Below are 60,948 nucleotides of genomic sequence, written 5' to 3'. Positions count from 1 at the left end.
CGACTCTTATGATTGATGGTGACACATATAATAACTTGCATGAGTAAATTGCGGTTTGACTTCTTAAATGATTATCTTGTTGAAGTTGACTTTCTCAATTATTTTTTTGATAAATTAACCATCTCAATTATTTGAAATTAGCAAATTGACCCTTCACTGTTAGATTGACGAAATTTTATCTACTTTGCCGTCAAATACTAGCACGTGATTCACTCTTGAGGATAAAATTGTGCCAGTAAATGGCAAAGTTGATGAAATTTTATCAAATTTGATTGTGAGTTGTTAATTTGTTAATTTCAAATAATTTAGAGATTATTTTACCTAAAAAATAGTTTGGAATGTCAGCTTCAACTAAAGTAAGTTTGAAGGCTCAAACATCAGTTTACCCCACTTGCAAACGACAAGTATACATAAACACATGTTAAAAGAACACTATAATTGTACCTTGTGCTTAAATACAATTGATATCTTTTATTTTTAGTAAAAACATAAATCTTCTTGAGGCATATATATATACTCCCTGTGTTTGTAAGAGCTTGTAATAATATAGTATAACTCATTTTTAAACTAAACATGTTATGGATTGTATTGATAAATTATGTGTCACGAGAATTATGCTTTTATGTTTTTATCACACTCATCATCACATGATAAGATCTCATGTCCATGTTTACATTGGTCCACTATGAATAAAAATGCACTGGGCATTAAAAAATAATTATAACAATCTAAGAGCTGGCTTTTCAACCACTTGATCAAGGATTTGGATCTCATCCGAATCTAAATTGTGGAGATCCTTACATCTTAGTCATTCATTGTGCATTGTGCGGTTAGAAATTATTTAAATTTTTTATTTAAAATTAAATACAAATAGTATTTGACAAAAATTGACCGCAAGATATACGATGAACGACTAGGATATGGGAATCCCCAGGATCCTCACAAAGTGGATTCGGAGAGGATCCTCTTCCCTTGATCAATCATAAAGACTAATATATATGGGTATTTTAATTATAAACTTGACATTACCTACAAATTAAAAGTCAATAATTCCATGTAGGGTTATCCACACACCTACTTTTACTTCTCACACACATCTCTTAATTTTCTGTCATCATATCACATGAATAGACATCAATGGCCAAAGATTAATAAGGGTGTGTATGAGGTAAAAATAAGTGTATTCCAACATAAAGATGAAAGGTAAAAATAAGTGTATTCTTCCAACATAAAGATGAAAGGTAAAATAAGTGTATTCCAAAAGAAAGAGGACTCTGAAGGTTGTTGACATGCAAGTCAAGTTGCTAATAAAACAAAATAAAACAAAAAAACGTAAGGGGAAATTGTGGGATGACCAGCAAATTAGATCATGCTTTAGTTTGTCACTATGTATTTTTATTGGAAAATGTTATTGATATTTCAAAAATCTCATTCTACACTACCTCACAAGTGTATTTTTCTTTCCTATTATAAAAAGTTTGAAGTGTAGGAGACTTTTGAAATGCTAATAATAATTTCCTTTTTATTTCTATTTAATATTTTACGATTATGGTCAGCAAACTTATATTTTAAATCATTTAATTTACGAAGAATGAGATACGATCTCAAATCAAATAAGACGGTCAAACTACTGTACCTAACTAGCGTTGAAGTTACTTGATTTCATCTTTGTATTTTTGGTCAACTGCGTTGGATCATATAATAATGGGAGTTTTAAAGAAATGTATGCAGTACTGTTCACTTTAACAAAAAATCACATTTTACACTAAAAAATCAAACCTGATACTATTCACTTTACCCTTTATTTTGTCCTTATTGTTAAAACTCAAAGTTTCAAAGATCTCTTCATTAGTTTTCTTTATAATAATTCACACTAAACACATATCCTTTTATAGGGTCACCAACTTCACAAAAAAATTTAGGACAAAAATTCACTCCAAATAAAAAAGTTCAAAAGCAATCTAAAATAATGCACCAAATAATGTAGGGATATTTTCATCATATAAACAGTGTTTTTTAATAATGAATTCTTTTAGTGTTTTTTTTAATTAGTACCTCAAAATAGGTTAGTAATGATGTGATTCAATCAGTTGTTTATTAAATATTATTTTTTCTATTTTTAAACACGTTCACAAGATCTTAAGAGGCAATGTAGTGCCAGTTATAAAAAAAGGTCTTTTGCATACTGTTTGGACTCAAATTTACACCATCGACCTGTGCAATCAAGGTCATTGAGTGAGCATCACTCTCAACCGTCGGATGAAAAGTGAAGATAATTTTGTTATTATTGAAAGATAATATTATGATTTTTATCATAATAATTATCGTTTAACAAATTATCTTGATATTTTCTTATACGGGATAATAAGATGCAAAGTAAGTTTCCGAGCAAGCAGTACAATTCAAATGGACTTGGGACTCCTATTATTAGATTGCGTAGCAGCATGGTGATGGTGCATTAAGATGAGGTTTGAATAGTCAAGATGCATGGTTTTGGGATAATGTTGAAGTCAAGATACTGATGCAAATTGGAATGTCATTGGTACATGAAATTTGGATGACAGAGATCCACGACATTTAAATATTATAACCAATCTTTGGATTAGATTGGTGTTTTGCAAAGATGAAAGGAGCACACGACATTGACCCGAGGAATCTTGACTTTGAGGGATATTATCAAAAAGGTTTTTTATCACAATATCTGGACGCTGAGAGTTAGAATGAAACTGGAATACTTTATTTCAGTGGCTGAGCATTACAAAATCTATAAATAGAGGCAGTGGCAACGACAAAAAGGACCTTCAATTCAACACACAACTGCCCTGCGCAAACCTCTCAAACATCTTGAGATTTTTTATTTTCTTTTTTCACCAACACATCTTCAATTTGGATAAACAGCACTGTGAAGGCAACCAATGACATCTTCATTTTGGATAAACAGCACTGTTGCCGTAGAATTAGCCGTTCCCGGAGCACTTTCAGTTTGGATAAACAGCACTGCGTCGAGGTCGACTGGTTATCTATCCAAGTCTCGGTCGAGAAGGATTTTTGAATCCTTATTGGCAGAGGTCATCTCATTAGCCTTCTCGGCGAAGTGAGGTGTTACCAGGTTACTACATTCTGCACATTGAAAGCCGAATTTGATATTGAACTTCGCAGAACTAGCAACCTTATCTTCAGACTCAAGAACCCGAAGGTCGAGACGTGTTCCTTCCTCGGCCGTAGTCGCAAGATCAAGAAGTCAACGACGTGCTCAACGTAACATCAACAAATTTTACTCCTTGGCCGAGCTCGGCCAACGAGTTGGCATGCTCCACATCAATCGAATGACGTAGTTAGCTCATTAGTTACTCGGTCTGCGCACCACGAGGCTTTGTAATTTTTAGGGTCAACACATACACATAATAATATATTTAAAATGTATAAGTCGCACGTAGCACGTCGTGATTCAAAAAATGTCTCCCGCACACGCTCACCGGTTATAAAAAAAGGTTTTTCACATGCGCATAATAATACATTTAAAACGTGTAAATCCTGCATAGCATGTTGTAATTCAAAAAATATCTTCTATATACGTGTGAATGAAGGCTAGTGTGCATAATTGTAATTATAACTAATTTGGGTTTTGATTGCAATGTTTTAGTGGACATAGATGTCAAACAACCTGATAATGGTGGTTTACGTACCACATGGTGATCTTCGAACTTGTTTCTTCTTTCAAACTTGTACTTAAATATCTATGTAACTATCAATCAGCAAATAGACCAAAAAAATAATTAAGCTCAATAATTTTGAAAGTAACGTTGACCAATAGTTTTTGGGTCAATGAGATTTAAAATATCCATTTTAATTTTGGAATTAAATTGAAGTCAATAGAAACTAAAGCTAGAGAGAAAGAACAAAGAACATTAATTTTAAAATAAGGAAAACTAATGAAAATGGCTCAAAAACTTTGAGTTTAAAGACAAAATAAAGCGTAAAGTGAATGGTATCAGGATTGACTTTTTAGTGTAAAAATGTAATTTTTCGTTAAAGTGAACAGTACCGTAGGTTTTTTGTTAAAACTCACTTTAAAATATCCATTTTAATTTTGGAATTAAATCGAAGTCAATAGAAACTAAATCAAGAGAGAAAGAACAAAGAACATTAACTTCATGTATTTATGCCATATTTAAAAAACCATGCATTTATGAGGACGGATCTGTTTTACTCAATTTTTGACACACATTTTTTTAGAGCCACTATGTAATGTATTTTAACGATCTGAATTGTCCACCTTTTAGAATATCATTTTGTTTGGATCCAAATTTACACTATCGGCCCGTGCAATCAAGGTCGTTAAGTGAACATAGCTCTCAATCGTCGGATGGAAAAGTGGAGATAATTTTGTCATTATTAAAGGATAATATTATGATTTTTATCATAATAATTATCTTTTAATATGAATTATCCTAGCATCTTTTTCAACCAGGTAAATAGGGTGCGAATTATATCCCGAAGCAAGTGGTACAGTTTAAATTGAGTTGGGATGTGTGTGGACGTGTGGATATGCTGCAAAGTTGGTATTCAAGAAAGAAGGGTCATGATGCATGCATGGATGGATGAGTTTAAAGGTGATAAGATATAAAGCCTAGGTAGCCTAGGCTTGGTAACATTAATGGGATGTGATAAGGCTTTCAAGGGTTGGCATTGCAATTAAATTACAGGTGCTTACGACATGCATAATTCACATACACGTGGAGGATTTAGCCGCCAAGCAACATGGAGGGTTTGAAATTAATGAGAGTTCTATTACACGTGGTTGGCATTAGGCGTTTCCAATATGCTGCATGACTAGCACCAATTTAGGTTGTGATAATTATTAGCAAGGGGATTGGCTTATCAGGAGTTTAAGTTGCAATTGAATTCTACAAATACCATCAGGCTACGAGTAGATGCATAATCACTATAAATATAAGAGGTCACATACAACATGAAAGGGACTCCAATTCAACACACAATTGCCCTGTGCAAACCTCTCAAACAACTTGAGATTTTTTTTTATTTTCTTTTTCCGTTGACACACCTTCAGTTTGGATAAACAGTATTGTGAAGGCAACCGGCGAACATCTTTAGTTTGGATAAACAACATTGTTGCCGTAGAATCAGCTGACCGCAAAACACCATCAGTTTGGATAAACAACACTGCGTCAAGGCCGACTGGTTATCTATCTAAGTCTCGGTTGAGAAGGATTTTCGAATCTTTATTGGCAGAGGTCATCTCATTAGCTTTTTCGGCGAAGTGAGGTGTTACCAGGTTACTACATTCGGCATCCTGAGAGCCGAATTTGATATTGAACTTCGCAAAACTAGCAACCTTGTCTTCAGGCTTGAGAACCCAAAGACCGAGACGTGTTCCTTCTTGGGTCGCAATTGCAAGGTCAAGAAGTCAGCAGCGCACTCAACGCAGATCAACAAATTTTACTCCTCGGCCGACGAGTTGGCACGCCCCGCATTCAACCGAATGACGTAGTTAGGTTATTAGTTACTCGGCATGTACGCCACGTAGACTTTGTAATTTTTAGGGTCAACACATTTATAGATCATCCTTGCAAAAAATTAGACAAATCCAAAATCATTAAGACATTCATTTGTAGTGAAAAAAATGGACGAATACGATTCTACAAAGAAAGCCTAAATCCTTAATTCAACGGTTATATGATTTCAGATTTGAGTGAGTTTTGGTAAACATGATTTTTTAGGAAATACCTAAATGATAGACGGTTCGAATCGTTGAAATACATTATAAAGTTGACCCAACAAAAAACGTGTCAAAAGTTGTGTAAAAAAAGTGATGCCAAGAATCTGTCCCCATCATTTATTGGTTAAATGCAAAAAATAGTAGTTATTATTTACATGATATATATGGGTAATGTTAGGGAAACTATTTATTTAAATTATATATTGTAAATCATATGACGTGGTTGTTGATGATTGTATTATTATTAAGTGTTACTTAACATGCTTATTTTCTATTGGTGACATATCACATGGTTTGCAAATATGATCTAAATCAATTCATGGTTACAATACTTACATGAATTTAATACGCTTATTATCTGACAATCATATATAATTTATATAAATAAATGTATATAATACAATCATTATCTGATGGTCAAGACGTTGATTAGCCAAATTCACTTTATCGAAAACAAGATAGCGTCATGTTTCACTGCTGGTGGTGGACTTTTAGGAGGTGGATTGTTTGCCCTCCCATTTCCATATTTTTCTCATGCCCTCCTATTTGTGTGATCATGGTTAAGCCACATCAACATTTTATATTCCTATTATTTTTTATTTTATTATTTCTATAAAAAATTAATATAAAATGTTAACGTAACTTAACCATGATCACACATCACAAGATGACATAAAAAAAATATAAAAATGAAAGAGTAGACAATCCACCTCCGGATTTTTATGGTTAGAACACAGAAATTGTTGGTTTTGAAAAAGAATCATCTTAAATAAAGGAGAAGTTGACTAAAGCAATGTTATAAAAAAAAAGGTGAAAAGTGGAATGTTTGGTAGAGTTTTAAATTGTTGCAAATCACGTTTTAAATTGTTTACACCGTACGGCCACGGTAATAACTCTCGTTTACTAGAAGTTCGTAATTTAATTACAAGCACATTGTAGAAAAATGATGATTGATGGTTTTGACCTTTAAATTTAGGATAATTCTATTCTCACCCCTCAATCTTTTTAAATGAATCACTTTAAATTTTTAATACGAAAAAATTCTAGTAAAGCCAAAGAATTTTAATGCATCAAATTAAACTCTTTTTTAATCACACCTCTCCAAACAAGCTCATTAGATCATTTCACTTCAAGTTTTTAGATTCATACACCATGATGTTTGAGATTTTGTTTAGTACATCACAATAGAAAATAGATAATTTTCGATAAACATTTAATTCAAAAAAGTAAAGGATATTTGGTAAAGATTCACTAAATATAACATTAATATTCAAGGTTTCGTTATTAAGGAAAATTTCTCGGTAAAACAACGTTGAATGTGTTTATGGATTTGGTTAATATGTAAACTTTAATTATGCAAGTTTGTGTTTTAAGTAAGGAAATACCTTCAATAACTTTGGGGCGGACAATGTAGAATTCACAATCGGAGTTATTTATTATATCATCGGAAACATTTTTTTTGTTTAATTAAATAAAATTTTCATGTGACATCAAACTTCTCTAAAAAAAACATGATAATTGCAGGTTCACAAAACAATTTTTAGTACATGTACTCGATACCTCACCACTTGCAAATGGTTACACATATAGAACGTTATTGAATCGTTTAGTTGAAAATCTTCTTTGGTGCATATAACAACATGCATCCAAAGCTTACTTCATAACATTTTTGCTTCAAAACCTTATTTGGTCCGAAATAATCAATTGTTTTTAACACTCATTGCTCGCAAATGATTATGTGTGTATTTTAGAATTCGCTCAACAGTCCTCCTAATTTCATCGTTACGAAAACATACTCGTAGGACAAAACCCGACCAATTTAATTCAAAAACCTTCGTTTGCGTACAACAATCAAATTTACTTAGACATGTCATCGTTAGCTTGTAAATGACCACAGGCACTCACAGAACAGTGAATCTTTGGGGGATCTTTTTGGCGACAGAGGTTGTTTTGCAATTGAGTACAAGCAAAGTCACCATTTCACTTATTCTCCCCCTTTTTCCCCCTCTTTCCTTCTTCCTTCCCCTAAAAACGAAACTTCCCCGTCCCTTTCCCTCCCCTTCCAAATTCCCAACGTTTATCCCAAAAACCACCGCCCCCCCGGGCCCCAACCGCGTAAAAGCTCTCTTCCAAAGGGGTCAAGTCCAAGTCAAAAGCCTCCCCACTCCGCGTTCACACCTGCGTACACGCCTCGCGCAGGTATAAAATATGTCCCCAGTCCAAGTCCTCCAGCCAACATCTCCATCTCCACCAGTTCACCTCCGCACTCGCGATTCAAGTTCACACAGGCATTTCATCAAACACCTTTCAGACGCATCAAAGTCCACACCTTTCATGGAAATTACTGCGTTCCCATTTCTTAATCAAGAAGATTACACCCATTTCTACACCCTGTTCACTGATATGGACGAATTCGACATAAATGGAGGGAATCACAACCTGAAGAAGCGAAGAAAGGACGACGGAAACAACAATGGTATTGGTGGCGGCGCTGGAGCCGCTCCGGGAGCAATGAGCGACATACTGGCTTCGCTGATTCTGCTGGACGAGGAGGAGAAGCAGGAGCAGGAGAGCTACTTGGTCGATGCCCAGCAGGAAAGATTGTTGCTTGAAGCTAATCACAGGCAGAAGACTCGAGCTATGGAGGAGTATTACACTGATCTTCAGCAGCATCATTCTCAATCTGATGAATCGGAGCAGTCGAGGGCGAAACGGAGTCGGCAGTCCGCTTCCGCTGCAGCCGCTGCGGCCACTGCCGCAGCTGAGACATCCGCGGCTGGTCCGGAAGCGAGTTCGAGTGCTACGATTCCGGGTCCGCACAGGAGGCTTTGGGTGAAGGACAGGTCCAAGGTGTGGTGGGAGAATTTGGGCCACCCAGACGTTTCGGAGGAGGAGTTTCGAAAGGCGTTTCGGATGAGCAAGGGAACGTTCGACATGATATGCGCGGAGCTGGAGTCGGCGGTTTTCAAGAAGAACACAATGCTGCGCGAGGCGATTCCGGTGCGGCAGCGCGTGGCTGTGTGCATATATCGGCTTGCCACCGGGGAGCCGCTCCGGGAGGTTTCCAAACGTTTCGGGCTTGGAATCTCCACCTGCCACAAGCTGGTTCTGGAAGTTTGCCTTGCTATCAAGACTGTCTTGATGCCCAAGTTTCTCCAGTGGCCGGACGAAGGCAGGATGCAGGAAATCAAGGAGGAGTTCGAGACCATTTCCGGAATTCCAAACGTTGCCGGGTCTATGTACACCACCCACATTCCAATTATTGCTCCAAAGGTGAACGTGGCTGCGTATTTCAACAAGCGGCACACGGAACGCAACCAGAAGACTTCGTATTCGATCACGGTTCAAGGGGTTGTCGATCCGAGAGGTGTTTTCACCGACGTTTGCATCGGCTGGCCGGGTTCGATGCCGGACGAACAGGTGCTGGAGAAGTCTGCGTTGTACCAGAGAGCAACCAGAGGACTATTGAAGGATGTGTGGATTGCAGGAAATGCTGGGTTTCCTCTGATGGATTGGGTGCTGGTTCCTTACACCCACCAGAACTTGACGTGGACCCAGCACGCATTCAACGAGAAAATCGGAGAAGTCGAAAGGGTGGCTAAAGATGCATTTGCAAAGTTGAAAGGGAGGTGGTCATGCTTGCAGAAGAGGACTGAGGTCAAACTGCAGGACTTGCCTGTGGTGCTTGGAGCCTGCTGTGTTTTGCACAATATCTGTGCAATGAGGAATGAGGAGCTCGATCCCGAGTTCGGGTTCGAGCTCTTCGACGATGTGGTGGCACCGGTTAATAGTCTGAGGTCGGCGGGTTCGGTGCAGGCGAGGGATCACATTGCTCATAATTTGTTGCACCATGGCCTTGCTGCAGGCACTGGTTTTCTATAGGGGGTGCTTTTGAGTTTCAGCTTTTGTATTGTGCTTTTAGGCTTTTGGCGCTGTCTTTGTTGTAGTCATATTGTAGAGTAAAATATTATACAGAGAGAAATATAGTTGGGCTTTCGATTAGCTTTGTGAATAAGATCATATATTTTCTTAATCAATATAGTTCGTTCTTCATTTTTGCTATCTGAAATTCTAAATCTGGTTTCGAAGTTTGAGCAACCATAGTTGAGATTCTTGATTATGTTGGAAAAAAAAATCTTTCGTATCACCAATTGTATCTAACTGTGCATCTATTTCTCTAACTTTGAAGTTTGAGTTTGTAAAATTGGTCGAGATTTTGATTTATGATTTCATCGTCGACATTCTAGAGTTTGCATGCTTATGACTGGATGAGATTTTCAATTACGCTGTCAAGAGAAAAGTTGACATATTCAAGACAAAAGTTGATGCATCACCAATTATATACAACTTTGTGCCTATCTCTCTAACTTAAAAAGTTTGATTAATTATAATTAGCTGGGATTCTTGATTACATTGCAAAAAAAATTTATCGTATCACCAGTTGTATATAATTATGCATCCATCTCCTTTATTCTGAAGTTTGAAAGCTTATAGTCCTATGTGCGATTTTTAAATCAGATTGTCAAGAGATAATTTCTTATAACATCGCTTGTATATAACGTCTCTCGTTACGCGCTTACCTACTTGGTTCGAGAAGATAGATACAAACGAAAAAACATACATTGTCAACCCCTGTAACTTTTAGTTCTTGGCCATATCAGGCTACCAAGATATGCAGACCCGAAAGTACCATGTTTTGACAGAATTTGTGATGTCATAAACTCCCATTTTTCAACATGACAAATCCCTTTTGCGGTCCTGAATTTTAACAACTTTTGGTCCAACAAGCTGATTGCAACGCGGTTTCCCCTGGCTTTTGGCACAACAACAATTCTCATTTGCTTTCCTCTGAGTCTCTGACCTTTGAATTACTTGCAACAGTTTAGTAATTCTGGTCTCCTTTGTTCTTTGACTTCTACAACCCCTTCTTGGCAAGTTGGCAGTGATGAGGAAGACTTTTACCAACCATTTTCTTGGCAAATTGGTAGTGATGGGGAAGTTTGGGGCTACTGAGTTTTTTTTTTTTCAAAATTATTTCTATTGTACTGTAAGAATAAATAGCTATGAAAAAAGTAGACAAATGTTTGGTAAATTATAGTGCTAAAAGTGCATTTTGCGAAAAAAAGGATCGGGGTATGATTGTCAGTATGAAAGTTTAATTAATTGGTATTCTTCACCTGCCTGCAACGAAAAAAGTGTTTTTTTTAGAAGCATATGTAAAGTTGCTGTTGCTGCTTTCTACTGTTTTAGACCTATGATTTTGAAAAGAATTTTTTTTTTTTTTTAAGAAGTTGCTTTTAAAAAATTTAAGCAACTCTAAACCAGCCATACAAATCTATTTTATAAATTAATTAATCACTTTTACTAGATTGAACATTTTAAATTTACATTAGTTTTGTTTCAGGTTGAATCTATCTTGTAATATGTTGTTTGTTCACTTGTGTCGTGACGAGAAAGATGTAGACATACTACTGTGGATCATTTAAGAATTTATGCTCGTAGTTTAGGGAGTGATAGAAACCTTGTTGTGACATGATGTTTATAGCCAGTTGGGTTTGTTGGTCTGCATTTGGAAGTTGATTACATCATCTGCCTCTTTCAAAATGTTTGCAGTGATCAATCAGGGCCTCTCTGCTTTTGTTTGATTGGCATTTATTGAAGAGAAGCCTTTGATTAAGAACGTAAAATCTAATTTGGAAATAACTTTTGTGTCACATATATATATATTATTGTGTCGGTCTCTCTTTTTATGTATTATATTACATTGATGGGTACAAATATAGACAAATATACATACATTTCTCTTGTGGTAATACAAGTTGGCACAAATATGTATACATTCCTTCTGTAATAATACAGATAGAGACATAGGTGTATACATTCCTTTCGTGATAATACAGATAAAGACATAGGTGTATCCATTCTTTCCGTGATGACACATATAGACACAAAGTTGTGTGCATTCTTTCCGTGATGATACATATAGAGACATAAGTGTATAGATTCCTTCGGTGATGATACAGATAGAGATATAGGTGTATACATTCCTTTCGTGATGATTTTTTTACACAAAGCTATGTGCATTTTTTATGTGATGATACATATATAGACAACGGTGTATACATTCCCCTGTAATGATACAGATAGAAACCAATTTGTATACATTCCACATGTGATGATACAGATAGACACAAAGGTGTATGCATTCATTTCGTGAAGATACAGATAGAGACAAAGGTAAATACATTCCGCTCGTGATGATACAGATAGAAACAAATGCATAGTCATTCCACCTGTGATGATACAGATAGACACAAAGGTGTATGCATTCCTTCCGTGATGATACAGATAGAGACAAAGGTATATGCATTTCCTCCGTGACGATACAATATATACATTCATTTCGTGATATTACAGATAGACAAAAAGATATATACATTCCTCCCGTAAAGATAGATACAAATGAACAAACATACATATACACCTTAGACATTCAAGTTTTAACATTTTGAGGGCAATTTCATTATCTCACCAAATTCATGAACCATGATGAGTTTCCCTTTTTGCAATGAATGTCATTGAGAAAGTTCATTGCACCTGCAAAACTGCCTACTAACAACAGTGAACTATTTGGTTTTCATTTTTAGAAACTACCATTTTCTAAATATGATTATTTATAATTTTTCTTTTCCAAAATAGGATTTTTTTTTTTATCAATTAACGAATAAAAATTGGTTTATGCCCTTCTTGTTTTTTTTTTTTAAATAAAAAGAGAATATATTTTAGTTGTACTTAACATGCTCTGCCACCTGAGAAATGCCACCAAAGAGAGAGTTCAACTGTAGGAACCCAGGAACAACCAACCGGAGGCGGACACGTGCCAAACAGACAAAATAGACGTTGGTGGTGAGGAAAATATTAAAAATTAGTTGTTGAAGCTGTTTTTGGAGGGGTCTCGTATTCTCAATCGTTCCGGGGTTTTTGCTTCGTTGTCACTCGTCACAATCATCCAAATTTCTCAAGCCACTGAGAGAGAGAGAGAGAGAGAGAGAGAGAGAGAGAGAGAGAGAGGTGAGAGAGGATGGAGAACCATAAGCAGATGGAGAAGGACGAGGCGGGGCCCATGGCGGTGGAGGAGGAGGACGGGCAGGTGGGGTCCAGCCTGACCCTGGAGAGGGTGGCTGCGGCCAAGCAGTTCATAGAGAGCCACTACAAGGCTCAGATGAAGCACATCCAGGATCGTAAACAGAGGTTGGAAAAAAAAAAAAAGACATCAACTTTTGTTGTTTTTACTGTTTTTAAGGATCTTTCTGTCTTGCCTAGTTCTTGTTTTTGCAATTTCAGCTGGTTTTTTGTGATCAAATTTTTTCCGGGTATTTTATTTTCTTTTTGTTCGAATGGAAAGTATTGATTTTTCTGAGAAATGACGGTGTTTCTTTGACTGCCTTGGAATTGCATTCCTGGAACGAGTTGGAATTTGACTGGTTTTACTTTTTTTGGGAAATGTGGTTCTTTGGAAATTCCTAAATCATTGTGCTTTTGAAATGCATATGCTTGCATGAACTGAAAGATGTTGTTGTTTACTTATGCAAATTGCGGAGTCAGATTGTATTTAGATTTTGTAACAGCGCATACGATGTTGACATAGTACAAACCTTATGAGGAATACCAAATATGAAATATGATAAGAATTTGGTTGCTGAATGACATTGCAAATAAATAAAGAATTGCCTAGTGACGGTTATTAGTTTGAGGCAGCTGCGCAAAGATATTATCCACAAATCCTTAGTTGGAAAAGTATTTGGTTATTGGTTTGTTATGATTTTAGTCACCTTCGACGAATTATTTGGCGGTTGACTGTGTGATTGAGCCCCTTTGGTTTAGCAATGAGCGAGAGACATGTTTCATGACATAAAATGGGTGGTGGCTGTCATCGGTTCTTTATGGATTGTTTGGATTATTTCTCGGTTGTGTTTTTCTCATGCCTTTTCATCAGGTGTATAATTTGTGTTCGTATTTCAACTTGTGCATGCTAGAGTAGCAGGAAGAGAGTGCTGAAAAAGCTAAATGTTTGAGTTCTTAGGCAATAGAATGCGTCTGTTAGTATGGTTATTTCTGCAGTGTTTCACCTTTATCTTTAATGCCTGGTCTGTCTTTTTCAGGGGTCCGTTATGGCAGTTCTGCTTCATACACACTCTTGCATTCATGCCACATAAACATTATATCGCTAGTGTTGAATATGTTCTTGTTTTGTTATATGTTTTTAGAGTCCAATAGTTGTGATGTGCCTCCACCACTGGTAATTAAAGTGAAGTTGGCAATGGTTAGAGGATTAAGGTTCTGTCGTCAATCTTGATATCCGCCCTCAAATGTGTTCACTGTTTCCAGGCGCTCAGTGCTGGAAAAGAAGTTGGCATCTGAACATGTACCAGAGGAGGAACAGATCAATTTGCTGAAGGATTTGGAGCGCACAGAGACGCAATACATTCGCCTTAAAAGGCACAAAATTTGTGTGGATGATTTTGACCTTCTGGCCATAATTGGGAGAGGGGCCTTTGGAGAGGTTAGAGATATGCATCTCTCATAACTTGCATAGGTGCTAGGTGTAAATGATTTTAATTTCCTTTTCAACATATTAATATACAGAAAAAGTGAGTATAAGCTTGTTTCAGTCACCCTCGAGTTGTGTACTGTTACAATACGCTCATTACTTTCTAAAACAAACCATTTTCATTTTCTTTGTCGTAGTTTTTTTATATTCTTTGGTTTATGTTTGATAATTTCTTGATAAATAATCTTTATATTGATATTTCGCAGGTTAGACTGTGCCGGGAGAAGAAATCTGGCAACATTTATGCCATGAAAAAGTTGAAGAAGTCAGAAATGCTCAGTAGGGGGCAGGTAAGTATATGATATCAGGAGTTGATTTAATTTGACTTCTATTACCTTAAAGCAAAGAGAAACTTCAGTTAAAGGTTCTCAAATTTTCATCCATTACTTTCCGTGCAAATCCTGCGCTCACTGGTTGTCTATCCACAATGTAGGTTGAACATGTTAGAGCCGAAAGGAATTTGCTTGCAGAGGTTGCCAGTCATTGCATTGTGAAACTTTACTATTCCTTTCAAGATGCTGAATACTTGTATCTGGTCATGGAATATCTACCTGGTGGCGACATGATGACTTTGCTTATTAGGGAAGAGTCTTTGACTGAAACTGTCGCAAGATTTTACATTGCGCAAAGTGTTTTGGCCATAGAATCTATTCATAAACATAACTACATTCACAGGTTGGTTTATCCTGTTGGTTACAAGCTTGCCAACACTGGAAGTCTGATTCTCTTAAAGTGCATTATATTATTTATTAAGTGGTATATCAAGATAACATAATTTAACTCTTGCATTTGGTACGTCTATTTTTGCAGAGACATAAAACCAGACAATCTCCTGTTAGACAAAAATGGTCACATGAAGCTCTCTGATTTTGGTCTTTGCAAGCCTCTGGACTGCTCGAATTTATCTTCCATAAATGAAAATGAAGTGCTTGATGATGAGAACCTGAATGAGGCAATGGATATTGATGAATCCTTCCCTCAAACAAAAAATGGGAGGCGCTGGAAAAGCCCGCTTGAGCAACTTCAGCATTGGCAGATAAACAGGAGAAAATTGGTACTCAAATGATCTTTTCCTTTATCTTCTAATGCGGAATTTCACCTCTCTTGCTCTTAGATTCTTAACTGGATAAAGTGAAAGCAACAAATGTTTTCTATTTGTGGATAATTAATACTGTGTAGATTTAAGATCCAATGTTTAATGCCATTTCCTTTGTTTCAATGGTAGGCATTTTCGACAGTTGGAACTCCAGATTACATCGCTCCAGAGGTATTGTTGAAGAAAGGATACGGCATGGAGTGTGACTGGTGAGTCCATGATTTTTGCAGCATTATTGGATTGTTATAGTAGCTAAAATATGGTGTGAGCAAGTTCGTTTGTGAATTCTATTTCTCACCCAATTCCTGGTTGTAGGTGGTCACTTGGTGCGATAATGTATGAGATGCTTGTTGGTTATCCTCCATTTTACTCTGATGATCCCGTCACAACATGCAGAAAGGTTAATTTGCAATCTGTTCACAGTTTTCGTATATTTTCTGATTCAGGTGCATCAGGGCATATACCACAAACCTTTTTAAGGACTTGCAGAATTTCTAAAGTTTTATTGATAAATTTATATCTCGTGCATAATCTGACATACGGAATAATGTATGCAGATTGTACATTGGAAAAATCACTTGAAATTTCCTGTCGAGGCACGGTTGACACCTGAAGCAAAGGATCTGATCAAAAGGTTTCTTTGCGATGTTGAAAACAGACTTGGTAGAGCAGACCAAATTAAGGTATTTTCCCTCTATTTCAGATGAACTTTATGGTTTTACCCTCACATTGTTACGCCATTCTGAATGAAATAAGTCCTCTTATTTTAAATGGATCAGGCTCATCCTTGGTTTAGAGATACTGCATGGGACAGACTTTATGAGACGGAGGCAGCATTTAAACCAGAGGTCAACGATGAACTTGATACTCAAAACTTTATGAAGTATGATGAGGTAAGGTGTCAGATATACTCCCGTCTGCTTACTGCTCACGAAAACACCTGACCTATACTAGTCAATAGTAGTGAAGTACTGGATTGTGCCCTTGTGTCTGAAATTCAACCGTGCTGCAGGTGGATCCACCAGCACCTGGAAGAACTGGATCTGGACCGATGAGAAAGGTATGTTTCTCATAGCCAAAATTGAAGTGGCGTAATGTTGATTCATTATCCGGTGATGGCTTTCGCCATCTAAACACTTAAAAGGGTCCATTTTGACTTACTAGATTAATAAAACAAGTTTTCTTTAGATTTTTGGGTTTTGAACTTATCGAAAACATTGACTAATCTTCTTTTGGAGGCCGGTGTGCTTATTTTCATGATCTTGTATGAAGGAACATTTTTATTCTTGAAGAAGGGAAAACGCGGAAAGAAAATTCCTGTTATATTAATTTTGATTTATGTAAGATAGTTTCCGTGGCACTTTATGCTTGTTCTGTATCTTTCTTTGCAGATGTTGTTGACTCCTAAAGATCTCAGTTTTGTTGGCTACACATACAAGAACTTTGAGGCTGTCAAAGGGTTACATCGTTCATCTGGTATGTCATACCGAAGTACAATATTCTTCACCTCTCTCTTTTTCCTCTCTCTTTCTAGACTCAACATGCTACAAGCTTTAATTTAATGAGCAACATCTTCTGCAATCTGCTAAATTTCCTGGATTATGTTCGTTACTGTTACAGATCTAAAGAGAAGTACATCGCTGAATCGGACATCTGTTGACTCTTCTCAAAGTAAGAAATCCTGACCCGAACTGGTCTCGTTAACTGTAACTTTTGTTTGTAATGTGCATGTAATAATCGACTGTGTTCCTGTCCAGGTGATTCTGTATTGGACTACTCCACCAAGTATCCCTCGTACGACATGGAAGCTCAGGTACTTACTGCACCAGAGGATGTCATGTCAGAGTGATTCATAGCGTCTAGTATGACAGGCGGACAGGGCCCTTCTAGGAACATGCTGCGCACGCCTGCTTGTTTTTTCCGGTTGGGTTTTGCCCCGACCACCACGTGATCAACACAGTTGACTGCTACATGTTTGCAGAACTTCAAGTGTACAGTAGTAGAAGATCTTTAGAGCTTTTTGTATCCGAGTAGGGGTGAGATTTTTATCAAGGTCCTGGCTACCCAGGTTGGCAATGTGCCTTCACTTGTGGCGGTTTTCGATCTTTCTTCTCTTTGATTGTGTAGGAAATTATGGCTGCTGAAACATGAAGAAATTGAGGTTTTGATTCCTAAGTTTGAGGATGTTACTGATGTTGCAATCTTATAGTCTCATATATTTCCAATACTTATCTGGCTTACCTATGCCGTTTTTCTTTTCTTTCTAAGAAATCTTGATGGTACGAGGGAAAATACTTCTCCCATTGTCCACGTCTTTAAATTTACCCTTTTTTTAACCAAATCATAGATAAACATGACCAAGAGTCAATGCAACAATAGACGGAATGCATGTTGTTTCGAACAAAACAAACACTCAGACAAATGCAAGGTGCAAGGAGAGAGATTTACATGAAGCGGGATATCCATGGTGGATGAGTTCCAAAATTTCGCATGGTGCCACATACTTTAATTTCCTCCTATGGCTTTCACATGATTAGTTTGACACAGTGGCACCTCGATGTTCATGTTTCACGTAAAGTCCTCAATTGCATGACATGTTTTTTTTTTTTTTTTTGGTCAAATTGCATGACATGGTTTAGATAGCATGAGTGGCTTCCAAAACATCAAACGTTGTAATGGCTGTCGGATGACAGAGGCTTCTCATGTGTCTGATTCGTGCTTCAGTTTAAGACCGTTCGAAGTCCAAAAGAATCTGAATTACCCCACGTTGTAAGAATAGTCTGTGAATTGAAACTTAAAAATAAATAATGCGAAATTATCTCACAAATAAATAGTTTGAATTGTTAAATTACAGCAAAAAGTGACGGTGTTTTAAATACCTATTTCAGCATGTTGAGGGAGATGTACCAATGGAACCAAATAAGAAAACATACCTAAACTAGATAAACATTTTTACGATATTACCATAAAGATTAGGATGTGAATTTTTTGTTTACCTTCTGTATAAACCTAAATTATAATACATGCACAAATATCCAAATTCTAAACCGTGCATACAAAACCGCACATGTTGTGTGACCAATTGTACCTGTTATAATTTGACGATTTTTACACTACGGGATGTTTAACGGTTGAACGAAATATATATCGTAACGTTTTCAGTTATCTATAACTTAATTAACATCATGATCAAAAACCATTATTATATCACTTTTTAAAATAAAAAAAACTTGATTTGAATTATTTTTTCTCACTAAGTAATTATTTTTTCTTTCAAATTACTCAATAATTTCACTTCCTAATTCAACCCATGTGCGTATATGGATATATATATACACACATATAAAATATTATATACACACACACATATAGTTTCATACGATCATACAACATATATATTACATACATCCATTGAAAACTCCATGTAGCTGTTATGAGCCGGCTCAACAATATTGTTCCTAAACTGCCCCCGCCCTCAATGTCCATTTTAGTTCATCGGTAAAACGGAACATGGGCATAACTGTAATTTAACCGCCCCCCCAATTGCATTGCCGATCAAAACACAGGGTTCGTCTTCGTCCTCCATGGCTTCGTACGAACCTTCGATTTCGAGCTCAAAACTTTAATTAGAACCCTTGGAATATTCGATTCCCGACGTATCTTCAAATCTCCAAATCAAAGAATCGCGCTTGCTTCGCCGCCAATTGGACATCATTGGCTCCGATTTTTTAAAGGTATAAGATTTGAATTTTGAACTTCAATTTCGATTTAATTTTGCTCGATTTAAGTTCTGCGTGTCGAATTTTGGGTTGAATTTTTTACGTGTGATTGAAGGTTTGTAATGCTTGATTTGTAATGCTTGATTTATCTAGGGTTTCGTGGATTCAGCTTCCAGGGTTCCATTTTGTATCTGCGAATTTTTTGGGGGTTTTAAGGTTTTTTTTTATTAATGAAGTGAAATTATAGAAAAATTTGAGCTTAGGATGCAATGAAGTACAAAATCTTAACAGTAGACCAAAATTCGAAATTTTTATGTGACTATCTGTTTTGATAGGTATGTTTTGTTGATTAGAATGGAGAATAATTGATGACAAATTAGGAAATAGTACTCTCATTGAGTGAAATTTAGCGCAAAAGACATTGAACTTACATATCGTACTTCAGCTAGAATAATCCACCTAAAGAAAAAAGACTAGGGGGAAAATTTTATTTTCATGGAAGGGAAGATGATAAATGTAAAAGGCACCACCTATGGTGACTGCGGTGGTACTCAGAGATAGCTGTGCTCATTTCATTATCTCAGGTTCTTTTTTAGGTTAAAAGAGAATGACAGTCAATATTGATTATTCTACTAAGCTCAAGAGTAATGATACTTGAGCCGTCATATGGGCGTTGGTGATAGCATGTTCCATTTGTTGTGCTCATTATCTAAGTTACTTTTTATTGGTCAATGAGCTACTTATGGAGTGTCAACTGGAACTGTGAAACTCATAATTAAATAGTATCAGCAAGTAATTCATTTTTATGTCAGCTTATATGATTCTCCTTTGATCTTTGGTGTGCTCTTATTCTAATGAACATGTTGTAAAATTCGGGGGATAGACCTGGGAGGAGATTGACCAAAGGAGACTCTTTTTACTGATTGTTTGGTTGGGTGTGCCCTTAGTTACCCTGGAGAAGCCATACCTCAGGAAGTTTAATCAAATCATTGCCAAACACCCAAGAATGGAACAGTACCCCAGTTTAGTAAATCATGCAAAATTGAAGTTAAAATGCTTTCTATTTACTTCAGCTTATCTGCTTTGTGCCTGAATTTACTATAATCTTGTTGATCGGAATAATGTTAACATTAATGGAGCTGCATGCTCATACTTTGGTTCCTGCTCAAAATTCTCGTATTGCATGCACATCAGTTGCATTTATTTTTGTTTATATTGTGTCTTGTTTGTGACAGTCTCGTGGTTTCTGGGCTGTAATGCTAGATTGCTTATATATCAGGGATATGTGATTAATCTTTCTCGTGTGGGTTGCTTCACCAATTCACTTTTATGGATGTAACAAGATTGAACATCTAATATAAGGCTTAATTTCTTTCCTTCTTCTTCATTTTGGATCAGGGAGCTTGCGAGTTTGTTTGAATCCTTTAGGTTTGTATTCTGTGGACAAGTTCTCTGAGATTAAATGTACCCTTACTTCAAATTTTAATGTGATCTTTTCAACTTGTTTTACCCTTGAAGGAAGAAATTATTAATTAATGTTCTCTATGGTTGATGCATCTCAGTCCAGTTTTTTGTTTATACATTTTTGCATTTGGCTACTTCATGTTATGTTTCCTATCATTCTTTCTTTTCTTTCAGCATTCAGGATTAAAAATGACTACCCATCCTATGATAGGTGAAAACTTGATCAATAGTTTGGAAAAAAGAACAGGGACTTGGCTTCGTATCTTATGATCCTTATCTGTTTCAGGTGTATTGCCCAGTCATTGTTCTTAAAAGTTAGGGCTTTATGTGCCGTTGTGCGTCTTTGTCATGCACCTCTGTATTTTCTGGCTTTGTGACACGATTATTGTGTGGAAATTGATGCAATGGCAACTTCTAGCAAGTTTGATCTCTCGTCTGGTAGCCCAGATAGACCATTATACACCAGTGGGCAGCGAGGATCCCACATAGCTGCTCAATTGGATAGATCTGGTAGCTTTCGCGAAAGCATGGAAAATCCAATTTTATCTTCACTTCCAAACATGTCAAGAAGCACATCCGCAATAACACAAGGAGATGTAACGAACTTCTTGCAGTGTTTACGCTTTGATCCAAAATTGGTTGCTGCAGAGCACAAGTCTAACAGACAAGGGGACTTAAAAAGACTTATGAGCGTCGCTCTTAGCATTTCACCTGATGAATCTCCATCTGCTTCAGTAAAGGGAAAGTTGCTACCGTCTCCAATTCCGGAGGAAATCAAACGAGTTAAGGCTGGTCTGCGTGAAAGCTCTATTAAGGCCAGGTAGTTCTGTGTATGTTTTGCAATCTGGTTTGTGGTTGTGACTTTCAACTACTCCATAACATTGAATAATTGTACAGGGAACGTGTAAAAACTTTCAATGAAGCCTTATGTGCATTCAACAAGGTTTTCCCAAGCGTACCATCTAAGAAGAGATCAAGAGCAGAAAGTTTTTCTAATGAACGTTCTAGTTCGATGCTATCGAGCGATCGGTCAGTCCTGGGGCCAAATATGGGAAAGATTGGTATTCAGAATCATGCTGTCTCAGGTGGTTTTGAACTTGAGCAACAAAAGTCAGAAGAAAGGACAAAGAACTCTATCCCAAACAAACGCACTCGTACTTCTTTGGTGGATGCGAGGGTTCGTATTTTAGAAAAATTCTGCTACATTTCCTTTTTTAACTCGTCTTGTTTATGTAATAATAATTTATTGAGCATTCTATATGCATGTCTTTTTCAGAATTAGCTTCTAGGTACTATTTTACTTGTGGTTGTGGCTAAATTACGTTTTGTTTAAAGATTCCTTAGAAATCATCATAAGTTGTTGTGATTATTGTATGTAGCTGTGGTTATTGTATGGAGCTACCAGGCTTATGGGCTTATTTGGATGCTTAACATTGATCTAATCTGGAACCTTCTTCCACTTAAATATCGCTTTCAAATGTCATGAGTAGGAACATCTTTATTTGAATGAGTTGGGTTATGGTACTGAAAGGTAGTTTGCTTTTGTGCATTACAGTAGATTTTGATATATGTAGTATTTTTGTTTATTTTTCTTGGAATTATAGTGCATATATGATTGCATATAATTATGATTCTGCATGCTAGTTTAGCTCTGTTTTATTGTTCTCAAGCTGTGGATTGGGTTGGGCATTGCATTTGGTTTTTGTGCTTTTAACCATATGCATTCCACTTGCTAATCCATGAATTGATAATGTCTGTTGTGATCTTGAAGTTCCACCATTAATATTTGCTGCACTCTTATGATAACTGTAGATGGATGTGCGGAGTACTTCTCTTGTGCGGCCATCTGGGGCTGTAGACAAGGATAGGGAAATGCCGAGGCTTGCAAGTAGTGGTGCAGTTCAGGGAGAGGATCGAAATTTATCTGTCAGTGTTGATGGCTGGGAAAAGTCAAAAATGAAGAAGAAGCGTTCCGGGATAAAGCCAGATGCTTCTCCAAGTATGGTATCCAGCAAACCAATTGATGGCTACCGTGAAACTAAACAGGGAATGCAGCAAAGGCCTGTGAATGATGTGCGTTCAAGGTCAAATAATGACTCCCATGGGTTTAGGTATGACTTCTTAAAGAACGACTTGCTCTTCCCATAAGAACAGATTGACCCTATCACTTTAAATTGTATTCCTTCATGTTTTAGGTTAATTTGTTTGGCATTTTCGCAGTTTTTAATTTTTATTTCTAAAAGGAACTGAGGAATAAGTAGTTCTTTTTGGGTCAACTTACTGGTAAGAAGTCTCAGTGATTTTCAATGCTAACAAACTTATGCTTATTGTTTATATATTTCCACTGAGGATCCATAGTGGATGTAATAGTTCTTTAAACGTTGTGCAAGTTGTTGTTTGTCACCTTTCAATCACCATTTATGTATAGAGGTTGCACAACATATGCAAAATTTGAAAGTGCCAAGGTTGTATTTTATGTATCTAAGGGTTATGTTAATATCAGGTTTGATTTACACTTAATTTTTTTTTTTTCACTATTATATTTGGGTATTGATGATAAGAGATAACTTGTAGACACAACTTGACATCACCCTCAAAAAGTTGTAAAAGGGTTGGATGAATCAGACAAAATAATGACACCAGATTATATGGTTTTAGTTATTTTTCCTCATATGTAAAACAATACTATTTCTTCATTTCCGTGTTTTCATGTGAGTTGTACTGTCCAATTATTTAAGGAAAACGTGTTAATATTTTTTGGTCAGATTCTCCGAATCTGAAAAGCCATGTTTAGAAATTCTAGGCAAATTATGCCTTTTATAATATAATTACTATCGAAGACTTTGGTACTTGTAATCTTGATCCGATGATATAAGAGGCGATGTGCTTGGTGTTAACAATTGCCCGAAGGATATCTGTATCGTTGTAGAGTCCTTTGTCTACCAGTAGTGATTGTTTAAACTTCTGCTGTTATTGACAAGAATGAACCCCGTGATTGGAACTGGAATGGATAACCCAGAACTATCTTCTGGGCTTTCACCTCATAGTACAGAGGGCAAAAGTTTTTTTCTGTCATATGAAAACGTTTTTAAAAATGGGTGAATTGAAGGATCAATCTTCTTGTTGTTGACATGTTATTTCGTTGAAATTTTACATATTTATTTTGTGTTGTTGATTGATTTTTGTGATATACTGCCTGAGAGGTAATGCTAACACCTTGTATTTTTATAGGCCAGGAGTCACTAATGGAGCTGTTGGAGTCGGAAAGTCAGACGGAATCTCGCAACCAACTGGCTTCGGCTTTCGTTCATCCATTCCTAAGACTGAACCAGACAATTCTTCCCTTATCACTGATAAGAGAGATCGCCCTATTGGTACGGATAAGGAAAGGGCAAACCACAGAGCTGCTAATAAGTAAGCATAGCTGCCTTGGTATTTACTCACGTGGTTAACTTCTGGAATGGTGTTTCGCTGCTTGTTAAGGGCCTAAAGCTGCATATTTATCTCTAGCTCCGTTCCACCTATTTATATAGTAATTTCCTTTTTTTTTTATTTTTATTTTTTATGAGACTGCATTGATGACTTTCTTTTTATTTTGTATTTCTTTCAGGGCAAGTGTCCGTGATGATTTTAATTCAGCTAGTCCTACCTCAAGCACAAAGATGAATGCTTCTGTTCGGGCTCCACGATCAGGCTCAGGTGTGGCACCCAAGTTGTCCCCAGTTGTTAATCGAGCAAATGTTCCTAATGATTGGGAGATTTCTCATTGTACGAATAAGCCCCCTGCTGCCGTTGGAGCTAACAATCGCAAACGCATGACATCAGCACGATCTTCATCTCCACCTGTTGCTCAATGGGCTGGCCAGAGACCACAAAAGATCTCCCGTACTGCAAGGCGATCAAATTTTGTTCCTGTTGTTTCAAGTAATGAGGGAACCCCTCCTATGGATAGTCCATCCGATGTTACTGGTGGTGACATTGGGCTGGGATTTGCCAAACGCCTGACTGGAAGTTCTCCTCAGCAGGTTAAGTTAAAAGCCGATCCTTTGTCTTCTGCTGCACTATCCGAGAGTGAGGAGTCAGGAGCTGCTGAGATTAAGTCCAGAGATAAAGGCAAAAAGACTGATGAGATAGATGAGAAAGTTGGACAGAATGTTCAAAAGATGTCCACTCTGGTCTTGCCATCAAGAAAGAATAAGCTGGTTACTGGGGAAGACCTTGGAGATGGTGTTCGGAGGCAAGGGAGGACAGGGCGCAGTTTTAGTTCCACAAGGGCTCTCATGCCAATGACTGTCGAGAAGGTTGGAAATGTTGGAACAGCAAAACAGCTAAGAAGTTCCAGACTTGGTTTTGACAAGAGTGAAAGGTTTAAATATTGTACTTCTGTATATTTGTCTGACTGTCGTATAAATATCCTGTTTATTTTGTAACATTTAATAGTTGGGATTGACTCATATTTAATATAAATTGTTACACAGCAAGGCAGGCCGACCGCCAACTAGGAGACTTTCTGATCGAAAGGCCTATACACGTCAAAAGCACACAGCAATCAATGCAGCAGCAGATTTTCTTGGTAGGGAAACCTTTCAGTTTCTGAAGGAATAAATTTTTGACTTTATCTTTGTTTACTTTAGTGTTTATTGCTCCTTATTCACTCTTGTTGCAATTTCCTAAGTGGGATCAGATGATGGACAGTGAAGAGCTTTTGGCTGCTGCAAATGCAGTTGTTAATTCTGGTGCCTTTCTCATTGATCACTTTTGTTTTTACCCTTTTCCAGCATTTAATGTTTTGTTGAATTAATAGTTCTATTATTGCCGCAGCTCGTTCCTTCTCCAACTCATTTTGGGGGCAAATGGAGCCATATTTTAGTTTGTTATCTGATGCCAACATAGCTTTCCTGAAGCAACAGGTGATAGCCTGCTTTAATTAGAGGGGATGAAGGAATATATGTTGTTATTTTCTTGAAAAATGATGTCTGTAAACAGTGTCATGTCACTAAAATGTTTTATTTGGTATTTATATTCATGGGTCAACTATACCTCTGTCTCTGCTGTGGATAATGAGGTCTTCTAATTTTCTATTGATTTACCAGGGCGACGTTGAATCTAATGTGACAACTCTTGCTCAAGTTCCTTCTAGTGTACATGGGAGCACTACTGTTGCTAATGGGCATGAAAAAATTGAATGTGAACCAAGGATTGGTGACTTCCATCCAGAACAATTTGTGCCAGGAACTGGAGATCATGCTGCAATTTCCCTCTGTCAGAGACTCTTAGCAGCACTGATTTCAGAGGAGGATTCTAGCAGTGTAAATGAAGACTTTACATTTGATTCATACGGAGTTGATTTCGATCTGGATGCAGAGGTGGAATCCAATGGTCTGGATCAATCACAAGATAATGTTCAGTTTGCTGGGCATACTGCTTTTAATGGTTATAGGATTACTGGGAGGCCAGAATATGATGAGCCAGAAGGTGTAGTGGGCATCCCAAACAAAGTAATCAGTTCAGACTTTGGTCACTTGCGAAATGGTTTCCTTTCAGACCCAGCGGTGATGCCTGGATTGGCCTGTTCAGAATTTCAGTATGGTAACATGTCGTTAGATCAAAAACTTGTCCTGGAGGTTCAAAGCGTTGGAATTTTTCCAGAGCTAGAGGTATGGTTCTAGAAGACACTAATTTTATTTTCTTTGGTTTTACTTGACATATTGTAACAAGCTTTTCCTTTTGAAGCTTTGCATTTTTTATTTTCCTTCTGCTGCTGGGGTTAGGAGTTCATCACTCCTTTTAGGCTTAATGTTTCAGAATTATATATTTTATCCTTCCGTAATATGGAATATTATTAATTATACATGTTTTTGCATAATCTTTGTTAAGCCTGATATGACACAGACGGAGGATGAAGGAATTGATGAGGAAATCAGGAAATTAGAGGCGAAGCACCGTGAACAGGTATTTTCATGTATAGTATTACTCTGTATTATAATGTATTATGGAATGGATATGGATAGGAGCTTATAGAAATTAATTGTGTGGATGTATTGGAACAGTTATTAGTTACTGTGTTTCTGATTTTGTTGTTAAGGTTTCCATTTAATGGTTTTTTTTTTTTTTCAATGTAACAGATCTCCAAGAAGAAAGGCTTGCTGGATAGACTGATGAGGTCTACCTCCATGGCAGAAGAATTCCGAGAAAAGTAATTAATCCTTTATCCTGTGGTAATTTTGCTTAACTTTCTGTCCATCATGGTATAACGATTCAAATTGGTTTCATATAGGGAGCTTGAACAGCGTGCCCTTGACAAACTTGTTGGAATGGCTTATGAAAAGTATATGGTAATTTCTTTGACCTTCCATCGTCTTATTTTCTTTTTATGCAATACTCCTTGTAAGGTTTTCAGGATGCAAATTTAGGTGTAATAACTAGAGGGCTAGAGCTGTAACATTTAACTGATCCATAATAGATCCATAAAAATAACGACTCTTTCTTAGGATGGCCCTTGTTACTGTCAAAGTTCTTGCTTGCTGTCTTTAACATATATATTTTTTGTGATAGAATGCTTGGGGTCCTAATGCTACTGGCGGGAAGAGCTCCAGTAATAAAATGGCCAAGCAAGCTGCCTTAGCATTTGTTAAGCGGACATTAGACAGATGTGATGAATTTAAAAATACAGGGAAAAGCTGTTTCAGCGAACCCTTATATAGGGATATACTTCTTTCTGGCACGCGACAAGCAGAGGCTATTGCAGAGGGTGGTAATGCCTCCAGGGTTTCGGGTATTTCTTTTTATGCCTTTGAATGTAATATTGTGAATGTGCTTTCCGTTCCATTATCGTCTGATGCATTTTCTTCTATTACTTGTGTAATCAATTGCATAAGGGGATGAAGGACTTTGCACTCTGGGTATTTTCTTCCTTTTCTTTTTCAATCTCTATTGTTTGACATGTCATTTTTTATTTTTTATTGTCTCTTCTGCAGCTTCCATGGGTTCCCAGCCAAGCTATTCACAGTTTAGTCAGAATGCAGATAATCTTAATGTCATCTCTTCAGATGTGCTTCAACCGTTAAATCACTTATCTGAACAAACTACTGGTAGAGAAGAGATGTGGTTTAACAGGGTCAAGAAGAGGGAATTATCACTGGATGACGTAGGTAATAATATTGGAACTTCAATTGCTGCATCGGGTATGGGTGGTTCTTTAACGAGCAGTGCAAAAGGAAAGAGGAGTGAGAGGGATAGAGATGGAAAAGGGCACAACAGGGAGGTGCAATCTAGAAATGGAACTCCAAAAAGTGGTCGGCCAGCGGTATCTAATGCTAAAGGGGAAAGAAAGTCAAAGACGAAGCCTAAGCAGAAAACGCAACTATCTATTTCAGTGAATGGCCTCGTTGGCAAGCCATCAGAGCAACATAAACCGGCATTGCCTTCTGGATCAAGGTCAGGTGGAATGACTGCCAGTAACAATGCCAAGGATAAGGATGAGATTTCCACGGATGTAATGGAGGATCCCATTGACCTGTCTCACCTACAATTACCAGGAATGGATGTATTGGTTGGCCCTGACGATATTGATGGCCAAGGGCAAGATTTGGGTTCATGGTTGAATATCGATGATGACAATTTACAAGATCATGATTTTATGGGTCTTGAAATTCCGATGGATGACCTCTCAGACTTAAATATGATGGTTTGAAGTTGTTTCTCTGTATAGTCTTGTTCATTATACTATTGACAAATGAAACAAAATTGATGTTTCAAGAAATGACTAGTGATAAGAATAGTCATTGGAGTATCCAGAGTCCCAGCTACACATGCATAGTCGTTTGGCTATCGGTCCACAGTTAGGTTATATAGATTCTTTCGTAGGCTCCTGCAAGTTAAATTTTGAGTGAACCTTTCGGATGTTTTGGATTTTGCTCCTGTATTAAGTTGGTTACTTTGACTGTAAAGATCTTTTTGTTCAAGGCACTAGTTAGTATGGCTTAGTGATTATATCTTAGCAAACAGTGTATCCTGCCTGTAGCGTTTACAAATCAGAGAACGACGCCCTCTTGTACATACATTTTATATTCCTAATAAAAATCAGCTCTTAATTTATATGTATTATTCTCTAGCAGGCAAACTCATTATTTGAGGTTTTGCCTTCTCTATCTCTATTGGTTTTTTATTGTTCTACAGATATCTTCAGAGAATGCTCCTTTGAGGTTTTGGTCTTCTCCAACTCAGCTTCCGCCACACTTGATTACTTTCGGTGTGTATACTGATGAGGCTTACTGATGGTAAGAAAATTTCCTTCCCCATTATAGTTTTGCTTGTTATCAGACATCAGTTGCTGTAGATTTCAATTTATTAGACTCGGTACTTTTCTGATATGATATACCGTACCTGGAATGTTATGCACAGATGAACTTCAGAGTGCTTTTTGTGGACCTTGATTTCAGACCGCCAAGGTAAGTCTTTACTCCTAAGCCTATAGCTACTCCCGAACCTTGGTATGAATTTGTTTTGAATCTTGAGTTTGAACCTTTGGTTTCATTGCTTTTGCACTGCATTGATGTTCATCTTGTTTGAGGTTTATTGCTTTATCATCTCAAATTTGATGCTTCGCTCACTCCTCCGGGCTTATGTTATGTCTTGCGCTTACTTGATTCTGGTTTTATTTAGTTTGAAACTTGAAATGTGTTTATACCTTGTGTTTAGTTCATTCCCTACGTATTCGATTATTGTCAGTGAATTCAGGAATTCAAAACCCAATTTTAGAGTTTAATTTAGATCACGGATGTATATGGCAAGCTTGTGTTCAATTGTCTCCCAATGCTTCCGTTGTCCAATCTTTTGTTGTGTTTCGTTTATGTAGTTAGTAATTAACTTGTTAAAAGAGGAATAGTAGAAACTTACAAGGATATTGAACATTTTTTAATTTAGACGTTGTTCCCGGGTTTGACTGATGTATTTTCTGTTTCCTGAATCATGTTGATTATTTTTTCTATAAAAAAGATTGACAACTAGCGGCAAGCCACGGTTATCCACCCCTTCCGGGAATTGGAAAGACTCACAAAGACATTTTAGCCTTTCCCTGACCACAAGTTTGGCTTCCACATCGGTAGCGGGTCTCAAACCTGAGACTCCAGTTTTTTGTTTTAAGAAAGCCTTGTAATCCGTCCTTTACCACTGGGCCACCAGCTCGTGGTTTCAAAATCATGTTGATTTGTTGCCTTAGTTTCATTTGCAAGGTGGATCATATCTTGTACCCATCTTACATATATGTCCTCGAGCTGCAGCCCCGTTGTTTTCCCCCTTATAAAACATAGGATGACCAGAAATGTGTTAGGTACGGAGCATGCAGCCTAATCTGCACTTGTTTAGACCATCTTTGGAGATGTCAAAAATGCCGCATAGACATACAACAGTAACAAATGATGTATTATTTATTTCAACCGAGATGTTAAAGATGACATGGAAAAGAAGGCTAAACTGACATGGACAAAAAGATATTTAATTGAAGCTGTCTTCAAATTTGATTTTTGTTATTTCCATTGGCATTCCACTTGTCTTACCTTAAATGCTCACATATTTAAGTATTTATTATTATTATTATTATTATTATTTTTTTGTCAAATAATAGATTTTGTTAGATTAGATTAGATGTTAGATTAGCCACTGATGAGATTTGAACGCATGCCGTCATGCAAGAGCTCAAAACCATTCTACCACTGTGGTGAAGGGCCAACAATTCAACATTTATTATTTTTGTTAAAAAAAAACATAAATGAAGCAATAAATTTTGGCATATCGGATAGAAGGAAAAAATTGACAATATATCAAATTGGCAAGTCAGCCATCAAATTTCAATTTGATGTTTTGAATTTGACATCTCCTTTGGAGATGTTGTCAGTAGATGGATTTGTAGGTGACACTTCGCTTATGTGTTTCGGCCTCCACGGTGTCTTGTTTTTAGCAGTTTCATACTCCTAACTCGTTGTATTTTACCATTAGTTATCCTGTTCCAATTGCCGAAGGCACTTCTTTAATTTCTGAGTTCAACCCTATCGTTCTATCCCGAAACCGAAAGTTTTACTTGGTATGCATGTGGCTAGGTAAATTATGTTTCCTTCTCGAGTTCTTCTGGCAAAGGCTACCTCCATAGTCAAATTCAAGCTTAAATGTGATGGCGTCTATGTGGGGAGAAGTATTCGCTAGCTAGTGTTGCTGGCCTCTTAGGTCCGGCCACCCTTGCTCTGCCCTGTCGGGGCCATGGGCCAATATAGCTGGCCTCGGGCCTTGGTGGTGGCCCAAATTTATCGTTCTGGTGAGGAAATTGGGGCTTAGGATCCTCTTCTCCTAGGGATTCCAAATGAGGAAATCCTAGAAGAGCCACTGACTCCAATTATCGTCCATGTACGATCCATACTAAATCTGATCAAGTGGTCCATTCTACCTCCTCTAAGTTCTTGACAACCCATCTTTCTTTCAATAGAATCTTTCATGGCTCAAGTTTTTGGTGATCGGGACCCAAGTACGAGACTCATGTTGCTTTTTCATTTTGGAGTTTTAGAGATTTTTTGTTCTCATCATTTCATCATATGGCAAATGCGTGTTGGACGGGTTGCTCACATTTTGAACACATCTTAAATGTGTATTAGACGAGTAATGTTATTTAGTTGGTGCATTGGTTGCAAGAAAACTTCTTCCGTCAAAGATTTGGGTCTATTCCATGTGACCATAACACTTGGTGTTATCCTATATCATGTCACTTAACAAGTGTTATGCTCGCACAACATGAAGATGTCTCTCGGCGAGACACCTAAAACCTACGTACCAAGTATTTGTGGGTAGTTGGAATCGCACTGGTCAAATCAATCACTTCTAGAACACACCTCACCAAATGCGTCTCCCATTTGCAGTGTTCTATCCAAAAAACAAACCAACATTAGTCCACGGAATCGGAGTTTCTAAAAGCTTGAAAACAGTGAGACAGATTACCAAGTAAACTAAAAGTGCTTGTGGTGCTTGCGTGTCGGTTCCAACTCCCGGTTGACCGCACCATGATTGGATACCACGTGTCGGCGAACCAGAGAGTGGTTGTGTCAAACTTTTTCTTTGGCACGAAATTCGCGGCAATATCGGTTGCTTTTCTGTGTGTTTGTGTTGTCCAATGAAAAGGCGGTCACACAACACGCAGTTTGAGATACGAGTGCGTGAATGAATGAATCCACCTGTCTGTCCCAAAAAATGTAGAGAGAGAAAGTAGGAGAGAGAAGAAGAATTTGGTACATCTCCCCCAACATAACAGTGCACTCGTAATCCGCCACGTAACCTTCCCCCGCCAAATCGTTACCCAGAATTTCAGAGCCATGACGTGACAGGATTCGTGGTCGCACTTGCATGGAAATGAAATGGAAAAATGGATATTTAATTTTTAATCACAATTTAAAAAAAAAAAAAAAAAAAAAATGGGGTTCAGAGCAAAGCAACGATAATTTATTTTTTCGAAGGCATAAAGATACACAGAAACATTTCAATCTCTTTCTAATAACTATAAAGTAATTTATCAACGTTGATAATTGAATTAAAAAACAACATGTAAAATACATACGCATGGTTCGTCCTAATAATTGTGTCATCCCATAGTGCTTAATTTTTAATCCCAATTCCATTTAAATATTGTGTACCAAGTTCTATGGGGTTGTTTAGTTTTATGCCTCCAAGAAAACCTACACTCTTTGTCGACTATTTAAAACAATATAAGGTACATGTGAGAGTCTTCGTTTGTTAATAAAAAAAAGTACGAGGGTAGATGAGTCGGTCTTATTTTTCTTTATTTTTTAAATATCAAAGTGGTGAAATTTCGAACCTTTTATATCCTCTACGCTTTAGATTTTTTTTTTTTTTTGGAAGTAGTCATTCTTACTTACAAGTCGATAACAGTTTGAGTTGTGTGTAAAAATACATTTTTTCGTGTTTTTGATAAGTTATTTATGCATGTGTTGAACTGTGATATGCAAGAAAGGGAATGATCGACCAACATCTCTTCCAACCCAGAAGAAAAGAGTTGTGGTAGTTTCCTATTAGGCCTCGTTTAGTAGGCTGAATGAGATATGTTATGACCAATTAAAATGGACTTGAGTCTAATCTGTTGTTTGTTGTGTTAAATGTGACATGGACATGATTGGAGATGATGAGTTATGAGTCTACAATAGAGTGAGTTATCTAACTTATTCTTATATATGGATTATAAGTCATGTCTTACAAATATCTGACAATCAAATCATATCTCTAAGGCCCACCCATATCCATCTCACCAAATTAGCCCTTAATTTGTTGATGTTACAAACTCAATCTTGTCATGTGACTTCAAATCTTCCAAATGTTGCAAGAGAGCATTTGTTCAAATCTCGCCTACCATTTTATTAAAACAAGGAACTCTTCCTCTTATGCAAGAAAAAAGTTTAATATGATTAAAAGATCCACTCAATTCAAGAGCTCAACCAACTAATTCCAAACAAAATAGTTATATGCTTAAAAGAATTCTTTGGGATGGTCTTGTATGGTTTGCTCTATTTAATAATAATGAATTATTAGGTAAGTAGTCTTACAAATCACCATTTTAAAGATATGATTCTTAAACCTTGGGATATTTTAGGCCCACGTATTTATTTATTTGACAATTTTATATTATTTTATTTATTAAATTGATTACGTGGGTGTGTAACTAATAGATGCCTTGCTTCGTTTAATTCCCTTCTTTGACATATCATGAACACGTGTTTGTATCTCTTTTCCAAATTTTACCAACATTTTTTTAATATAATTTTTCAAGTTATTTATATATAAATCCAAGACCTTGCATCAATGCATTTGCACACCGTCCCTTTACGCTTCTTCTTCGTTTAGCCACTTTCTCCTTGTTCTTCCCTTCCCACCTAAAATCTGCATGCACAGTTTTGAAAACTCTGGGCAAACCCCTCAGAACACATTTTGTATCTTCTGTCATACTGTTTTCTGATCTGTTTCCAGAACCGTTCGGCAAATTAAACGCTCTTAATCGCTTAAGCTACAAGTGATTACAAAGCGGAGAATAATATAGTTGAGTGAGCAAACTCACCATCAAACACCTTTGTTTCTTGTGTCTACTATTTTCTGATATGTTTCCAAAATTGTTCGGTGCAAGAATAAACGTTCTTAATCACTTATGTGCCGAGGTGAGAATTAATAGTTGAGAGGGTTATGAGGTAAAGTAGCTGGGTGACTCAGCTTAACTTTTTCATCCGCTTTTGATTTAAGTTAGTTGAAGTTGGTTTGGTTGAGATATACATGAAAGTTCCACAAGAGATTGAAAATCCAAGTTTCAAGAGGCTGATATGAGTTGCCTTTGATCCAGGGAACTGAAGTTTTCAATCATTTTCCTTTCTGGGGTTTTCTGTATTTGCTTTGGCTTTTTCTTTTCCTGACTTTTGTTTGCTAGAAATAGGACAAAGCTTTCTTCTTCTTTTTTTGTGAGATCAGTGGGTCGGTAAAAAGTTAGAAAAGGAAGGTTTTGGTTCTCTAGAGACTTGAAGAAGTTAAAGGATTTTCTGAAGTTTTTCTATTTATATTGTGGAATTTCAAGTTCCCATTTCTAAATGTTCATGTTTTTGAAATAGATCACAAAAGATTTGATTTTTACCGAAGGCAGTAATTGAACACTGGTAATTTTGTAAGTTGGGTTTGGAAGGTGAAGGTTAAATCTATGGAGGATTTAGCTCAGGCAGTTGCTGTTCCATATAGGCTAGGCAGTTTGATCCATGAGGATTCGGCAGTAAAATCCCAGATGGAAATTACTGGCCTCAAGCTAATAGCAAACGCGTCACCTTTGTTCTTCAATAGTCCTCATGACGAAAACCGGGGAGCGGAAGTCGTGAATCGGGAAAGTCCGAAATATAGTAAGTTTAGGCCAACGTGTGACCGCGTTGGCGATGGATCGAGTACTTGTGATGCGTCCACCTCGCTTTTTCCGGCCAGTGGGGATAAGAAAATGTGCGGAACAAGCTGCAGTCAGAGAGTTTTCGATTTGGATCGCGTACCCCTTTGGGGTTCCACGTCTATCATTGGAAGGAGACCGGAGATGGAAGATGACGTTGCAGTTGTGCCGCAATTTTCGCAGGTTCCGGTTCAAATGCTAATGGATGACAGTGTCTTGAATGGCATGAATCAAGGCCCAAATGACTTAACCGCCCATTTTTTTGGTGTTTATGATGGACATGGAGGTTGGCAGGTATGATAGCTTAACTGAAATTCGAATTTTTTTCCTATAGAATTTCCATTTTTGCATTGATCAAAGAACTTCTCGTGTCGAATTACTCAACTTGGATTCTCTCAATTCTGCAGGTTGCTAATTATTGTCGCGAACGCCTGCACTCTGCACTGGCCGAAGAGCTAGAAATTGTGAAAACAGGCTTACGCGGCAGAAGCAATGGGGAGGAGGGTTGGCCGGAAAGGTGGAAGGAGGCCTTCTCGAATAGTTTCTTTAAAGTGGATGCTGAGATTGGAGGAGCTCCAAGAGGCACGTATGACAGCAGACCTGATGCTTCTTCTGGGGGAGCTCCAGGAGGCCTTCTCCAACCTATGGCTCCTGAAACCGCCGGATCAACTGCTGTAGTCACCGTAATTTGTCCAACGCATATTATCGTAGCAAACTGTGGCGACTCAAGAGCAGTATTGTGTAGAGGGAAAGTTTCTGTGCCTTTGTCAGTAGATCACAAGGTAAGGCCTTTAATTTTTGTAGTTTTCCATTATTTCATCCATTTCGCATCTCGCAAAATCTCAAGTACAACCGCGTATATATCATCCCGCTCGTGCCTAAGTTTACAGACTGAATAGGTTTTGTTCTGGTTTTAGCCAGATAGAGAAGATGAATATGCAAGGATAGAGGCTGCAGGAGGCAAGGTCATACAGTGGAATGGTTCACGTGTTTTCGGTGTTCTTGCAACGTCAAGATCCATTGGTACAAACCTTGGAAACTCATCTTGTGCTTGTATGTATGGTCTGAGTTTGATTTTATTCATGCTGATGGAGATGTTCAATCTAATCAGGGGACCGATATTTGAAACCGTGGATTATACCGGATCCAGAAGTAGTGTTTGTTTCTCGAGAAAAGGAAGACGAGTGCTTAATTCTTGCCAGCGACGGGTTGTGGGATTTCATCACAAACCAGGAGGCCTGCGACATTGCACGAAGGCGGATCCTTCTGTGGCACAAGAAGTACGGCGATACCATGTCAACGGAACGGGGCGAGGGAGCTGATCCTGCTGCTCAATCTGCAGCAGACTATCTCTCAAGGCTTGCCATGCAGAAGGGGAGCAAAGACAACATCACTGTTATAGTAGTAGACTTGAAATCCACAAGGAAGTTTAAGAAAAAACCCTAATTAGAATTAAAATTGGTAATCAGAGATTTTATCTTAATCACCAAAATGACGCAACCCTAAGTTTTTCACCTGGGTTGGATGACACGTAGAAATTTTTTGCGTGACCGTCACACCACGTGGTTAATTGTGTGAATGATAGGTTGATAAAATCACGTGACGATGTGACAATCATGGCGAAAAATCTCTCCACAACTATAGCGTTTAAGAATTCTTTCGCCCTCCTTTGCGTTGTTCTTACTATATTATTAATTTGTACATGAACACCCAAATCCAAGGAATTACAATGGTGTTTTTCTATGTTCCTTTCCTTCTTGTTTGATAATCTCTCCAACAATCCGACCGCATAAACCACAATCCATAAGAAATTACTTGCACAGAAGGCAAATTACATAACACAGATGAATGAATTTGCAATCGTAAAAGACGAACAAATGCTTTCGACACTAGACAGATGAACAGATTTCCAAGTGCATTTGACGAACAACAAACAAATTTCCCCCAACAATCATAAACCTCAAATTTATGGAAAGTTGCTCGCTTTCCAGCGTTGAATGCAAAGTGTACTTCTTTCATTGGTGTGCTGATACAACAATTGGGTATAGGAGTGTACAGTCGAATCGACTTATCAAGGAGGAGAAACCAGTCACTTACAAGTTACAAGAAGCATTTCCAGTACTTCAGGAAAAAGTACGACTCATTCTACGATCCAATCTTTTGTTGAACAAGGTCTCTAGGCATACATTAGATTACAGTTCTAATTCAATCTTGGTAAGCAAGACGAAACTTCAAACATCTCACGTAAAGGAGTTTCAAGAAAAAAATGAGTACAGTATAAATATTTGAACAGAAAACGGCATAACAAAGAAAAGAAGCTTAATTTTCATCCACCATACAAAAAGAAATTCTGTAGAACCAAAAAATACTATCGAGGACATGCCATAGCAGTGATTCTTCATTTCCGCAACTGTCTTCATCCACGAGACCAAATTACACTAATAAAGAAAAGCAATGAATTTTCGAATTTCAGTTTCAATAGTGAATCCAAGATGTGGACCGAAATACAGATGTGAATATACCAGCTAGTTTTAAAATGTTGCAAGGGGAGATCCTGCTTCAGCGAAGTAAGAGGAAAGGTCAATATGCAAGTCATCGTACATGCTGATGAAAGGATGTCTCTGAAATGAGACCAAAAGACAAAGACCAAATCAGATTGAAGGTATCCACAAAATCCAGCAAACTTGTACAAGGAAGAAGAAACTGGGACAAAGGGTTTCATGGGCCGTACCAGGAGATCTTGAGCTGACGGTCTATCCTTCGGATCTTTCTGTACACTGAGATAAAGAAAAGATCCCCAAGGTAGGGTTAGTAACCTCAAAGAGCAAGAACATAAAAGGATAAACATTCGAGATAAACGGGAAAAAAATAAATGAACATCAACAAAGTTAAAACAGCAACTTCATCAACAGACAACGCAATGAGCAGAAACTCAATCACGCAAAGAGAATTCGAAGGAAACCCAAGTTTCTTGTGGTTCGATGGTTCAGTCCTTTTGGGGATGGACAGAAATGACCGAAAAATAACAAATGGCAAATGAAATTTAACTAATACAACCTTAGAGAATACAGTTGGTTCAAAATTGCTATTACAGGCGTAAACCATTGGATAGGAAGATGAGGACTAGTATTTTACAAGTGAGAATCGTTAACCAAAAATTACAAGTGAGAAATAACATAAAATATTTAATTTTAGAATATCACAAACTTAATACGAGCGGAAAAATTAAGCTTTACCATGCAGAAATAAATGAGCAGAACTCCAGAGAAAATTGATCGGAAGGGGCACAAGGTGCTGGTCCGTCAACGATGGCACTCATAAGCTCAAAAAAGTTAAACCATGCTTCACTTTGATCAGGTGGTACATATGGGAATTGACCTGTTGCACACTCGAGCAGTACTAACCCCAGGCTCCAAATGTCACTTTTGTAGCTATAACTGCGACAAGCGATTCTCTCTGGCTGCAAAACAAATTTTAACAGAAACAGTTAGTGCCTGCACCTCAAGAGCCCTGAACAAGAAAACATGATGCTTGTATACAATAATAAGTAAGTTACTCACCGACATATAGTTGTATGTGCCAATGAAAGTATTTGCCTGTTCGGACGTGCTTGCCTTTATTGCACTCACACCAAAGTCCGTTATCTTAACTTCTCCTCTATGATTGATTAACAAATTGGAAGGTTTGAAGTCCCGATGGATGATGTGCTTTTCATGATGAAGATAGCACAAACCCTGCAGCACCTGCATCAACAAGAAATGGAGAAAACAACACGTTATAATTAGTATTTATCAAAGTACGAAAGGCAGAGAGTTTCAGGTCTCATACATCAAGGTGAAGTAACTTGCCTGCTTACAAATGGCAGCAAGATAAAACTCTGGAATCGTTTTGACCTTCTTCAGAAGATTTGCCAAAGACCCACCATCCATGTACTCTAGGATGATTGAAATGGTACCATTATCGTAGAAGGACTGGTAACATACAACAATGTTTGGACATTGTGATGATTGATTAATTTTCAATTCCTGTACAATCTGCTTGCGGATAGACTCTTCAATGTTCATCTGAATTACCTGAAATTGGGATAACGCAAGGACAACATAAAGCAAACAACACGATATGCAGAAATATCCAATCGAAGGCATATCGGTGGATATCTCTACAATCTACAAAAGCCTGAAGATAATTCTAACAGTGTGAATTTCAAACATGTAAGGAGTGGTGTTTATAATTAAGGAATCTTAACTCAAAGAAGTTCCTGAAATAGTAAGAATTTTGAAATAGCTCATCAAGAGACCTCTACTACTCGACTTTACTCATCTCAAGATTCAAACACGATTGCAGCTTACAGCATAACTTTTGGAAATCCATCTTTAGGCTAACACATGAAGAAAGTTGAGGTTAGCCCAAACTCTTATAATACCTTGCAAGGTTTCTCCTTTCACCGATGTGTGACTCGTTTACCTTCACATCCTCACAAAGAGTCGCACATCCTCACAACAGACAGCGCACACAAATATTTGGAAAATTAAAATGGTGCTAAGGCACAACACGGTATTGATCATACCTCCAAAAAACGAGCCCAACCTTCTACGCTACACAAGGAGTTACTCGACTTGGGAAAACATGAACAAATAATATGAAAATTATGGGCCTTCCGCCATACCTTTAATGCAAAAAACTGGTGAGTCCATTTGTGCTGAACCAATTGCACAACCCCACCATTTCCCTTGCCAATAACTTTAATCGCATCGAGGTCGGCTAAAATCATCTGGTTGTCTGATGCTTGAATAGGTGGCGGCTGAGCATTTGCATTCACATTCACAACCAAAACAAAAACACATCAAAAACCTTTCTTTCTTATATATTCACAACATCACAGTGCATAACCTTGAGTAATAAGCAAACCCCATTTTCTAATCACAACAATGCTCACCAAATTGGCAAAATTTAACCCAATTCACTTCAAAGATTCAATCTTTACATTTCACAAAATTGAACAGAAATCTTCTGAGAAAAATCTTACAAATTCAACTTCTCTATGAGAAACGATCCGAACCCCTTGTTTATTAACCAGGAGATCGCCATCCTTAAACGTGCCGCTTTGAGTCCTGCCATACCACAAAACTCGTAATATACATATGTATATATACACGTATACACACACATATCTAGAGAGAGAGAGAGAGAGAGAGAGAGAGAGAGAGAGAGTTACAAGAACTTCGAGATGAAAACTTCATCAGGAGGAGGGAGAGTGAGCTTGAGGTTGGGTCCTAAGCTTCCTGTCTTCATGACTATGTGAGCTTTTCTTGTTTTTGCTTATTGTTCTTCTTCGAAGCACTTCTTCTGGTGCTTCTGCGTTTGGTCTTCACAGTCTCTGAGTTGAAGTCAGTCTCTTGGAATTTACAGAATGTCGACAAAATGTTTTATTTAACTAATATGTAATTAAGGAAATAAGGTGGGTCCCCACTTGGACTAGTAATAGTGCTGTGTTTCCAGCTTCCACTTTTGGTTGGGAAATTTTGGAAGGTTGGCGGAGACTCGTCCCACTCAAAACAACCTTTGCAAAATGGGTGGGGAAGAAGATGGAACCGTCAACTTTTTGTTAATACGCTTCAACCCCTTTTTTTTTTTTTCTAGATTAAAACGTGAGTTTTTGCCACTTAGTACCACATTCTGTTAATATTCTTCTTCATTTGAAAGTGAATTGTCTTAGGTTCAAATATCATAGATGACGAATTTGATACAAAATTAGGTTGTTCATTCTCCTTTTTCCTAGCGTAAGAATATTGATATATACAAAAATAAAAAAACAACGTAAGTTTCTACCTTCAATTGTTAAATTCTTGATTTTGACTTGAATGTATTTTTCTTGTACGCATGATATACAGAGGTAGAGGAAGGAAACTGAAAGTTGGAGTGCACGGGTTAGATGCTCCTGATTTTTATAAGACGGAAAGTTTGAAACTCGATCTTATACAATTGTACCACATGTTATGTATTCATATGACTAATCTGAACTCTTGAACATTGACAAAAAAAAAAAAAATTGTAAACACTTGAACAATAGTCAAAATAATAAATACAATAATTTATATAATTCTTGTCAAGCAATTCAATTTTTTTTTTTTTTTACAGCTTAAATTAGAATATAAATTACATAAACAAAATTAAGTGTACGAACTCAAATTACGTACATGAGACATGAACACTGCTCTGGTCTAATAAGCCATTTCTATTGGAAAAATTTCAATGCGCTTGAAATACGAAATGGTGTACTGCAGGTCATTATAAAAGTGAATGCAAGTTTTATTTTTTAAGTATTCCACCACTTATATAATAACATTTTGCGTAACACTTCCTGTTTCGAATACACTGAAAAATCTTTTCATCTCAACGAAGAGGTTGCATAATATCTATTTTATTGAAAAGATGAAAAAGGAAAAGGAAAAGTCAAGGCACGTGTGAAGTGTGAAATGAGGTTATACATAAAATTTAGACGCACTAATTCACATGATTGACTGCTTGAAAATGGGCTTGAAAATTGTTGACAGATCTTTTGGTTCACACTTTGCTTTGAATAGTTGCTTGTTAGTTGGTTAATCGTGAGGCCACAAATACAAACGGGATCCATATACTCTACGACTTCCAATCACTCTCACAGCTTCGATTTTGCTAAATTATGTAGGATTAGTATGTCATTCATGACACAAATATATCGTCACCAACTCACAGCAACGTACCATTTTCATCTACAACTAGCGCATGTAAATAATTATATGTTGTTGACGGAAGTAGGTTTCACAACTCGTTAACAGTGTAATTAACTATTTAAGGGTGCTTGAATGATTGTCGTTAACAAATTCTAACTAACTTTCATGCATAGGCAGCCTTCACAATTTGTCTAACAAATATTAAGACTCCAAAAGGCGTTAGGTGATAGTTGGTAGGCATGCGGGGACCTAGAGCCTAGACGTCTAAAGCAAGTTTAGACATTAGTTCTTACTTTTTAAACGTTTAAAGATTAATTGAAATAGTGAACTGTCTTTAAAACAGTATAATTTACTATCTAAGCACGTATAATCAACACATCAACAAATGTAAATACTATTCATGCATGCATAAACGACGATTGTAGCTAACAGGATTCAGCATTAACCGTGGCACATAGGAAAATTGATGTCTTGTCTTTGTGTGCCTTACTTTTTATTTTCTGTTAGTGTTTACCATAGAAGACAGTACAGGACACCGTTTTAGTTGTCACCGTCCTTTTTTCTTTTTTTTTGGATAAGGATAAAAAGATATTTCGGCACAAGAAGATAATGATTGGTATATGTTATCAACAAAGAAGATCATGTCATGTGTATAAATAGAAGAGAAACTATGAGGGCACTAGATGCAAAAGATGATGAACTTCACCAAGTTATGACTCGTTTGGTACGTCGTATTATACTATAATAAATTAAACTCGATCATACATATACCATAATTTGGATGTTGAATGGTAGTTTGACTACGGTACAGAAGACTGTGCTAGAGGAATATGAGATGTTGTCGTTGTTTTGATATATATCAAATGACAGAATGAATCGAAGATCAAAATAAAAAGCATGCGAATCGAGTATCAAGGATACAGCTTTACGAATTGCCTTATGACATGCCTTTTTGAAGAGAATGGTGATGCTCATGAAACTTAAGTGTTTTGCCATGGGTTAGGTTTTTAAGGAATCTACATATCTCATCGCATATTTAGCTTTTCAATCTTCAAAGGTGGCGAATCAACCTATTGGGTAGATAACCGTTAAGACCTGTTTAATTTGGTATTACCCAATCTAGAGATGAGATTAGTAGTAGTGATGATGGTATAAGGTGAAATCGAATTAAATGGGTCTTAAGAGCAACTCCACCCCATCCAAATAGGTTGGTCCAAAGTCCCCCAAAACAGCCTAGTCCCCTAATTAAAAACCCACTCCACCTTGCCCAATAGGTTGGCCCAAAGTCCACCCCAGCCCAGCCCATCTAACGTCAGCCGCAGGCCGAGTTTTTTTTGTGGCTGAAGCGTGGGAAACACACACGCGTTCCTGACAGCTCGCAAAGGGGGGCCCACGTTGTAGGCACACTAACTGGACGTCAGACTTGGGTCACGTGGCGCGGTGCTGGCTGTTGGATTTCCAATGGCTAATTTTCTGGACTGTTGAATTTCCAACGGTCAAAAAAATTTGAATTCAAAATATAACGGCCAATGACATGGCGAAATCAGGACCATTCGATTTCCAGATCAACCATCCAGGTTTTTCATCCAAAAAACATTTTAAAAAATGTCAGAAATCTTATCGTTGACCACGTGTCCACTTTTGGGCTATTGGATTTCAATCTTTTAGAAATCCAACGGTCCATATTAATTACTTAATAAAAATTGTTTAAAAATACAGAAAAAATTAAAACGAAAAATTATTATTTTTTCTATAAATACCTAACCATCATCTTCTACCTTACCCTACATTTCTATAAATACCTAACCGTCATCTTCCACATTATACTTTTGGATAATGACACGTGGTGTGACAAGATTGGTTAAAAATCCTATATGAATTTTTTTTTAAAAAATTATTATTTTGTAAAAAAATTTAATACAAAATAACTAAATTGTTGCCAGCTCATTTTTTTAGGTGTGGAAATGCACTTGGTCAATTACTGTTCATTACAGTCAATTACTATTCATTTGGGTGGATTAAATGGACTTTGGGCCAACTTATTTTTTAAAGAGTGGAGTTGCTCTAATGATACCCGTATCAACCCAATGAGTTAATTTGTCACCTCTTTTACAGAGATTCCCGTAGTCTTATTTCTTAGGCTTTTTAACCAAAATGGTCCATAAGATTTGCATAACGCATAACTTTGGTCCTTGAGATTTAAAATCAATATAAGTGGTCTATGAGATTGTCCACCATTCATCATTTTGGTCTTTAGGTTAAAAAACTCCGTTAAATGGAGAGTATTTTTGTCAAATCAAATTCTCCACACGCTTTTTCACCCTTTTTCTCTCATTTCTATAAAAAAAAAAATAAAAAATAAAAAAGCCCTATGTTGCTAATTTTGGCAGTGATATCAACTCTTCAACTATTATTAAAAACGATTTGGCATCAAACTCAAATAAATCATTGCAAACGGTACTTGACTTTTTCCCTTTCATGAATTTTTGGAAAAAAAACTGTACAGTTTGCACACTTGAATATAATGAAATGAATGGTTCAAACTATGGTATATCCATAGACAAGGCTAAATCAATAGAATCAACAAAAAAGAAATACCATGTTCCATTATATGAAATTTTCAACATGATTAGCATTGTAACTTGCAAAATATCCCAAAGCAAAGTATGTTCAAATGTTCAACATCAAAAAACAATATCCCACATGTTTAACAACAATATCAAACTCTAAATATTCAACTACAAAATCAATATCCAACTGTTCTAATTCAAAAAGAAGAAGAAAATAAATGGTTGCAGCTCGTTTTCTTCCATTTGTATAATGATATCCAAACTACAAACTCCCTCCATGCTCAAGGCTTCCAGGACTTGCCTCTCTTTGCCGGTGATTTGTATCGTTTGTTGGTAGGTTGTGATTGTGGTGGCACTACTTGGGAAGTGACACCAATGCAATTTTGTACCTGTTGAAAACCAAATGATAATACCTTACACTTAGTCGCCCTATAAAATCCAAATCGTACTCCTTTTATCACAATTTACATAAGTTATTGTTGAAAAAAAAAAGGAAAAGAATAAACAATAGAAAAACTAAAGGGCTACTGAATGTACCATTTGAACTTGTGGAGTGGGTTGTGAGCTAGATACTATGCCTCTCCCTCTTCCCATGCCCTGCCCCTCCCCACCTACAATATCAACCAATTTAATGGACTTCACTTTCATTATCAAAATCTACAATTAAAAAAAAAAAATACAACACAAAACAGATTATACCTCGGTGTTTCTTTCCAACTATGAATGTGAATGGAAGGCACAACTTCAACAAAAAAATAGGCTTATTAAATGTGAATGGAAAGCACTCAATCAATAAGCTTGTCAAAAGGAAGAAAATGTTGCAAAAAGGTTAGATGTCAAAAACCAGAGGACCCTACTTCCTCTTATATTTCCTACTCTTATTCGATGCCAAAACCTTTAAACTATTCCACACCACAAGATAGCAGTAAACATGCACACCAACCACTATATTTGGGAGCCTTCCCAAATCTGCGAAAATGGTCTGCCATGTGGCAGTCAACTTCACTGCCTCGCAATTCATCAATTCGAAAAGATTTCGTACCGATTTCTGATTTTCAATCTTGATTCTACTCAAATTGATTCTATGTCACCCAAACCCCCAATTCAGAAACCCTAATCACTTTTTCCCTTTTCTCTATCAACCCACGAGGATGAATTGACGAGAGACATGAGAACTTTGGTAGAAAAGATGAGAGAGATGAGAGAAAAAGGGTGAAAAAGGAAGTGGAGAACTTAATTTTACAAAAATACCCTTAACTTAACGAAGCTTTTTAACATAAATACCAAAATGATCGATGGTGATTTTGAATCTCAAGGATTAAAGTTATGAGTTATGTAAATCTCAAAAACAATATTGACTAAAAAGCCTATTTCATATACTACGTCATTTTGAGTAGTGGTAAAGAACTTCATTACCCTTTAAATTACAGTGACCGTTTAACTACCGTTCCCGCCAACTCCCCATCTTCTCGACCTTCACCCACTCCGGTAATCCTGAGCTCCACTCTACAACCATGAGCAGAGCATGCCGTGAGGCGGAGCAGCGAGTCCTCCGCCTCCTCCATGGCCACAAAACCCGAACCCATCTCCGCCAAATCCACGCCCACCTCCTCCGCCATGGCCTTGGCCAAGTCAATCAAGTCCTCGCCCACTTCGTCTCCGTTTGTTGGTCACTCAACAAAATGAGCTACGCAAATCGCATTTTCAATCAAACCCACAACCCCAACATCCTCCTCTTCAATTCCATGGTCAAAGGATTCTCACTCTGCAAACCCTTCGAACAATCCCTATACATTTTCTCTCTCATGAAATACCAGATGATCCGCCCCGACGAGTACACTTACGCGCCGTTGCTCAAGTCATGCTCGAACATTTGCGATTACAGACTAGGCCAGTGCGTCCATGGACAGATTCTAAGAGTTGGGTTTGAATGGTTTAGTTCGATTAGGATTGGAGTTATTGAGCTTTATGTAACTTGTGGGAGAATGGGGGATGCTGAGAAGGTGTTTGATGCTTTGTCTCAGAGAGATATCATCGTTTGGAATTTGATGGTTCGTGGGTTTTGCAAGACAGGTGATGTCGATAAGGGATTGTGTTTGTTTAAGCAGATGGGTGAACGGAATGTTGTTTCTTGGAACTCGATGATTTCTTGCTTAGCGCATAGTGGGCGAGATAGTGAGGCTTTGGAACTTTTTCGTGAGATGCTTGATCAGAGTTTTGAACCAGATGAAGTGACTGTGGTTTCGGTTTTGCCTGCGTGTGCTCATTTGGAAGCTGTTGAAGTTGGGAAATGGATACACTCTTATACGGATTCTAAAGGACTTCTGCAAGAAGTTGTATCTGTAGGGAATTCACTTATAAACTTTTATTTTAAATGTGGAGACTTGGATGCTGCTTGTAGTGTTTTCGACCAAATGCCTTGCAAAAACGTTGTTTCCTTGAACACTCTGATTTCGGGATATGCTTTTAATGGGAAAGGTGAACTTGGGATCAGCTTGTTCGAGAAGATGATAAGCAAGGGCGAGAGACCTAATGATGCAACATTTGTTGGGGTTTTAACATGTTGTGCTCATGCAGGCTTGGTGGAAAAGGGAAAGGATTTGTTTGCTTCAATGATTGAGACTCACCAAATTGAGCCAAAACTAGAGCATTATGGATGTATGGTTGATGTTCTCGGGCGAAGCGGACAGGTGAGGGAGGCTCATGACCTGATTAAGAGTATGCCTACGAAACCGAATGCTGCTTTATGGGGTGCACTGCTAGGTGCTTGCTCTAGTCACGGTGAAGTAGAGCTCGCGGAACTCGCAGCTAAAGAGCTTATCAATATCGAACCATGGAATTCAGGTAATTATGTGTTGCTGTCAAATATTTATGCAGAAGAAGGCAGGTGGGACGAAGTTGAGAAAGTTAGAGATTTGATGAGGGAAAACTGCATCATAAAAGCACCAGGGCAGAGTGCAATTGAGTAGTCATGAATTTTAAGTTCAGTGAAGATGTAACCTTCATTTTTCGACTTCGGACTTCCATAAACAGTTTTTTCTTTTAATTCTCTAAGAGAGCTGACATTGTAGCCATGTTCCGACCTTATTGAAAACTATAGCGTCGGACATAGAAGTTACAAAAGAAATCTACACACAAAATCTACACGCTATGTACATTACACAAACGGTTGTCAAAATTTACAGAGAGATAGCTGCCAAGGAACAACTTGCCCCAAAGCACATTTTTACTGCTAATCCTCATCTGCAAACCACACGGCATATTCTACAACGGCGATCAAATTGGTTTTAATCTTCTACAATGTTGATGGTAAACTTTGATAGCATCTCTGGAACACCTGATATTATAGGTCCATACGTCTGTGGAACACAATAAGACTAATTCAATCTCCCATCACATGTTCAAACGCTTACAAACATGTACGGACACAAATTTTAAGATTCATTTACCTCGTTGTTTTTGGCGATCTGGCACAAGGGAATAGCAAGCAGTTTTTGGTTTTTTGGCGCAATGAACTTCCGACAATCTGGTAACTGCACAATGTAGAGTTTTGTGCACTCCTACATAATGACATAAACATAAGAAATCACGCTTCTTGGCATCCAGATGAAGCAGCCTTGTTGGGAGGGCAAACACATTAACTGATGAGTCGATGACATAGTACAATACTTCATTCCCAATATTATACATCAAGGGAGTGCTACGATCAGTTGCACACCCAGGCGGGCAGATCCTAGCCACAAGGCACAGCCAAATCAGCACCAGCGCGTTGCCAACTGATCCTAGCACCCCGCTATACATCAATTATTATGATCTTAACAGATTGGTTGCCACGTCGATTATTCAGTTCACTGTTAACTAGCACATGTTAGAAGGAGACCGAGCGCGTTACCTTTGGGCTTTCAACTCTGGTTGGCAAGTCCCGGCAGAGCAATGATTCGAAGTCGTGCCTCCACCATGCCCCAAGACATTCCCCAACCTAAACATTGAAACAATTTACACCAACAAGTTTTCAACATGAATACCACCCGAAAACAAAACAACATATTTCCATGTTCCATACCTCCCAAGGAATCCCATCACCATCAGCATTGATACATAGCTTCCTCGACAGCTTACGTTTCAATCCGTCGATCTCTGCGAGTTCAAACAACTTCCATTTCAGTAAAACCTCACAACATTTTCAAGTCCTTATTTCGACGAAACTGACGAGTTAAATTCACCTGATTCGCCGGGTCTTAGGCGGCCCCCGGGCAGCTTAAAAATGCAGTTTCTTATTTGCAAGAGCAGCACATGAGGATGTTTGAACAACTCAACCTGAATTATGGTGAAGGCAATATCAAATTTACTCACATTTGCGATATCGAAATCCCTCGCCCCGTAATTTACATTAGATTAATTAGAATATCGCTCGAATAAAAATAAATAAATAATAAAACATGTTGCTTGATAAGAACAAAGAAAACCAACCAGAATAACCGCTTCCACACAAGTCCTCAATCCATAAGCAGCATAACTATATTTCAACAAGCACAAAACCAAAATTAATATTTCTGATTTTTTTAAGCAAAAACTGATGAAAATAAGGAAACCCAATTGAAAATACACAAATAAATAAATAAAAACCCAAGAAAAAAAAAGTTAAGTACTTGGACTTTAATCTGTGAAGACGATCGGCCGGAGCTTCGACCTTGACAGGAATGGCTTCCTTGGAAGCGAAGTAGTAGCTGCTGAGAGGGTATATGTCCAGCGTACGGCTCTGATCATCGATCTCACGATGATCAAGACCGTTGCTGTCTGACACGTGTAAGGAACCCCTTTCATCCCCCATTTTTCAAGTGTCCCTCTCTCTCTGGGATTCTTGTGAAGTGAAGCACTGATAGGAAGGGAAGAACTGAAATTTCAGGCGCAGGAGGAGAAATAAATAGGAAAGGGAGAGAGGAGGAGCGACGGGGAGGAGAGAGAGAGAGAGAGAGAGAGAGAGAGAGGGGAAAGGTGGCCTGTGTATGGAGTTTGGTAACGAATTCTTGTGTCGTCTCTCGAACGTGGCGTTCCGGAGAGACCTGGATAATTGGCTACTTGGCTACTTGTCACTAGTGAGAGAAGAACAACGGGGATATACCGCACCGTCTCGTTTTGTGTCAACTTTAACAATGCCACGTGGAAAAAATTCATGTGTGTTTTTTATTTTATACGAGATGCTACAATAACAATATACTCGTGTCATATCAAAAGAACATGTCTTTGGTTTTTTAGCACAAAACATCATAGTAGCAATATATTGTATATGTGTTATGCAGGAAGGTGGTAGGGGATTTTTCATGGGCTTGGATATGTTTTGGGTGTTTTTTTGTGGGTTCTTTGGGTCCAAATATGGACTCGTTTTGTCCCCACTGAAGCCTGATTTGCCTGGTGACCCAATAAAATTCCACCAACAAATGCAAATTTCGTTTTTGCTCTTGGCCACAAAGAATAATGTAAATTATGCAATTTCAATTTTCTTTGTGAAAAATGTAACTATTATATTGGATGTAAAAATTGACAAGATCTAAATTATGTGGAGGAAGGCATTTCTGATTTCAGATGGAGAAGTGCGCAGAATGATAACCGATAAGGTTCGAAAATAAGTTTTAGTTCAAGTGATAAATGAGAGTAAATTTGATTGACAAGGTAATTATAAGATTTTTTTTTTTTTTAAAGGGGATCAGCTCGTTTAGTCCACTTTCGCGAGGACCGAGAAGGCTCACGAAGACATTTCAGTCTTCCATTGGCCACTCTCGTGTGATTCACCAACGTCAGGAATCGAACGTAAGACGTGTCGTGTGAAATACATACTTGAAATTCGTTCCCAATCACTGGACCATCTCGTGGTGTTTAAGGCAAAGAAAAGATTTGATTTATGCCTCTATATTTAACAAGTTTATAGATTGGTCCTTTGAGATTAGATATTTACAGTCAAATCACACCAACTTGCAAGTTCAATCAGTGATCATTGAAACTCAAAAATATGATGAATAGTTAACCTAATTAAGAAAAACTCAATATTCATCAATTCTTGCAAGCCAAGTAACTTGAAAAGATGTATAACCCCATATCCCCTTTGCTTTGGATGATGAAAGTTAATTAATTAAGGAAATTTGCATATTAATCATAAATTAAAAGTTAATTAGCGGTTGAGAAGTTTAGAAGATAATGATTCATTTAACAACCAAAATATTATTGTTAGATTATTAATCATCCTTTAATTTGTTGAGCAAGCTAATCACCAAGCCAAACCAGATGTCTCTCCCTCTACTTCTTCCCGTTGATTCAGGTTTACTGCTCTAGAATGTTCTTGTTCTACATTGGGAAAGTTGTTGGAGTGTCATGCAACCATAATGTAATCTTGATTACAATTTGGGTCACAAAACAAAGGAAACCCACAATTAATCATCATGTGACTTGTTTTGGGTAGTAATCAAAGTTCTAAAAAGCGTTAGGCGCTAGTCAGGCATCAGGCAAAAACTTAATGCTTAGGGGGTGGGCAAAAACTTAATGCTTAGGGGCCTAGGCCCCTTTTAAAAAAAATTAAATTAGTATATGCCCACATACAAAGTATGTGTGAAATTTTTTTACTTTTGTTTTTAAAACTGAAGGAGAAAGGAAGAGAGTGAAAGAGAACATGGAAGTGGATAGAGGAAGAGAGGTTTTTTTTTTTAAATTTTAATTAGAGATGATAAAATCACTCGTAGTTGATACTTAAACAAAAAATAGAAATTTTTTTGTGAAATTACGTTACTATCCTTAACTTTTTTGTTGTGATAGAAGATAAAATTGTCTTTTCACCCTCTTTTGATTGACAAAGAGGGTTTCATTAATATATAGTTTAAATATATTAGTATAACAATAAAAACATAAGTAGCTACAATTGATTGAATAGAAAAAAATGAATTATGTATTCAAAGTTATGTTACAAGAGAACTATCTTCAAGCCTTTACATAAAAAGATTAAAAAATGAAAAAAATTTGAACCGCCTAGAGCCATCTAGACCACCTAGGCAGCTGCCTAATTGCTACCTAAAAAGTTAACCAATTTTCTAAACGTCTAGACCCTAACCATAGCGTTCGATCTCTGCCTAGCGCTTAGATCCCGCCTAGAATGCTTTTCAGAATAGTATTAACAATACATATAAAGGTGGACCGTGGATCCCATGTTGATGTGTTAATATGGTGTGTGCCTTTTAACCACGTTGATAATATGGATGCACTAATTCCATTTAGTTAAAAAAATAAAAATTGATATTAGAAAGCAATAAAATTATAAAAACAAGAAAATTATAAAGTAGTAAATGTTGGTTGTATCATATTCTTGGAGCGTTATTCATATATAGACCAAAATGTACGTCTTACCATCACAATTCACAAGAAATTATCATCCATTTATATAATCAACAGATATACAACTCATATTTGCAATGATAACGTAAATTAGAAAATGTTTGTTGCATTACATTCTTGGGTATATTACTAACTTATATATTGATCAGAAATATAAATCTCACCATCACATTTCACAAGAGATTACTGTACATAGAATAGTGAATATATATATATATACACACACACACACACAAAAATATGAATAAAGTATGCACACACATTTTTTGAAGTTTTAATGAAAAGGTTAAGGTGCAATTTTATAAATTTTGTAAACAAGTTGACATGAAAGTTGATGATTAAATTATTACTTAAATGTTGATTAACGTGCTTATTTTTTTATTGATGATGCATGATTTAATTTACAAATTTAATCTATAAATTTAGTCAAGCTAACATTATTCTTGTTTAAATCGTTATTTCTAAACTTGGACTTCACTAAGCATCCAACCTAGTATTTTATATAAATTGAAATTTAAAATTTAAAGATAATATAGAATAGTAGAAAAAACTCTTTTCTTGGTCGGATAAAAAAATCTTGATTAAAGGCATAATTTATTTCTAATTATTTTGCCGGCACAAGGCGGCGATATTTAAACCGGAAAATAAAATAAAAAATGGAAAACGACATGTCAACCGTAGGCGCTCTAAAGCCCAAAATCCCCCACCCAATCAAATTGCGTAGTTTCACAGATAATTGAGAGTCAAACACTGGGCTTAGATGTCTTTTTATCTATTATCCAATCAAAATCGTTGATTCCTCTACCAACCATTCTTAAAATAATTTTAGCAACTATTACAAACAAAATAATATTATTAATACAAACCAAAACAATTAAAATAAATAAATAAATAGTTGAAAAAATTAAAAAAAATAAAGAATATAAATAATTTATTTATAACTTGATAAGTATGTAAATTGTATTTTATAATTTTAAAAGACAACAGACTGGTGGAGTCAATTTTTCTGCACTGTAGGGAGCCTTCCTTGACCCGTAAGACAGTACAAGACCTACCTCTCTCTCAAATACGCAAAGTGCCCCTCTCAAATTTTGATCTGTGCAGGAGAAATTTCATCGGAATTTTGCTCCCCAGTTCCTGCAAATCATTGGGCAAGTTCCTTCTCCTCTTCCAGCTTTCTATCTGCACATTTTCTTTCAATTTTTATGATTGGTTTGTTTGAACTGTTTTTCTCTTCTGGGTTTGCTGGGATTTGCATAAAGTTTAAAACTTTTACAAAACTTGATGTTAGTGCTTGATGGGTTTTCAATAATTTGTCTTGACATGATTGTGTTTGCTTGAATTTCGGATTTCTTAATTCAAAGGTGTATGAGCTGAATTGGGACGATTTAGAATTTTTGTGGAAGGTTTTGCAGCACATGCATAGATAATTAGATGCGAGCGAATGGTTAATGAAATTTTTTAGGACGCAACTCAAAAGAACTAAGGTTTTGTTGCCCCAAGTAGTCGTCCATCATAGTACCATGTAAAACCTGTGTTGTATTTCCACCTGAGCTGGAGAATAGCAAAATGTTGCTGGGTCCAATCCACCCCAGTGTTCAGTTTTGGGTGAAAGAAAAAGGCTGAAAATGTGAAGCAGCAAAAATGAGCTTATTCTCACAGCACAGCAGAAGCAATTTTTTTTTTTTTTTTTTTTTTTTAAAGCATAGCAATACCAAATCAGTGAATGATCCCGGAGTATACTTTAATTTTGTACTGAATGAATTTGCATGACCCGAGAAAGGTGATTTGTGAATCTTCTTTAACCATAGTAAGGGGAGTGCTTGTTTAGCTACAATCAATTGCTTGTGTTCAGTTCCGGTTTAAGATAATGATCCCAATTCCCGTAGTATGCTTTAATTTGTCAGGAATGAATTTGCTTGCCATGAGAAAGGTGCTTTCTGAATGATTTTTAACCATAGTAAGGGGAGGGCTTGTTTAGCTCCAAGCAGTTGCAAGCTTTAGTTCAAGTTTTATGTTTGATATGCGAGCAAGTAAAGATAAATGTTTTCTCAAAGATCATGAACAAAAGAAAAAAAAATCCTGGATAAATTGGAGCTGAACTGAAATTCTAATTTTGTGGAGCAGGTATATTAAGGTGTGGTAACAGAAGTCAGGATTTGGCCCCTCGTATTCATCTGCAATTCTGCTGTAGGACTCATGGATCAAAGTACTCAAACATCTCTTGAATACTCGGGCTTAATCTTTTTTGTATATAATAAATTATGCCTATATATTCACTTGTTCAGAACTATAACGATTAAGTTAGCATGACCAGCCATGATTTTACTACTTCCTTACTCTGATACAAGATTTATTGGTGTTGCAGATGCTTCGGGAGAGGGTTTGAGAAACGACCTTGAGCTGGTGAGATCATCATCTGAAAAGCATCTTGAACTTTTGAGACCATCAGCTCGATTAAGTACAATATTTAAAGGTAGGATCTTGTTTGGACATTTTCTTTAGCAAATCCTGTTTGGGTTTCGCAACTTATAAGTGCTTTTACAATTATCTGTGACAAGTATCAATCTTCCTCGCATGGACTATGGAATGTGTTTGTTCTATCAAATTGTGTTTTTTTGTCATTCATGCACAGTTTCCATCCATGATTGTTAGTTGTTTAGATAGCTTTTTAACTTAGTACTTAAAATGGAATGCCTCTTGTCGTATCTACTTCCAGCACCAATCAGCTTGTTTAAGACCTATTAGCGGGAGAATGTATCGGCATGCTAGAATTGATGATTGTGTTAATATACTCCCTGATTAAACATTGGGCTGGGATGCAGTAGTAATTTAAAAATGTCATGAATCTGATCCGGGATGTATATAATTTCTATTTTCTGTCGATAAACAAGATCTTTATAGCAACTGGATCTTTCATATCAACTGTTTATCCAGACAAGTGAGAGGTCTTATGGTCATGGTAGGGCAAGCAACAGAAGCTGCGGATCCTGAAAAGGGAAAATACACCTTAATTAGAGACGCAGATGACTTTCCATCAGGGATGTACGAGAAACAGCTTCCCTGCTTTGGCTGCGGGATAGGATGGTTTTCGTGAGTATCTTTAATTCCTCTATCCCTCAGTTTTTATTATTCCTTGTCTCATTCCTGTTTCTTGCACTGCAGTTTTCTTTTAGGCTTCGTCTTCCCATTAATGTGGTACTATGCCACAGTCCTCTATTTTGGAAATTACTATCGGAAGGATCCTAGGGAGCGAGCAGGACTAGCCGCCTCTGCAATTGCTGTATATCTCTCTCTCTCGATTATGTGTTTCCATTCTAGCATGTTTCTGCAGTTTAAAGTTTACATCCTCAACCATGTATCAGAGGATTAATTGGCATAATTATCCAATTGTTGCAGACACTAGTTTGTTCTGTCGTGCTGTTGATCATAGCATTGTGTCGGATGTTCTAGATTTGCTCAATTGGAGGCGCTAGCAACTTCTTCACAAGCGTGAAGAAATCATTGTGGGATTGGAAGGGACCGTAAGAACACAAATACTGATGTTTTTTTTTTATTCCGGTTGAAAGGGATGTAAACGAAAAAAGGAAAGGACAGATGAAAAGAACCTGGACTTTTCCCAAACAATTCTTCAGACGTCTAGAGTACAAGCTCTGGATGATGATGAGCTACTGTTTTCGTATTTTCATATTTGTATGAACAAATGAGGCAAGACGAGTATATGTGTAAACATTGTAATTATACAGAATTTTATAGAGGTGAAATACAGAGCTGTGTGATCTTTAATCCCTGAACGCATTTCAGTTGCCCAACCAGAATATAATATCAGCTAATGTACGAGCTTTTTACGGGCTTTCCACCACCGTGGTTCACTAAAATGACAGAAAATTAACAAGCCTTGTAGCGTGAACTTGTAATTAAGCAAGGCCCTGAGCCCTCGTTACAACACTATCCACTACGTTATATCGAATTTGGATCAAAATCCGATCCGTTGACATGTCTAGCCGTGCTTGCAAGCAGCTTCTGAGACTTACTTGTCATCAGTTATGAGTGACTAATAACACGGGAAACGTCATTAACACTGGACTTTGTAAGGTAAAGTCTTATGATCCGATGACCGGGGTGGAGATGATTGCCGGTCAGTCCCATACCAGAATCATCGGCTTTGTAGACTGTAAGTGCTTCCATTTGCAAACCCATCGGAATTACCATCGCCGGTTGCCTGAAAACATAGAACCAGTAATGCTTTTTCATGTTTTCGTGTTTTTAGTTGCTCCATCTTCTTGTTATTTTTATGACCTTGTTCGTGAACATGAAGTTTTAGATTAAGCTTCTCTCCAAACACATAAAACAAATGAAGAATGTCTGATTCATAGAGAATTGAAGAATTAATGACAACGATATTTCTTCTGAAAACTTTTAAAACAGAAGAAATGACATGAGAAATGTGGATATAACCTAAGCTCCTCCGTGTCCTAGATTTGTAACTCTGCATTCGAATTTGAATTCAAACGAGGGGATAAACCACGGCTTGAAAGGGCTTCAAAGGAGAAGAAACTAGCTGAAATCCCCCAATCACACGCCAGTTCAAACAGACCGTACCTCAATCCTTGGCTGCCAAATGAACATACTTGTTCTCGACTCTAAATTTGGAACTTGAATTGATCTGGGACCAAAGAATCAGTATCGTCAAAAATAATGTAAACAGGTGAGTCTGATGACCAATTGATACTACTAGTTTGCATATAATGAATAAAAAGGAATAAATAAACATTGGATAGGCCGCAAACCTTGTGCTCAAACATATTACTCAGTTTGGTTTCGTCATCTGTTACTCCGGATTCTTCAAGAGCCTTCATCACAAGTTTTTTCAATTTCCTCATCTTCAGGACTCCATCATTCTGCACGATGCATATAAAAAGCCGATTGAGTTTATATCAAATAACTGGCAATGGCGTAAAGCAAATGCATAATAAATAAAAGTGAATCTTTTCTTATGATAGTGTTCATTTCACTAATCTGTATATAAAGGAGAATATTACTATCTTTTTCTCTGTTTGAGAGTGGCCTGATGCATTGCACAATTTTAGGGTAAAGCAAGAAACGATTATTTAGATTTCATACCGATTTTAGGGTTGATGTAATCAACTTCTTCCACTTTATATTCGTAGTGAGTTCTCCCTCTTTCCCATTTGCTTCTTTCTTCCCACTCTGAGCCACTTTGCCAGTTTCCTACTTCATATGATGTACTATCCTTAGTCTTCTTTGTCGATTCATCGTTCTTGGATGCGTCAAGCTTTCTCTTTTTATTTTTCAGTAAGGCATCATTCTCTGCTTCGGAAATTTTATGCTTGGGATTGACCCTAGACGCATCATGCGACTTAGGTTCCTCTATTTGTTTATTCTCAAGAACTTCACCCTTTAGCGTGTCCTCGGGTGGAGGTTTTGTATCCGGAACAGATTCTTCCGGCTGCTTAGGTTGTTGCTTTGCAGCATGGATAGCTCGGGCTTTTGCCCTGTGCTTCTTTCCATCAGCATGCAGCAGGAGGGTCTGCTCACTGGTAGCTTTAGTATTGCAAAGACTGAAAGTACACAGATATATCCAGCAAACTATCAGATCACAATGTCAATTTACATCTTTTTCTTCTCTGACTCTCTTCCATGTTTCATGTCGACAACAGACAATGCATTTACTCAAAAGTTCAAAACAAACTAATTCAGCAATTTGAAACCATCACTTTCAAAGGGCAGCGCTAGCATGAATGCATATAGAAATTTAACAAAAAAACATAAAATGCATTATGCATCGCTATGGGAAATTCTTAAGTTCACGGCAATCATTTGATACGAAATATAAATAAACATGCGAATAAAAGATCACCAACAAAATAAGATGAGATGAACATACCTACAAAACCATGGAAATCGCTTAGTCAACCCGACAGTAATATCAAAATCGGGTTGCTGCTTTCCATCCTTGTTGGGCTTGGCTCCCCCACCATTCAAAGGTTTCCCTTGTCCGCCCTTGGGACCGTATTTTTCCTGAAAACAAAAACAAAGGAATCAACTCTACATCCCGGCAAAATTATAATCCATAACAAGTTCCGGCAAAATAATATCACCCCCTTTTACCCCATTCATTAAATTTTCAAATCCAAACCCTTCAATTCAAAATATTTTCTAATCGAAACCGTTCGATTCATAATCCAAACAATGAACACTCACCGCCTCAGTCATACATTGTGTGTGACCCTGAACGGTTTCTCTTCCAAATGTCTCTCCGCAATCAATGCACGAAAACTGAAACATGAACAGCAACAACAGCGACAATATTAGCAACCCAATAAGTCAAAAGATCAAAACTTAATAAAAGCCCAAATTTTCTTGGCAACCAAACAGTCTTGGGATTAGGAAAGTAGAGACCTTTCGAGCAGAGCAGCACTTGAAGTGACCCAGAACCTTGGGTTTCTTAAGGTTGTCCCCACAATCCTCGCACTGAAACCACACCATCTCTCTCTGATTCAGCTGTATGCAACAAACCCAAGCTCAAATCCAGAAGAGAGAGAAAGCTCTACGAGACTACGACCAGGTGACCGAAGAGGTGATCCAAGTTCCGGAGGGTTTAAGGCATTTGCAGGAGGATTTAGAATTAGGGTTTTGGGTTAGAAGTTTTCAATACCAAAACGACTGCGATCCGCTCCGTTTCATTTTACATGATTGGCGACATGTTTCGGCCCACATGTGAAGGATAATTGGAGGCCCAAAATTTGAACTATGTCTATCTCAATTTAAGCCCATTCTGCTGCATAGTTTTCTGGACAACACTTTTTTTTTATAATAGCAATGCTATTCAAACATCATTTTTATCTTTCATACACACTTGTTAATTAGGCCGAAACAGGAAGGTTTAGTTTTCGCTCCCATTCTACTTGCTCTTTTTTTTTTCATTGATTATCTTCAATTTAATTGATCCAACGGCTATAAATTGAGAGATGTTGGGTGTACAGATAGTACCACTCTTTTTTATATTATTATCAGAGCGATATTCTAAGCTAATTTAAACTACTGAGCATAGAAATTTAAACTACTGAGCATAGAAACGAACACTCTGGTATATGTAACTTGGCTATGTCCATTCCTGCTTTAAATATATGTAATACTTTGAGACGTGCTAGGAGTAAGCGAGGATTCTTGACCATTGATATATGTAAATTAGAAAAAATAATTGGAGCTAATTTTCAAGGAACCTTTTAGTAGAAATTAGCTCCCAACTCAACTCCAATTAACTACTAACACATAGTAATTAGGAAAAAAAAAACTATAATTCATCCCTATTAAAATTAATGGTTATATTCTTGCATTAACTCTTCTTTTTTTTTTCTTCTCCAAAAGTCCATTTTTTTCAGGAGTGTTCTTTTGATAATTTACATCAAGTTGGGTCGCTTCATTCTTGTATCATAGTTTTTTTTATTTATTATTATTAAAAATACAACTTTCCATCCAAAGTTGGTTCCAAAATCCCAAAAAGTAGTGAAATTTTGGTTTTAGCAATGATTTTGTTGAACTTTTAAGCACTTAGCGCTCTCTTAAATATTTGCATGATAAAATATCCACCAATTACTAGTATCAATTTGTATTTTTTTTTTTTTCAAACAATATATTTTGTTATATTAGATGTTAGATTAACCACTGACAGAGTTCGAATCCATGCCGTCAATCAAATTGTATTAGCATGGAGTTTATATTGTGTTAAATTTGGAGAGAAGCAAGAAATTATGTACTTCAAAATGGCTCTCATTTTTTTCTTTATCTCAACTGTCTTTTAATTTATTCAATTTAGAAACCAAGAAAATATCATATGAAAAAGGAGAGATCGAGATCGGTAATCACTTACTTTTGCTAATTAAGTAAAAACTCAAGACTTAAAACAATGGAGATCTCCCCAATATTCACATGGAGAAAAATATAAAGAAAAAGTTCGAAAAAAGAAAAGGGCGTCCCTAAACGCTACCTAGTAGCCATAGCCCTCCCTTTGGGGAGATTTAGACGACAATTGGTCGTGGTGGCCATGGGAGCTGTACCTTTCTGCTGTTTAAAAAAGTTGCTTGCAAGCCATGGGAGCTGTGACCTCTCTATCTAAGGACATGCGTGGGACATGGATAAGCTAAAAGCACTAGGACTCGAATCATAGCTTTTTTCCCACAGCACAGCTTCTGCTTATTACTTATCCAAGTCAATTTTTCCACACATGGAAAGCCATAATTAGAAAACAGTCTGCAACCAACATAGTTAGAGAAAAATATGCAGGAAAACTGGCCACGTTAAAAGCTGTATTACCAAATAATGGATTGTTAAGGAAAAGTAAAAAGGGAGAGATTAGGGAGAGGTTCGTTTGGTGCCTTTTTGTTTGTCTATCTCATGCAATCAAAAATTCAAGTCACGTGATCAGAGGTAAATACAGAAAAAGATACATCACAACACACTTACATGTCTTTATCTCTCATCACGATGCATAGCTTTACGTAAACCCTACAACCGCCTATAAAACAGCAGATTCTCTCAAGAATTTTTCTTTTGACAGATTGTCACCCAAGAGGCATGGTTTTGGTAATTTCATGGTAAAAGCCAAAGGGTATAATTTCAATGATTGCAACCACGCTCCCATCATTCAAACAAGGAGAGAAGAGAAGAAGAAAATTGGTTGACTCGTACATACACGTCCTCTACTGATCTGTCTTATGGACTCCACCTACAACTTGCTTGCCTTAGAAATACGTCAAATTAATATTGTTATCTTTCTTTCTTTTTTAAATCAGTTTTAATTTATTTTGATTTTGATTTTGAGGAATTGGCAGATCAGATTATTAATTTGGATAAGAGATTGTCAGCAAAGAAATTCGAACCTAAGTTTTGATCTAGCATAGAAAATGAATCTTATCAACTCAACGTTGCCATTTGTCAATAGACTATTAGTTGTTAGCAAACAACTATTGTTGAGTGATACACACTACCATACAATTGTAAAAACTAGTTATGTGTCATGCATTAAGCGTGATTAAGTTTTGTATTAATCCAAATGTTTCAATCTAACGTACACCCTCATAACTCACATTTATAGTTTCGTTTTCATTCTATTTGATTATAGATCTTCATATCAATCTTATCTTTATCATTTAACCAAACAAGCGCGTAACTTGGTTATAAAAGATAATTATTTTGTAATACATCATGACTACATAAGTAAATCTACTTGATTAATAGCTTAGATCAATGCATGTAACACGTCGATTCTTGGTCAACATAATGTCCTATCATTGACCAAATTTAATACCAATAGAAGATATTTAGTGCAAGTAACTCAAGAGAGTGAAGTAATGAGTTGTGCGCTTGAGAGGTTCTTAGCTATCTTAGTTTCAAATAAGAGCCAGGTAATGAGTTAGACGTTTAAAATGTTCTTAATTATCTTCAATTGCATACTTTTTGTATCTCTTTTATCACATATCATGTTTGATGTAACTCAAAATATTTTCGTACTATGTTTGATGTAACTCAATGGTTTTTTATTAATAAGAAATTAAGGAACGTGCATTATTAATTTCATTTTCTAACGGCATAGTATCTCTGTTAGCAAAAATCCCAACTCATCAAAGGAGACAGATTCTCTGCCTTCACACTTCTTGTGCCCTCTTGTTTGTGTG

The 60,948-nt window shown here is 37.0% G+C and overlaps 9 protein-coding genes across 9 annotated transcripts; 6 read left to right on the top strand and 3 right to left on the bottom strand.

Annotated features, from left to right (window-relative positions):
* Positions 1-7,908: 7,908 nt before the first annotated feature.
* Positions 7,909-9,793, top strand: LOC125473127 (protein ALP1-like). Its single transcript, XM_048575525.1, has one exon. It carries the CDS (start codon positions 7,949-7,951, stop codon positions 9,620-9,622), a length of 1,674 nt encoding a protein of 557 aa, XP_048431482.1. The 5' UTR covers positions 7,909-7,948; the 3' UTR covers positions 9,623-9,793.
* A 2,838-nt stretch (positions 9,794-12,631) lies between these two features.
* Positions 12,632-17,718, top strand: LOC125473128 (serine/threonine-protein kinase tricornered-like). The gene is made up of 13 exons (XM_048575526.1): positions 12,632-12,991; positions 14,129-14,303; positions 14,558-14,641; positions 14,785-15,026; positions 15,162-15,405; positions 15,577-15,656; positions 15,763-15,847; positions 16,005-16,130; positions 16,227-16,340; positions 16,460-16,507; positions 16,839-16,923; positions 17,068-17,118; positions 17,205-17,718. Exons 1-13 carry the CDS (start codon positions 12,822-12,824, stop codon positions 17,294-17,296), a joined length of 1,596 nt encoding a protein of 531 aa, XP_048431483.1. The 5' UTR covers positions 12,632-12,821; the 3' UTR covers positions 17,297-17,718.
* A 1,181-nt stretch (positions 17,719-18,899) lies between these two features.
* Positions 18,900-28,727, top strand: LOC103951895. Its single transcript, XM_048575435.1, is given in 16 exon segments — positions 18,900-19,181; positions 20,917-21,450; positions 21,528-21,807; positions 22,443-22,741; positions 23,862-24,044; positions 24,241-24,996; positions 25,109-25,203; positions 25,306-25,325; positions 25,327-25,366; positions 25,452-25,540; positions 25,724-26,287; positions 26,523-26,582; positions 26,756-26,826; positions 26,908-26,965; positions 27,186-27,405; positions 27,608-28,727. Coding segments are annotated over 15 exon segments (3,867 nt in total). The 5' UTR covers positions 18,900-19,181; positions 20,917-21,034; the 3' UTR covers positions 28,324-28,727.
* A 4,749-nt stretch (positions 28,728-33,476) lies between these two features.
* LOC103951896 (protein phosphatase 2C 77) lies at positions 33,477-36,338 on the top strand. Its single transcript, XM_009363378.2, has 4 exons — positions 33,477-34,884; positions 34,998-35,372; positions 35,508-35,613; positions 35,702-36,338. The coding sequence occupies exons 1-4, from the start codon at positions 34,360-34,362 to the stop codon at positions 36,034-36,036; spliced, it is 1,341 nt and encodes a 446-aa protein (XP_009361653.2). The 5' UTR covers positions 33,477-34,359; the 3' UTR covers positions 36,037-36,338.
* A 395-nt stretch (positions 36,339-36,733) lies between these two features.
* Positions 36,734-40,083, bottom strand: LOC103951897 (mitogen-activated protein kinase kinase 2). The gene is made up of 9 exons (XM_009363380.3): positions 39,806-40,083; positions 39,617-39,701; positions 39,257-39,391; positions 38,439-38,663; positions 38,151-38,333; positions 37,827-38,050; positions 37,322-37,367; positions 37,113-37,211; positions 36,734-37,028 (listed from the first exon to the last, which is right to left on the bottom strand). Exons 1-8 carry the CDS (start codon positions 39,880-39,882, stop codon positions 37,122-37,124), a joined length of 1,065 nt encoding a protein of 354 aa, XP_009361655.1. The 5' UTR covers positions 39,883-40,083; the 3' UTR covers positions 36,734-37,028; positions 37,113-37,121.
* Positions 40,084-43,822: 3,739 nt separating this feature from the next.
* Positions 43,823-46,883, top strand: LOC103951899 (pentatricopeptide repeat-containing protein At1g09190). The gene has a single exon (XM_009363382.3). The coding sequence runs from the start codon at positions 45,388-45,390 to the stop codon at positions 46,840-46,842; it is 1,455 nt and encodes a 484-aa protein (XP_009361657.2). The 5' UTR covers positions 43,823-45,387; the 3' UTR covers positions 46,843-46,883.
* Positions 46,884-46,894: 11 nt separating this feature from the next.
* Positions 46,895-48,974, bottom strand: LOC103951898 (pre-mRNA cleavage factor Im 25 kDa subunit 1). The gene is made up of 7 exons (XM_048575741.1): positions 48,523-48,974; positions 48,344-48,389; positions 48,097-48,190; positions 47,937-48,010; positions 47,766-47,852; positions 47,323-47,433; positions 46,895-47,232 (listed from the first exon to the last, which is right to left on the bottom strand). The coding sequence occupies exons 1-7, from the start codon at positions 48,702-48,704 to the stop codon at positions 47,161-47,163; spliced, it is 666 nt and encodes a 221-aa protein (XP_048431698.1). The 5' UTR covers positions 48,705-48,974; the 3' UTR covers positions 46,895-47,160.
* A 3,261-nt stretch (positions 48,975-52,235) lies between these two features.
* Positions 52,236-55,036, top strand: LOC103951901. The gene is made up of 6 exons (XM_018648586.2): positions 52,236-52,401; positions 53,378-53,459; positions 53,619-53,726; positions 54,217-54,343; positions 54,416-54,533; positions 54,650-55,036. The coding sequence occupies exons 2-6, from the start codon at positions 53,450-53,452 to the stop codon at positions 54,701-54,703; spliced, it is 417 nt and encodes a 138-aa protein (XP_018504102.1). The 5' UTR covers positions 52,236-52,401; positions 53,378-53,449; the 3' UTR covers positions 54,704-55,036.
* Positions 55,037-55,605: 569 nt separating this feature from the next.
* LOC103951902 (UBP1-associated proteins 1C) lies at positions 55,606-57,905 on the bottom strand. The gene is made up of 6 exons (XM_009363384.3): positions 57,674-57,905; positions 57,476-57,550; positions 57,159-57,292; positions 56,375-56,832; positions 56,041-56,151; positions 55,606-55,916 (listed from the first exon to the last, which is right to left on the bottom strand). Exons 1-5 carry the CDS (start codon positions 57,758-57,760, stop codon positions 56,147-56,149), a joined length of 759 nt encoding a protein of 252 aa, XP_009361659.2. The 5' UTR covers positions 57,761-57,905; the 3' UTR covers positions 55,606-55,916; positions 56,041-56,146.
* Between the last annotated feature and the right edge of the window lie 3,043 nt (positions 57,906-60,948).

The sequence above is a fragment of a genome, unplaced genomic scaffold (genome assembly GCF_019419815.1).
Source record: "Pyrus x bretschneideri cultivar Hongxiangsu unplaced genomic scaffold, Pyrus_bretschneideri_v1 Contig8, whole genome shotgun sequence".
Classification (NCBI taxonomy): domain Eukaryota; kingdom Viridiplantae; phylum Streptophyta; class Magnoliopsida; order Rosales; family Rosaceae; genus Pyrus; species Pyrus x bretschneideri.
Note: the sequence above shows the minus strand (reverse complement) of the source record. Positions and strands in the feature narration are given on the sequence as shown.

What these genes read in the sequence shown, in the direction of transcription:
- LOC125473127 (XM_048575525.1), top strand. Translation starts at nt 7,949, where the DNA reads ATGTCCCCAGTCCAAGTCCTCCAGCCAACATCTCCATCTCCACCAGTT.
- LOC125473128 (XM_048575526.1), top strand. Translation starts at nt 12,822, where the DNA reads ATGGAGAACCATAAGCAGATGGAGAAGGACGAGGCGGGGCCCATGGCG. An exon ending in ATCCAGGATCGTAAACAGAG is followed by an intron (nt 12,992 to 14,128) that starts GTTGGAAAAAAA and finishes CACTGTTTCCAG; the next exon opens with GCGCTCAGTGCTGGAAAAGA. An exon ending in ACTTTATGAAGTATGATGAG is followed by an intron (nt 16,341 to 16,459) that starts GTAAGGTGTCAG and finishes ACCGTGCTGCAG; the next exon opens with GTGGATCCACCAGCACCTGG.
- LOC103951896 (XM_009363378.2), top strand. Translation starts at nt 34,360, where the DNA reads ATGGAGGATTTAGCTCAGGCAGTTGCTGTTCCATATAGGCTAGGCAGT. An exon ending in ATGGACATGGAGGTTGGCAG is followed by an intron (nt 34,885 to 34,997) that starts GTATGATAGCTT and finishes TCAATTCTGCAG; the next exon opens with GTTGCTAATTATTGTCGCGA. An exon ending in CTTTGTCAGTAGATCACAAG is followed by an intron (nt 35,373 to 35,507) that starts GTAAGGCCTTTA and finishes TTCTGGTTTTAG; the next exon opens with CCAGATAGAGAAGATGAATA.
- LOC103951897 (XM_009363380.3), bottom strand. Translation starts at nt 39,882, where the DNA reads ATGAAGACAGGAAGCTTAGGACCCAACCTCAAGCTCACTCTCCCTCCT. An exon ending in CTCATAGAGAAGTTGAATTT is followed by an intron (nt 39,392 to 39,616) that starts GTAAGATTTTTC and finishes GCAAATGCTCAG; the next exon opens with CCGCCACCTATTCAAGCATC. An exon ending in GCACATACAACTATATGTCG is followed by an intron (nt 38,051 to 38,150) that starts GTGAGTAACTTA and finishes TTTGTTTTGCAG; the next exon opens with CCAGAGAGAATCGCTTGTCG.
- LOC103951899 (XM_009363382.3), top strand. Translation starts at nt 45,388, where the DNA reads ATGAGCAGAGCATGCCGTGAGGCGGAGCAGCGAGTCCTCCGCCTCCTC.
- LOC103951898 (XM_048575741.1), bottom strand. Translation starts at nt 48,704, where the DNA reads ATGGGGGATGAAAGGGGTTCCTTACACGTGTCAGACAGCAACGGTCTT. An exon ending in CCTAAGACCCGGCGAATCAG is followed by an intron (nt 48,011 to 48,096) that starts GTGAATTTAACT and finishes TTGAACTCGCAG; the next exon opens with AGATCGACGGATTGAAACGT. An exon ending in AGATCGCCAAAAACAACGAG is followed by an intron (nt 47,233 to 47,322) that starts GTAAATGAATCT and finishes TGTGTTCCACAG; the next exon opens with ACGTATGGACCTATAATATC.
- LOC103951901 (XM_018648586.2), top strand. An exon ending in TGCGGGATAGGATGGTTTTC is followed by an intron (nt 54,344 to 54,415) that starts GTGAGTATCTTT and finishes CTTGCACTGCAG; the next exon opens with TTTTCTTTTAGGCTTCGTCT. An exon ending in TAGCCGCCTCTGCAATTGCT is followed by an intron (nt 54,534 to 54,649) that starts GTATATCTCTCT and finishes CAATTGTTGCAG; the next exon opens with ACACTAGTTTGTTCTGTCGT.
- LOC103951902 (XM_009363384.3), bottom strand. Translation starts at nt 57,760, where the DNA reads ATGGTGTGGTTTCAGTGCGAGGATTGTGGGGACAACCTTAAGAAACCC. An exon ending in AGTGCTGCTCTGCTCGAAAG is followed by an intron (nt 57,551 to 57,673) that starts GTCTCTACTTTC and finishes TTCATGTTTCAG; the next exon opens with TTTTCGTGCATTGATTGCGG. An exon ending in CGATTTCCATGGTTTTGTAG is followed by an intron (nt 56,833 to 57,158) that starts GTATGTTCATCT and finishes GTGTACTTTCAG; the next exon opens with TCTTTGCAATACTAAAGCTA.